This window comes from Sciurus carolinensis, chromosome 13, assembly GCF_902686445.1.
Source record: "Sciurus carolinensis chromosome 13, mSciCar1.2, whole genome shotgun sequence".
In the NCBI taxonomy this organism is placed as follows: Eukaryota; Metazoa; Chordata; class Mammalia; order Rodentia; family Sciuridae; genus Sciurus; species Sciurus carolinensis.
The window spans coordinates 33,711,975-33,784,063 of record NC_062225.1 but is presented as its reverse complement, the minus strand read 5'-3'; the positions used below and the strand labels follow the sequence as shown (position 1 = coordinate 33,784,063).

The 72,089-nt window shown below is 36.0% G+C and overlaps 2 pseudogenes; both read right to left on the bottom strand.

Annotated features, from left to right (window-relative positions):
- Window positions 1-29,984: 29,984 nt before the first annotated feature.
- On the bottom strand, window positions 29,985-30,742 carry LOC124962857 (serine/arginine-rich splicing factor 9-like; annotated as a pseudogene).
- Window positions 30,743-32,193: 1,451 nt separating this feature from the next.
- Window positions 32,194-47,609, bottom strand: LOC124962856 (MIF4G domain-containing protein-like; annotated as a pseudogene).
- Window positions 47,610-72,089: the final 24,480 nt, after the last annotated feature.

Genomic DNA, 72,089 nt, shown 5'->3' with positions numbered 1-72,089 from the left:
TGTGTTGGGGCTGGGGTTGTAGCTCCGTAGTAGAGCACTTGCCTTGAATGCTTGAGGCACTGGGTTTGATCCTCAGCACCACATAAATAAATAAAATAAAGGTATTGTGTCCATCTACAACTTAAAAAATTTTTTTAAAAGTCTGTATAAAGTAGCACAAAGGAAATGTAAATTCCTGGCTTGGCTCCCAGCCAACTGTCCTTGTCTAATGAGCACCCAGGCACCTGCAGACTACCCTACCACTCTAGGAACCAGGGATAATACTTAACCCACATAGTGATAGTATTTGATTAGAATATCCTCCTGGACAGCTGCACTGAACACTTCAAGTGATATCTGCTGGAGTTCTCCCCTGAATAGCCATTCCATGCTGAAGCCTGATCTCTTTTTATATTTGGGTCTTAGAGCTCCTTTCTTTTGTCTGTTTCCTCCATTCTGAAACTCAGGATTAGAGAGGTGTTTTCCTCTATACACAGTCAAATGGTGATGTGCTTTTCTCTTGCCTTATCCCATCAGTTGCCTTGCTGTGAATTGGTCTTCATATTCATTATGTTGTGCTTTGTTTTTCTAAGCATTTTCTTGAGTCGGACCTTGATATTCCCTTCAATTTCTGACCTTCCAAAAGTTGTATTTTCATTTGCCCTTAGATAGCATACCTATTAGATTTGAATCTTTCACCAGATTTGGATCTTTAAGTGGTCGAAGAACCTGTTTGGATATGGGAAAATGTGTGAGTATATTCTCCCTCAGAATCCACAGAGGTTTGGCTGCAGTATCCACACATGCCCAGCAAATCCTTCTTCCTAAGATCTGTGGGTGCTCATGACCCTTATTTAAAACAGCATAACATTTGCATGTATCTCTCTGTGTGCCTTGAATTATCTCTAGATAACTTAATACCTAATGCAAGTGGTAAATGTTATGTAAACAGTTGTTATATGATATTGTTCAGGGAATAGTAACAACAAAAAAAAAAGAAAGTCAATAGAGGTTCAAGATAAGTGCACTTTTTTTCTGAATATTTTCTATCTAAGGTTGGTGGAGTCCTTGGATATACGGCCCAATTGTATTTTAGAACTACTTTACTCAACTCTTGTTCCTCTCCACATTGTCTAGCATTAGTTCCTTCTCTTGTTCAATTTGATTCCTATTACATTTAGGTGGTTCTTCTGAGGCCCATTAAGCAAAAGTATATTGTCATCATTTAATATGGGAAAAAGAGTTAAAGAAATTTCAAAACTTCTACACATAGATGAATGGTTTTCTACACTACTACTCTGATATTAAATTTTCTGGAAACAAAATTACATTAAGTAGCAAGTCAACATGAAGCCAAAGGAACCAAATGATTAGATAAAGGCTTTGTAGAAAAAATGATATTTGATAATAAATTATAAAACTTCATTTTGCATATAGTGAGACTTCAATGCGACTCAAGTCTGTGTACTCAAGCATTCTGGAATGATGGTATATATTGACCCTAAAGGAACAGCTAAAAATTAGGAGTTTAAACAGTCAGTTCTAGACCAATTATTATTTAACTATTTGGTAATTATGCATTAGGTATGAAGAACAGAGTTTTTGTGAGCATAAGAAGGGTATGTGTATGTTAGTGACTAGATGTGTAAACGTGACCTCATATATATAGACAGGATTTCATTGTGGATAAATTTCTTAAAATTGGAACTGTGTGTCCATTATTGGTATGACCTAAGTTTCATTTCTGGGCATTTGGTGTTTCTTAATAGTTCCAATCTGAATGAACAATGCCACAAAGTTCAAAACTACCTTATCTTAATTTTATATGACACATTTCATCTTTGTTAAAATGCAAATATTTTAAAGAGTTTTATTAGTGTATTTAACTCCAGATTATTTTTTATTTTTAAATTTGTTCTCATTAGTTATACATGACAGTAGAATGTATTTTGACACATGTACACAAGTGGAGCACAACTTCTCCTTCCTCTAGTTATACATGGTGCAGAGTCACACCAGTAGTGTAATCATACATGTACATAGGGTAATAATGTCCATCTCATTCCACTGTCCTCCCCATCCCCATACTCCTTTCTCCCCTCACTCCTCTCTGCACAATTCAAAGTTCCTTCATTCTTCTCTACCCCCACCCCATTATGGATCTGCATCTGCTTATCAAAAAAAAATTCAGCCTTTGATTTGGGGGTTTGACTTATTTCACTTAGCATGATATTCTCCAATTCCATTCATTTACCTGCAAATGCCATAGTTTTATTCTTCTTTGTGGCTGCATAATATTTCCTTGTGTATATATACCATATTTTCTTTATCCATTCATCTATTGAAGGGCATCTAGGTTGGTTCCACATCTAGCTATTATGAATTGAGCTGCTACAAACATTGATGTAGCTGTGTCACTGTAGTATGCTGATTTTAGGTCCTTTGGGTATAGGACAAGGAGTGGGATGGCTGGGTCAAATGGTGGTTCCATTCCAAGGTTTCTGAGGAATCTCCATACTGTAGTCCATAGTGGTTTCACCAATTTGCAGTCCCACTAGTAATATATGAGTGTACCTTTTTCCCCACACCCTCACCAACATTTATTGTTGCATGTATTTTTGATAATTTCCATTTTGACTGAAGTGAGATGAAATCTTAGAGTAGTTTTGGTTCGCATTTCTCTAATTACTAGAAGTGATGAATATTTGTTCATATGTTTGTTGATTGATTGTATATCTTCCTCTGTGAAGTGTCTCCTTAGTTCCTTAGCCAATTTATTGATTGGGTTCTTTGTGGTTTTTTTTGGTGTTTTTTGAGTTCTTTGTATGTCCTGAAGATTAGGGCTCTATCTGAGGTGTGTGTGGCAAAGATTTTCTCCCATTCTGTTTTTAATTGTTTCCTTTGCTGAGAAGAAGCTTTTTAGTTTTAATCGGTCCCATTTACTGATTCTTGATTTTACTTGGAATTCAATGAAAGTAAGAAAAGAGAAGTGAAAATAAGTCAATGGGAACTTAGTATCATAATATTTTGGAGAAAAAACAGGAAGAGATACAGAAAAGCTAGTTCATAGGATAACTAACTCCTAACTCCTCCTAATTCCTCCTATATCTTGACTTCTCCCAAAGGTAAGCTGCTTTTGAGAAAATATTACTAAATATTTTTCCTAAGTTCTTTTCATTCACCAATTTCCCTCCTTCTTTCTGTATCCTAATACTAAAATTCCAAGGTCAGACTGACATTCATAATCAACTCCATGTCTTTTGAGTCAGTCCACTTTAATAGTTGAACCATTTCTGCTTTGGATTTTTTTTTTTTTTAATTAAACTAAAATTTTCTCTCTGCTCTAGTGCTTTTCTCTGGGGAAATTCCATACAATTTTAATCATTGTAATTTAGAATGTTTCAAATAATTTGAAGTAGCTGCTGTATTTCCACCTATCTTCCCATTTATGTATTTACTATGAATAATTTCTTAGATTTAATATGACACTAAAATCCAAGTTAGACTCTTCATCCATACTGATAAAATCAATCTGCTTTGGAATCATGTGGATATAACCCATTGGTTCTTCAGGTAAGCATGTTTTCTTCTTCAGAACTCCTGCGTGGAATAAAATATCACAGGTTGAGAAGGCTTTTAAACTGTTAGTTCAGTCTTTCATGTCTTGGTATCATTAAGGGAAGTGAAAATTCAGTTTTTCAAGCATTTGAGTTTTTATAGAGTTGGAAAATATTTTATCTGTTCAGAGAGTCTAAAGGTATAACTTTGATTACTGGCCACTGGAAATCAAATTTCAAGAATAAAAATTAAGACCCCTAACTTTTTCTGCTTTCTAAGAATAAATTAACCATATTTTCTAAGAAAAACATTTTCTTAGTTATAAAAGGTCTTTGTTTTACCTTATATTAACTTTTGGTATCTTTAATTTTTTTTCATACTGAATTTTGTATTTTTGATTAGGCTATAGCTCTATTTCTGTGGAATTTTATATTATACATAGCACAGTTAATAAAAAGTAGAAGCTATAACAGTTATTAGATCAGAGTAAAACAACAAAATTGATTATGTGGGACGGACAAATGGCAGTGATTCAAGCAAACAACCATCAAAACAAAAAACCTGGTCTGCTCAACTGTTCTAAGCAGAGATTTAATGTTAGGTTCTCAGTATTTGAGGTTCATATTTGAGTTAGGCAGATGGAGATTGTTTTTACATTATTTTGCCAAGTTAACTGAAAATATTACCTATCATTTTGTTAATAGTTCGTATATCAACACTCATATAAAAATTGAGATTTCTCTTCACTACATGACAAACAGAAAATACATGCAAATAACAGAGCAAGTCTATAATCAGCAACATCTAAAACTAACAGCAGAAGCATGGACAGAACTGGAGGACCTTGTGCAATTAGATAGCTTCTCAAATAAATTCTTTTCAGTTACAGAAAGACAAATACCTCATGTCTGTTTCCACCCATATGTGGAATCAAACAATTGAACTCATAGAAACCAAGAATAGAATACTGATCAATAGAGTCTAGGAATGGTAACAGGAAGGAGGACAGAAGGAACTTAGATAATAGGAACCAAAATACAGTTGTATATAAGTAATAATTTCAATTGTTGTACAGGACATAGAATGACTGTGGTTTGCAGCAATTTATTATATATTTCAAAATAACTAGAAGAGAGGAGTTTGTAAGTGCTAATTACCTTGATTTTGTCATTACTCATTGTCATATGTATATATCAAAGTATCACATCATTAATGTGTACAATTATTAGGTGTCAATTAAAAATAAATAGACTAGGAGCCAGGTGCAGTGGCATACACCATAATTCCAGCAACGAGGGAGACTGAGGCAGGAGCATTGAAACGTCAAGGCCTGTCTCAGTAACTTAGCGAGGTCCTAAGCAACTTAGATCCTATCTAAAAATAAAACATTAAAGAAGGGCTGGGGATAGCTCAGTGTTAAAGTGTCCCTTGGTTCGATTTCAATACAAATAAATAAATAAAATAAAAATTAAGTAAACCCATAAGAAATTAATATGTTCAATTTCAATGAACTACTAAAATCTACCACAACAAAAACTAAAACACCTATCATTAAAATGGGAAAAGAAGAAGAATAGGGAATTCAGAGAAGGAAAAACAGAGCTCTCACAGTTATCTTGATTAAACGGGGGGGTATGAAAAATGGTGGAATGAGAGAGACATCATTACCCTATCTACACATATGATTACATGAATGGTATGAATTTACATCATGTACAACTATAGAAACAAAATGATGTAACCCATTTGTGTATAATGAATCAAAATGCAGTCAGTAAAAAATAAAATTTTTTTAAATTTTACCCCAGGGTGAGGAAGGTAAGATGTTTACTTAAATCACCACCAAATCAAGGTGACTTAAAATGCTTTTCTCTTTGAGACAAATTTTAAAAGGTTGAATGAAACCAAATATTGGCAGAATGTTTGTCAAGTGGAACCTCTGTAGCAATAATAGCAGATGATACTTTCTGGTATAAGATTATGTATATTCCAAGACAGAGAAGTCCCTCAAGAGAAGCCCTCTAGTGATTCATGGGGGATAAATGCAGAGAAATGTGTGGCATTTTATCTAGGAAGTGTGGGCAATCTAGGTGTCTATTAATCTGTAAAAAAAAAAAAAAAAAAAAAAAGAATTCCACACAGATGGAATTTGTGGGGCAATAAAAAAGAAATAAGCCTGAGACACAAAGAGCATGGATGCAGGGTTTAAAAGGTGTTAAAGAAATAAAGAAGGAATGTTTTATAGAACAGCATTCTTCATGTAAATTAAACAAAAATTAATTCTACATGATTTACAAATATCCAGTGGAATGAATTGATGCTTATGAAGATAAGCATTTGGAATGGATGAAGATGGGAATTTGAGAAAGTAAAAAACAAACAATATAGATACACCAAACTTACATAAATTACTTTGAGTGTAGTATATCTATATCATGTACTGAAGCATATAATTAATTCTATGTACCTGTCTTCTAAAAGAAAAAAAAAATCTTCTTAGAATTAAGTTCCAGGAAAACTTTTTCCTCTGAGGCAATACATGACTCCTTTCATTAGTTCATTATTTTAATTTTTTGAGAAATGAGAAATGGTGGAGAATTTACTCTGAGTTTATCTAGATGATAAAACAACAACAGTAAAACAACATGATTCTCTCTCCAAGTGCATTCCCACATTTTTGTCTTTCCCCCTTTTCCATTTATCCCTCTTTAACTTTGGAGAGGAGAGAAAATTATCGCTTGTGTTACAGAAAATCAAATAGGAAAATTTTTAGTAAACAATGACATTGAAGTACAAGGAAAAAAAAAAAGTACTATAGTTGGGAAGGCATAGTCCTTCAAAGGTTCATGTGTTAAAAGATTGAGTCCCTAGTGTGGCACTTTTAGAGAAGTGATGGAGACTTTAGGAAATGGCATCTACTGGGAAGTTTTAGGTGATGGGTGGTATGTCCTCCAAAGGCAATTATAGACCTTGGTTTCTCTCTTTCTTTTACACCTAGTCCTGAAGTGAATGGGCCCTCTTTGCCAGTGCTTCTTCCATGAGTTACTAAGCTACTACATACTCAAAGTAACAGGGCCAGTGGCTCATAGACTAAAACCTCCAGAATGGAAAGCCCAAATAAACTTTTCCTCTTCATAATTGAATTAATAGCAGGTGTTTGTTACAGTAATGGAAAGCTAACACAAAAGTTCATCAGTATTTTCTTACAAGAGCAAAGTTTGTTCATTTCTTTGTTTTGCACAATGAACATCAAGTTATATGGAAGTTTTCCACTTGCCAGAGACACTGAGGGATAAAATGTAAGAAATGGTGATGATAAAAGAATATTAGATGATAAAAGGATTCCTTATTATTTTTTGTAGTAGACTACATGTAGAGTGAAAAAAAATTAAGAAAAATAAGATATACTTTAGACCTTTTTATTATTGGCTACTAACATTTTCTTTTTATAATAAGAATAATTTTTATGAAAATTTTATAATAAAAATAATAATTCTATAATAAAAATAATTTTATTATAAAAAGGGAAAATACCAGTATTCCTTTCTTTGCCTAAAAATATTAACAAATTTAAAGTCAAACTTGTACTAACATGGAGATGCCTATATGCAGAATCACTGAGGGATGAGACAGGAAAAAGTTACCATAAATAAGTGGAACAGTTTAAGGCTATATTGAGTAGACATGAATGCAAATTATTTAACTTTAAGTCCAAAGCTCTTTCCAATATATTTTGTCTGTGTTTCTAAAAGTGATAATATATTCCAAAGCATTTTATAAACTGTAAAATACTAAATGAATGGACAGAATTAGTTTGTTTATCCACAAAATAATTCCAGCTCTCCAAAAATAATTCCTCAACTCCAAATACTGCATTATGTATTCAGTTTGGCCATTTGGTGGGTGATATAGCAAACTCTAGTTTAGAGTTGAATGTTTTATAATAAAAAACAAAAACAGTGGTAAACTAGAGAAATATTTTATAAAACATCTAGTCTGATTTAGTAATATTTAATGAAATTCAACCATGATTATATGATAGATATCTCCCTACAGAAAACACTTTGGAGAGTAGATTTAGAGATCAACTATCCCTGATCAAACTTGTTGAAGGCAACTTCTGTCCATTAGGACCTGGAGTCTGATCTAGCCACACTCTGAAAATACTCATCAGACTCCTTATTATCAGTTGAATTTTCCCTTCTGCTCAGGTTGCCAAGACTGCATAGCTGAATTTATGATCAATTACAGTAACTCTATGCATTTGGCATATTTACATTTCATCCCTCCATATAATATTTGAACTCAACATTTAAATTTAAGTGGTCTTATTTTAAATATCCTTTATTGTAATCAAGCTCAAACTTTTATAGGAGATATAAATTAAAACTTCAATAAATAGAAATTAAACAAATAAATACGGTTTTGGGGAGAGAGCCTCGTCTTTATTTACAAACATGAAGTAGTTAGGAAATGTCCTCAAGAAGATCCTCAAGGAAGAGCTGCAGAAGGAAAAGGGAGGAGGTGATACTGAGGGAGGAGTGGAGTGAAGGAAGGAGGACAAAAACAGATATAGTTCCAAATGCAACTGTAGCCATCATACCCCTGACCTTTCATGGAGTTTGAGAAGCTGTCCTAATGCCTCGTGTATTTTTATAAAATGCAGTCCTTACACTAACGTGAGAATAATTATTACCTGCCTTTCCTTCATACTAATGATGAGGAAATGGTGAAATAAATTAGCTCTTCTGTGGTCATATATCCAGCAAAATGACCTCTGGGCTGTTTGATCACAAAACTCATTTAGAAAAAAAATGCAGAATTGATTTAAAAACTGTTTTTATTGAAGAAGATTTCAGTTTAGGATAATTAGAGATGATTTCTTGGGGAAAAAACAAAAAGAAAAAAAGAAAGAGCCACAGGGAGCAGAAGAGGCAGGACTGGGGCACCAAGGCGGATGTGGGATGGTGAGAGGAAGTGGGAGGCAAGTCTGATTTAGTAATATTTAGTGAAATTCAACCATGTTAAATGATAGATATCTCCCCACAGAAAACGCTTCAGAGAGTAGATTGCCTCTTCAGTTGTCCCAACCATAAGCCATTCACCAACTTCCTTTAGAAACTTTATGAATAAGGCAAAATATGATTTCATATTTTCTTTAAATTGACTCATTTTTACTTGGATAAATTGATTCATGAAGAAAACACTAAAGCATATCCATGAAAACACAGTGTGAAGTCATAAAATAAACCTTAAAAGCAAAGCATGCTTTTGGATTCAAGCTAGCTGCTAATGTCTGCCAGCTTATGTTTCTGCATCTGAACCCTGCTCTTTTGATCATTTTCATGGAAAATAATAATTGTAATAATAGAATTTAAGCCTTTATCATTTGAGAGGCACTCTGTTTTCTAAATACTTTGTTTCCAATGCCTTATTTGATCCTAACAATAACTTTTTGTGGTAAGAGCTTTTATCCTTCTTTCCTTAAGGATGAGGAAACTATAACATGCAGATTTAGTAAATGGTGGAGAGATAGTAATGATATAGTAGCCATAATCTAAGTCTTCCTGATTCACAATGGAAGGTATCCAGAGAGGATGGGGAAAACTGACTTTCACCTATGAGGTTCCATGTTATGCCCAGATTATTACTAATGTTAATGCTTCAAGAGTTTACCTATTATGTCCTCTGACCAAAGGTATCTCCTGCATGCTTTGGAACATTAAGAAAAGGTTTTTCTAACGTTATTATTTTTGTGAGCCAGACAGTGACATCATATTTTTAGTGCAAACACATTTCTATGCATAGTGGGGAGAAGCAAGGACAAGCTGCATTACTTTATACTTCCCTTCATCTAAGATTCACACTTGTGAGGAAACAGAAGCAAAATAATATATAAAGCCAGCTAGACAGGGTCATAGAGGAGAATCCTAAGGTTTTCCAAGTTTTTATTAAAAAAAAAAAAAGACTTGACTGTGGGAGAAGTGGAGAAGAAGTGGGACAAATTAAACAAGGAGTTTAAACTCAAGCATTCGGAAGGGACTTCACTGTAGCATGCTTCCCTGCTCCCTTGTTTCTTTAATGGAAAAAGTGATTTCTACAATAGTTGCTGATGTATGCAAAATGCTTATGTTTCTCTGTGGGTATCACTAGAGCAGACCATATAATTCTTAGGAATCCTAAGAGTCCTGAATTGCAAAGTTGTGTGATCTAGATCAGTATTATTTCTTCTACTCAATACCATATGATTTGATTTATGAATAAGAAAAGGGAGAACTTTTAAAGACCTCAGTGTGTCCCTCTACTCTAATAACTGCATCTGCACCACAGTCTGAATCATAATCCTCTGAGTGGAGCTGCAGTCGCCAGGAGAAGAGAAGCCCCTCATACGGTTGAAGTGAGAAGAACAGTCCTTTTGGATGTAGGGAAGAAAAACACAAATTTCCATTGTCCTTGAACAACTATTATTTCTTTACTTTTATTAGAAGACTAACCATAAATAGAGCTTGGTGACAAAGAAGGGCACTTGCCTTATACAATTCGGTGTACACCAAAATGTCCTTTTCCTACATGATACTTGAAGGTTGTGCAATTAAACGTCAATTCAATTAAAAAATGCAATGTCTGAAATAGAATGCACTGAGTATTAACAGCAAATAGCATCCTACTCTGCTGAAAGTCAACTACTCTGGAGGTATATATACTGCAATCATTGGACAAAACATTGAGAGTGAGGGGCATGGTTAGCATAGGTGTTAACATAAAAAAATGCACAGGAAACCAAGCTGTTGAAAATCCCTTGAAAATACTACATCATTTGTCTTGTTTTGTTTTGTGGGGGGAATGATAACAGAAAGGGAGACAGAGCTGTTCTAAAAAACTATATCCATCTGTCACGTGTCCTTGTTAAGGGTAGGTTCTCCATAGTGTATTCAGGCTGTTAGTCAGTTAATTTCAACTGTATAGTATTAGTGAGTAAGCATAAAAGCCAGTCCTTATGACCCATTTCTATTAATAACCTCTGTTCATGTTATTTAGATCTAATTTCTGTCAGTTAGCAAGGAAAGTTGTGAAAATGGTCACTTTGTGCTCCCAAAGTGAGCACAAAAATAATGGCTTACTTTTTCCTGAGGCTCTCTTCCTTATCCTGCAGGGTATAGTGCAAATATGAGACTATTGAGTCAGGTTTTCTTCTTGTGCTATCATCATACAGTGCTTATGTCCATCACAGCTCTAATGATTCACCTTCATCCCACAAACAACAATAACCACAGGAGAAGACAGAAAAACAAATGGTCCATATATAAATTGTTACAAAAATTCAGGGGTTGAAGTAATTTAAGTAAATATGGTGTCAGGGAAACCTCACCCAGGAGCCAGTTAGACAAAGCATCAAGGAATGGATAGGAAATGAATCAAGGAGGATACACCCAACTGCATGAACAGCATGATCAAATACATGGCAGTGAGGGAGAAATGTGTCAAAAACTCCCTTTTGGGAGAGTCTTTTCTTGATTAATGTACTCAAAGCGTTTCTTAAAGTCTCATTTTTTTTTTTAACCTCACATATTGGAGAGCAAATCAAAACAGAAGACAAAACAATATGCAAGATGAGTCATCTGGGCACCTGTGTTGCTAAGGCAACTGCTTCATACACAGAGGGAGGGAAGGCAATGTTACTTACCAGCAAATGATTGAATCATATCTACCTCTAATAAAAATGTGTTAGCTCAAGCTGTTCAAGCCAATAAGTGCCTACAGTCCTGTGAATGTATTCATGATTGTTTTGTGGATTCAACTTTCCCTAACAAAGCACAATTGATTTTATGCTAACAACCAACAATTTGGTTTTCTTAATACACTCATACTGATAATGAATTCTTATAGCAGCATGTTTCGTTTTCTTCTCCAGATAGATACATGTATACAAGCACATGAATATTCCAGACAGATCTATTTGTTCAATACCCATTTACCTGAAAAAAGGTACATGTTTTCAAAAGCAGTTTTGTCAGCCTGGACTTTCACATGACGATTAAACCCATGTTCAGTGCTTTCCCCAAAGGTCTGTAAATGTCAGTGTATGTTCCATAAACTGAAATACATTGCTGTAAGGTTAAGAGAATATCATTGTTAATGATGCCCCTTAGTGCACTTATAATTTCCTTATAAGAGTTATTGGCTGAGGGACATTCCCAAGCCATATGGACATATATATTCTCTAGTCATTATGAAAATTCCAATGTGAGCACTGGTATTCTCAATTCTTTCTATGGGCTGGCATGGGGAACATAGAATGTTCTGTTTGCATTTTTTCTTTTTAATCATCTTCAGAGAGGACCAATGTGGCATGCAAAATGAACTCTTTTCTTGGGAATGGTTCAGTACTACTTTTAGGTTTATTTTCCACTTAGCCTGGATCATTACATCTTTAAGTTGCCATCATTCAAGATATTTTTACAACTTGGGTGCCAGGTGGCTGCTCCTGGAAAACTTGTGGTCCCACTTTACACCTTAACTTGCAAATATCCATCATGAGGAGCTCCAAGTAGTAAGAAGAATCTGCTCATAAATATGGGAGAGGAGGGGGTTCTGGGGGATTCACGACTGTCCAAAGTACTTGCACTCTAATGGAAGAGGTTGCTGCGTTCCAAAAATTGTTCCAGTATCTTTTAAAGGAATCTTTTCAAACAAAAACTAGGGTTTCTGCTCAAGTCATGCATCATCCATGAACCTGGCCATAGGAACATTCATCCCACAGCACAATCTTTCTTATCCTGGAGTTTGTGTTTATTGATACCAGTCAGTCAGACACTATGTCATAAAATTATTATTTATTTCAGTTGAAAATCATTGACAGTTTCTTTGGAAGGTAATTCTCTCGTTTCTTTGGCATATCTAACATTAAATATAGTTCTAAAGAACTGTTTAGAAATAAGAGCATTTGGTAACCTATTTATCAAGTAGTAAATGAAATGTATGTTTATATTTATATAATGTCCCCTTCCCTAATATACTCATCAGAAAAATGAGGTAAATTTTCAAGTACATAGGTTATGATCTGGAAAAAGATAGGATTTGAATCCAATCAAATTAATGATTTGTAACATCAGAGGTAGCACCTCAGTAGCTATATAATGAATGTTTAGAGAACCCCTGTATAATTCTAATGAAAATTGTGGTGACATCTTTGATGCTTTACCATCTCCCATCTGCAATCAGTGGTCAATTTCTGTTAATTTATAGAATCATGGTTATTATTCACTGAAGGTCTAAGGCTGGGCCTTACAGCATGGATTTTATATCTGTTGTCATATTTGATAATTGACATCCCATTTTGCCATACTGCCTTAAATTCTCAGCTTTCCACTCTCTCATTCTTGCCATTTTACGTCCATCCCCTCAAGCTTTCTCTTTTCATTGTTTCCTGTGCAACTGTCATTATGCCTCACGGGGTACTTATTTACTCCAAAGATCACAGTTGACCATAATCTGTGCAATTCCTCTAGAGCATAGCTCATTTTCCTCACCGATTTCCTGATTGAAATCTTTTAAGTATCTGTTTCCCTGATATTTGATGATTCAAATCTGAAGTATTTATTTACTTACTTAGTTATTTTTGGTACCAGGGATTGAACTCAGTGGCACTCAACCACTGAGGCACATGCCCAGTCTTTTTGTGTATTTTATTTAGAAACAGAGTCTCACTGAGTTGCTTAGTACCTCATTTTTGCTGAGGCTCACTTTTGACTCTCCATCCTCCTGCCTCAGCCACCTGAGCTACCGGGATTACAGGTGAGTACCACTGCACCTCGCCTGCAGTGTTTATTTTGACCTCGAAGACCAGTCTTGATTTTAATTCCAGCATTGTCTTTTACATCTCTATTTCACCTTCAGATTTACTGAAGGGCATATCTGGTATATATGCAGTATGCCCCGTATGGTCTAATGTCACACCTTTCTTCTGCTTTCTTCCAAATCTGCCTAATTACAAACCAGTCATGCTTAACATCTTAGTCTTAATGTCCTCTCTCTCCTCTCATTGTAATTGGTAATTCTCGACCCTCTCAGAATCCCCATAACAGCCATCCTATTTCTCAGTTACGGGATTTATTACCATTTATTTTATGACACTGTGCACATGTATTATCTGCTCCATTAGCCTTACAGATTATTTTAAATAATTGAGACCTTCAACTCTCTTGCCTATATCCCATGTTTGAGTTTAGCCCATTCCATTGCCTGATTTGTCTACCTTCCATTGCTAAATGCATCACTTGACTTGGCTTACCTGATCCAGTCGTCATTTTAGCTATTGGTTGCTGAGTTTGAACCTCTGATTTATGCACCAATAACCAGTCATCCTGATTTTCTTGGTGCTATTCCAATTTTCCTGGGATTGTCCTGGTTTTAGCCCTGCATGACCAAATTGAAAGAAACCTTCTCAGTCCTGGTGAACCGTGATGGTTGGTGACTATTTACTCCTTGATAATTTTACCCTTCTCCCTGTCTGGTAATCAGCAGAGTGGCTACCAAATTCCATTAGATTCATAGCCTATACCTTACTTTTCTAGAATAGTCATAGGGTTCTGTTCTCTAAACTCTGGCAATATGAACTGCCAAGACTCCCCAGACTCTGGCCATTTTTTCCTTTTCTTTGGTAACTTAACTTCATATCTTTTCTCTATTCCCAAGACTAAGTTGACTTTTTAAATGTGTTGTTTCTGAAGCTTTATTTCCAGTATTTTATGACTCCAGGCAGAATGATGCCTCTAGTATTGTGTGGATCATAAAGATCTTTCAACTACAGACATGGTGGTTTGTTGTCTAATTCCTGTGGATTTACAGAGTTCTGATCTCCCACTCTAATTTCTCTGATTTCTTTCCTTTTTTTTTTTTTTTTTGTTGAGGAAGTCCATCATACTTGAGACTTAATTCAAAGAACAGATTTTTAACAGGTTGGTTGATGTCAGTAAGTTTCAGATTTCTCATCTGCAAAACCTTAGTATTAAGTTTCTATTTTCTCCTTTAAGAAAATTAAACAAGGTAGAGAAAATGAAAAGATATTCCAATCCCCTGTGTGCTATAAGTGTTTAATGAATCATCATTTACCATTAGACAAATATAAAACAGCAGGGGTGTTATTAATGAAAAGAGAAGTGCTGAGTTTTCCAGTGATGCAGACGTGGTGCCATATGCAAAGGGGCAGTCAACAAGCCCTGGATACAGGCCAGTGGCAGCCATGTTTAGGATGACAGCAGAGGGGAAGCCCTCAGGAGATCCCATGTGCTTGGTTGGGGTAAACTCTTCCCACTCCTTCTGTGTAGGTGATAGTTTTCACCTCAAAACTTATTTCTGGTTTGACAGAATACACTGTGATTAAGTTCATCCTGAAATTCGTGGCAAAGTGACACAGAAACAAATTTCTGATCCTCTTACTAAAAACATGGCCCACAGAGACAGTGCTAGGGTAAGGCAAGTGAACTACCTGCTTCAGGCACACAATTAAAGGAGATATGAAAAGAATCAGTAATCAGATAAATAAGATTTAACACAAATTTTTAAAAATCAAAATTATGACAAAAATTATGATGAACAATAAATCAGGTTTTAAAGTAGAGACATGATCTGCATTATTGATTTTTCCTTTTGCCCTCTACTCCAATATGTCTCCATACATTACTGATCTCTCAATACAAACACAGGGAATGTAAGAGTCTACATTTAAAGAAATACTTTTAGAGGTTGAGAGTAAGGTAGAGAGAAGAAAAGTATCCCCATGGTGAATTCAGTTCAGGATTCAAAAAGCAAAAACAATAGGAACATTTTGGCAGGCTTCGTGATTACTATTGTAACAACCCTTGTGCATTAAGATGAATTGGATAGCTTCAGATGTTTTCTGGAACCTATTGTGAACATAGAGTTCAACATATATAATCATATATATTCCTCATAACAACTACCAGTTTTATACATGATGAAACTGAAGTTGGCTGGGCAAGGTGACACATGCTTGTAATCCCAGCAGCTCAGGATCCTCAGGAGGATCGCAAGTCCAAAGTCAGCCTCAGCAAAAGCAAGGAGCTAAGCAACTCAGTGAGACCCTGTCTCTAAATAAAATACAAAATAGGACTGGGGATGTGGCTCAGTGGTTGAGTGTCCCTGAATTAAGTCCCCTGGGGTGGGAGGGGAGAAACTGAAGTTCATGGAGGTGAAGTAGCTTTTTAAATTGGTCAGTGACATAGATTTATTAAGATCTGTCCAGCTTCCAACAATGTGGCATTTTCTCTACCACCTTATGTAGATTGTACATAACTTTCAGTAGTTGGAATCGAAGATGTCTTTCTAGGCTAGCAGTGATTTTATTTTATTCTCTCTGTCCCTCATATTCTAACTATGCCAACAGGTTTACAGGCCATTACCAATTCATTCCCTCTCAGTTGGTCTCCCTCACTATTTCCTATCTTATAACTTGATTCTCCCAAATTTCTCTTGAAGCAATATATTTTAAAAGTTCTATACTATTTATCCTCCCCAACTTATAGCTAATAGTTTAATAGAAATTGTTTTATATTTATTTCTAAATGTTTCTTCAAATATCTCAATTCCTGAGAAAAATCTTACTACTGACTTATTAATCTTACCCCTTTATCTGAATGCAATGCTATGTCACTTTGTTATTTTGGTTTAAGGCATAAATAATTTAATGAATCAATTATTCATTCAATATTTATATGATATCCCATGGTAGTTTATCTGGATATTAAAAAAAATCAAATTTTGGTCTTACTGGTTACCTCAACATAGAGAATTCGTTTTAATAAATCATAGTCAGCAGAGTTTGCTGTCTTCATTTTACCAAATGAAGATGTACTTGGTCTCTGGGATGCCTCTCACCATGGTCAGGAACTATGAGCAGGCTTGCCAAGTGACCTCAACTAGCTGAAACAACCTCTCTTGGTCCCCTGCCACGAGGTAATGATGACATAACCACTTTCAGAGAAATGACTTCTCCTATGAAGTGAATGAAAGATTTCAGGATCCCAGGATGTCATTGTGCAAATTACATTCTTGAGTGCTACAGCTATTCCCTGTAAAGGTCTGAGAGGGTTGAGTTGTCTTCAGTGAATGACAGATTGCTGTCTAGGACAATCTACTCAACAATGACAACATTGAAATGGAGAGGGTGGACAAGCTGGAAAATAAATGATCATTGAATAAAGGCAATGATGGGAACCTTGCCCTGTCTTTTGTAGGAGAGATTCAGTAAAGTGCCAACCCAAACAGCTTAAATATTCCAGAAAGAAACTGGGCAGCCTCCCCAAAAACAAGTGACAAAGAAGCATGTACTTTTTATAGATTTACATTTATCTCCCTTGCTTTAGGAAGGCTCTTTGTGCTTAAACTATTTAATAAAATTTTCGAAAGGAGTTAATATATTCAATTGTGATTCTCCATGTATAAATTTTTGTTACTTTTATGTGCATTTATATTTTTATTTACGTTTATGATTTTTATTTGCTAATTTCCTTCACATAAAAACAAAGCCTCAACTCCGTATATATACCTCCACAAATACTTAGCACTTAAAATACACTTGGAAAATAAATTATTACAAAATTAGAGGTAGGTGAGGGAATATTAGTATCTTCTGTTAAGATATTTTCCTGATGGCACATTTAATTTTTACCTTAATAAGGGAGTTTGGACAACAATTTCTCTTCTGGATGAGGTTCTTAAAATTTGGTTAATGATTTAATTACATCTGATCCTTTTTCAAGTTCTCCCTCATTTACTTTACACAGAATTCTTCACACTTTCTAGCTGTTGGTCACATCGACTGTTCTAATTTTCACACCAAGGCCAAGTCAGGCAAGAGGATAAATTTGATTTGGGAGCAAAATAATAGCTAGAACTTATTTCCAGGGCATCAGAGTCTAATTAGAAGAGAGAATACTCAGAAGCAAAATCAGGCTGGAAATAATTTTATTTATACCATCTATTTATTCTTCCAACAAATATTTCTTGATTATTTATTATTTACCAGGCTCTATTTTTATCTTGAAATTCAAGCAGGATAAGCAGCTAAGTCCTGAATTCTAGGCAGTGGGATTCTGAGGCCTCTCACCTCATTTGGTTTCTGCAAGGCCTCTGGGAAAAAGGTCATGAAGAACTGTGGGAAAGAGACACAGAAGGCAAAGTTAAGAGAGAAAGGAAGTGGGGATGAGGCAGGCAATAACTCCTTAGAAATTCTAGCAATTACTGACATAAATTTCCTTTAAATATTTTTATGATCTCTGTTCAATTTTTTTCTAGAAAGGGACACATTGAATAAAATTTAGTTATGACTCACTTTCTAGCTGTTTCTTATTCAAGTATTTTGAGTATTTGCAAGCATGTGTTCTACCTTGTCCCAAATGTTTCTTTTTTCCCTCATTATCAAGACTTAATATTTGTTTGGAATGTATATGTTAAATTTAAAATTGTTTTTGCTTCTTATTCTGTTTGTATTCTATATATGGATCATTTTCTACGTGTTATGTCTATATTCCTTAAAGCAATTATGAATTTGTTACATTATGTTATCTATAGACATGTCCATTGTGAAACAAAATATTTAATAACTTTTACATTGACATTGACATGATGTTGTTTTTTAGATCAAGTATAAGGATTCACCTCTGATGGAAATGACACCATGGATTCATCAGTGTGAAGGGTCTCAAGATTTAAGAAAAATCCCAGTTTTCTAAACTTTAACACAAGCACCCTGGACTGTATGAATGTATACATATAGTACATATATATATTTAAATTTATATATATATTTAAAATCTATGGCATAAACCTGTCAGAAGTTGAGGAAAATATTAAACTGAATCAGTGACTCATTGACTTAATAGTACACATATTAATTTAAAAATATATAGAAATATACATTAAAAATTAAGAAAAGTATATTGTATTATGCCTCATTTTAGTACCATAATGACCTAGTTATAATATGAAGAAAAACTGTTTTAACTCTAAAGTATTAAAGATCTAGGTGAACTATACTAAAGTCCTGTGTAGAGCAAAACAGAGACTGATTTTACTCTTGAACAAATTGATAACTTCTAGATATCTCTGCCCAAGCACCCTACTGATCATAATAGATGATCACCCCCAGCCCCCATACTGATTTTTCCCAGCCTACAGGTAGACATTTTTTCTTCCTTATTGTCCGCCTTTTTCTATCCACCACCAACTATCAACAGTCTATCTTCTGGATGTATTATTTTCCATTAATTTTTTATGAAAATCCCTTGAGACAACAAACAAATGAGGTTGGGAGCCTGGACAAAGAAGGTGATCCCATAAGTCACTGAATTTTCACAGTAGGGTGATCACTTCAGCTTAACCATCCATGGTGCACACACTCTACTTACTAAAGGTGTCCATTCCTGACTTCCTCGCACATAATCACTGCATTCCATGACAAGACACAAAGAGAACCCACTACAGATGTCAGAAGTTCCCAACAGTTCCTCAAAACATGAATCTAAACCATTCTGCTACTAAGTAGACCCAAGATTTTTTAAAGTCAAACAATAAATGTAATTATTCCAAACTGTAAAATGATTAGTCATAGAAAATACACTAATCTACTTTCTTTACCTAGGGAATAATAGATATGTAATTTAGGACACAGTTTACCATACTTGATGGTCTGTGTCATGGATTTTAGAACTTTCTTAAAAGTCCAGACATCTTAGTGCCTTTATTTTATTGTCTTCACAAGACACACATATGTAGTCTAGACAGAGACCAAATGTCAACTCTTTCCTTCTGTAACATTTGCTTCAAAATTCCATTTACATAACTGGGGTCCAGCACTCCAGAGCATTATTCCATTCTGTTTCACTGAGTCAGGACATTGGAACTATCAACTTCTTTTTTTTTTTTTTTTTTTAACCAGTATTAACCTATTCCATAAGTGACTTCATGTGGTTTCCTTTACAGCTAGGCACACCAGTATACCATCTTAGTCAATATCAATAACTTCATCTCCTGGGAACTTGTTAGAAATTCAGACACTCAAAACCCTCCACCCCACCTAGGGAATGACTCAGAATCTATGCTTTAACAAGATCCCTGGGGAGGCATTTGAACATTCAAGTTAGAGAAGCACTGATGTGGGAATGTTAGTGGTAGATAATAATCTCAGGTGTAATCTTCCACAGTTGAAAGTTGATTATTAAGATGCCTAAAGGGCCTGCAAGTTCAAGTAAATGTGAGAAAAAAGCAGGACACAAAACCAGCAGGGAATAGTGGAGAGTGAGAAATGCATTTTATAAGTGTTCTGTCTAAAATTGTATAGAAGCCACACATTTCCAGTTGATCATTCAGAAAAATGGACTCTAGATGTGCCAGATCTTCTGAATTTCAACAGAGGATATATTATTACTGAAGTCTTCAGTTATTGACCTAGGTGGCAACTAATCACATTTTTTAATACTTTGTGAGCCACCTATGAAGTAAGTCTGCAGAGCATATCTCAACATGGGTCACCAGTTTATAATCAGTGCTCTGAGGTCTGTTTGCACATTAAAGGGGATGTATTTAAAGAAAACTAAAATATTAATACAACTATCCACTTATGTCTAAGTTTTCTGTAGTACATTTCTTAAAGAATCAAGATTCTAATTATAACTGTAAAATTTAAAAGAAAACTTATACAACTTTAAGGCTAAACTATAGAATATCTTTATGACCTTATTTAGTACAGAAAACCAAGATGACATCATCAAAAAAGTGAAATAATTGCTGAATTCTGATGAATGAGAAAAATGATTAAATTAAAAAATATGATGGTAGACAAGGAGATGTGGAAAATTTGCCAGGACATATAACATTAGAATTAAAGAAAGAACCTGATGACATAAACATGTGTTGTGATAATGGCACAAAATGGTTAAATCACAAAATTCAATTTTTAATCTATGTACTTGTCTCCCTTTGTTATGTTAAATAAATGGAGTTAGGGGATCCATGGCACATCATGGTATTAATCCAGGATTTACTTCAGTATGTGCATCATAAACAACATTATTCTGGTGCTCAGCAAACTCTACTTTTTCCATGCAAGACTGCAATTAATGGACTCAGAACAGAAATCTGGAACATTACTGTCCTGCCAAAGTGTGGTGCTACATGTTGCTTAGTTTTCAGGAATGTTAAGAGTCATTCTTTACTTCCACAGCCCTAGCCAGTCTTTTATCTGCCAAAAGACTTTCACCAGAAAATAGTTATTTGGAAACACTTGAGTTTGTCATCACAGTCATGAGTCAAAGGCACTTAATGATAACTTCCCTCTAGATGCCCCTCAGTTACCTTGTCTCTTGTCAGAATCTTAACTAAGAATTTCAGTTCTTTCACCACTAAAATAAGTAAACACTGCAAAGATATTATATAAGAAACATAATGTGTTTACAGTACATAGTAGACTATGTTATTTATAAATGATAATTTCCCTTGTTCTTGAATGAATTGAAGGAAAATCAATATTTAAATGAATTATTTTCAGAAATTTGAAAAATTATTTGATGACTTAAGTTTTAGGTATATTACCCAAATCTACACCAAAGGAAAGGAAATCCATCTTCTTAAAACCTGTTCCCCCATGTGTAATCCCCAGTTTTGGCTTAGGAAATAATTATTTAGGATCCCAGGCCTACTCCACAGGTAATGAAGCATTCTGCCAAGATATCCAGGAGATCTAAGGCCTACATTTTAAAGTTTGAAGTGCACGGACTATCTTCAAAGGTCATATGGCTGTCTCAGTTTACTCACTTGGAGGCAACTGTATAGCCGACATCAACCCTGTACGCACTCAAAGCCAGAATTATTGGGGTTGAAGCTTCTGGTTTAATCTTATTTGTTAATACTTCTTTAGGGAACCTGACAACAATGATTATTCTTTTGGGCTCTTTATTTCCCATTCCCATTTAGTGTGCATCCCTTTCTGGCTTCAAAGCTTATTATTGGTTCTGTCTGGATAAGGTTATTTCTCACAAATCCATTATAGGCATTGCTGGTCCACAGGCAGTTCTGCATTGGTACTCTTTAAATGCGTTCATCTCTGTGCCTGGCTCCCTACTGATGACCCCTCCTCAATTCATTTTAACCCTTCTATACTCCACGATATGCCTGTTTCATTTTTTATAAAAAAATAAACACAAGAATATTGAAGGGAACAATAGAAATTAAAGAAAAAGAATAGCCAGAAAAATGATTACTTAAACAGTGTGAATCAAAATCAAAATAGGATTTCTGAAAAATATGCACTCATTGTATACAAGAGATGATCTGGTGAAAGAAAAAGATAAAAACCCTATGCGGATGTTATTTTTTCTGTAAATAATATCTACAACTGTGTCTATACTACAATGGAGAGAATATCAAAATTTGAGAACATTTGTTAATCTTCATATAAATGGTCTCCTATAAGATTTTTTTATGGATTGTGAAATTATTTGACTTCTCAGACACTTAATCAAATTAACAAATTCCTCTGAACGGTGTTACATAATACATATCCATATACGTAAGTGAGATATAGTAATTTAAATAAGCTTATCTTTAAATCACCCCTCCTTGTCTTGCATTTTTTCCTTATAGAATTCTACCACATAATTGTTTAGAGAGCAGGCTTATGTATAATGAAAGTTCCTATGGGAATGAATCCTAATGTCCTGAAGTGTCCTGAAAGGTACAGATTGATTATAACCACTGTTTATCTCTTGGATCAGTGAGTAAGTGATAAATCGCTCTCCTTTGACCTCCACAAAAGTATAGTGTTGGTTGCTGCATGTTTGCTCTGGAGGGTAATGCCAAAACTAAGATTCTTACAAATTTTTTGGAAAGTTAGATAACTCATTTTCTGGGAGAAAGAAGTCTTTGTGAAACTCTATAATATGTTTACATCATAATTTGCATCAGAAAATTTCTTTTGAATTATTTTTTTTACACTTTTAAAGAAATTGTCCTGGGAAGTGAGAACTACAGTGAAGATTTCAGTGTACACTGATGCTTAATAATATTCAGATGATGACCTGTTCCCTGCTGAATGAAGTCTAAACGTCAGTTATCTGCACTGTTCACTTATCTCTTATACCTTCAAAGAGTATAACTGACAATGTCACCTCTATGCTCCTACTCCATGCTTAAAACATTCCATGAATAAATGAATGAATAAACAACAGAAAGTAAAAACTAATGCTTTGACTCAGTGAATACCTAAGGGGATGATTGTGCACTAAATTAGCAATTTCTATTGGTACTCTCTGTCAGTTGCACTTTTGGATGGAGATATGGCAAAATTTGTTAGAAATGGAAGGTTACATATACATGAGTCTTAAAGTATACATTAAATAAAGTTAATCTTACCAGACATGCCAAACACCTGTTTACTTTGCAGTTGCAAAATTGGTCAATGTTTATAAATATAATCCCCCCATAATAATCTCCAGTGCTAGTAGTAAAATTAATGCTGAAAAGGAAGTCAAGAATGTCATGGTGTCTTGTATAGTGCACCAGACAACTAAAGTACACCTCACTACAAGTAAGATCAGTGATCAGGACTCCACTGGTCAATCAGCAGTCATATACATTTTTTGTTGGTCCAAGTTGGAAACTGTTTCTCATAATTCATTTACACATTTTTTCATTTGTTCTTTGTTTAGAAAAGCTTACTTTCTGAAAGCTTTCATATATTGGGTAGTTAGGGCATAATAAAAAGGAAGACAGATGTGTTTGGAACTCAAGAGTTGTGTTGTAGATAAATGTGACTAAAAACAAAATTGTAACAAAACAGAGAGAGTAAGGAACATAAGTCTACAAAGGCTGCCCTGAAGAGAAAACAGGAGGCATTAGAAACAGGCTGCCTAAATCTGCACTCTACCTCCACTATAGTGTGAAAATTTGTCAAATCCTCTGCCCTTCATCTGCCATCTTTATAAAATAGTGATTGTAACAATACTTCCTTTATTCTGTTGTTTGGAGAGTGGGACAAAACATATGACATCCTCAAAAGATACCTAAGGCATAAAGACTGAATAGTTAGGGCCCGGAAGAAGTTTGTTTCCATTTAGAGCAAAGAATCTCCAGTTGCTCTCATGAATGGTTATGAATATTAACAAATGGAAGCATGTTTCCTCTAATTCAAAAAAATGGCATTCATATAATGTACCAAAATGACAGCCATTGTTATTGAAATATGAGGTACAAATAAAAATTGAATATGAGATATACCATGTGATGTTCTGATATATGTACACATTGTGAAATGATAACCCTCATTAAGCTAACATATCCATCACTTTACATAGTTACCCTGTGTGTGTGTGTGTGTGTGTGTGTGTGTGTGTGGTGAGAAGACTTGGGTTCTACACTTAGCTGGAATGGCTGTCATGGCTTAGACCCAGATTCAGTTACTTTTTAGTTATCCTAAGTTATTCCACAGATTTAAATCTATTTTAAGGTTTTTATTGTTGTTTTATAATTATACTTAACTTTTGGATTTATTGTGCCATATCCATAAGTTTATAAAACCTATGATTTTTTTAATGTCTGACTTTCAGCACATACTAGAGTAATGGATAATCTATGGTGATAAATCAATTTAAAGGAGTTATCCAATCTATTCAGTCATACAATTATTTTGGTCCGGAGCATGGATGTGAGTGTCAGTTTAACTGGGATGATCCAATGTACTAGCATTGCCAAGTAAACTTGTACTTCCCAATACTTTCAGGCTGATTCCAGAAAATCACCAATGTAAAAAGTGGCTGAAAAGAAGAGTGAAATAGCTACTCATTCTCAAAATTTATGCTTCATAAAAACCAAGATATTCTTTTCCCAAATTCCCATTGTTACTTGATACATATGAAGACCTTCTTTCCATAATATGAGCTGATGCTAACAATGTCATTTCTTCTGGAAGATGGAATGAACTGTGACCCACACCCTAAGTTGTAAATTCCTACTAACGTATCTTCTTCTGAAAGCAGATCTCAAAAGAATAAGGATAACTGAAGTTTTTGTATATTATCTATTAAGTCATGGAGGTTACCTTCTATTCTTGGTTTGCTGAGAAACTTTATCATAAAGGATGTTGAATTTTGTCAAATGCTTATTCCATATCAATCAGTATACTACAATTATTCTTCTTTAGTCCATAAATATAGTCGATTACATTAATCTATTTTTTAAAACTTGAGCTGGCCTTACACCTGTGGAATAATCTCACTTGGTCATGAGTTATAACTTTTTGTATATCAAATCATTGCATTTTATCTGTTAATATTTGTAGGAAACTTTTGCATCTGTGCTCATTAGGGATATTTGTATGTACTTACATTTTTTGTATTTTTCTGATTTGAGTGTTAAAATAATGCTGACCTCACAGAATAAATTTGGAAAAGTATCCCCTTCTATTTTTGCAAGTTTATTTAGAGAAAATTGGTACTTTTTTTCTCTTAATTATAGCTCAACTTACCAGTGTAAAGTCCTCTAGACACATTGTTTTCTGATTTGAAAGGTTATTAATTAGATTCTTTTCATATGTAGATATAGTCCTATTCAGATTTTCTATTTCTTTTTGTGTGAGCTACGTAGCTTGTGTCCATTTCTTCTAAGTTGAAATAATGGACATAGTTTTGTGTAGTATTATTTTTTACCCTTCTATTGTCCATGGGATGAGCAGAGAAGACATCTTCATTTATATTAGTTGTGTCTTTGATTTTTGGTGAGTCTGTACACAGGCTTATTAACATTTTTAATCTTATTAAAAAGTTTTCAGTTTCATTGGTTTTTCTCCCTTTATTTCAATTTTATTGATTTCTGCTCTAATTTTTATTATTTTTTCTTCCTGATTCATTTATAAAATTTTAAATTGTTCTTCCTGTTTTAGTTTTCTAAGTTAAATCATAGGACTTTGATTTTATATTTGTTTTCTAAAATATGAATTTGATGCTACACATTTCTTTCTAAACACTGAATTTGTAGTATCTGACAGATTTTGATACATTATATTTTCAAATTCATTTGGCTTAAATATGGTTTTAAATTTTGCTTGAGATTTTTTTTGACCTACTTATAATTTAGTATATTGATTATGCTCCAATAATTTTAATTTTTTCCACCTATCTTTCTGTCACCATAATATAGCTTAATACCACTTCAGTTTGAGAATATTCTTATATAATTTCTATTTTTTTACATCTATTAAGTTGTGTTTTATGACCTATATAATGTGGTACATTTTAGTGAATGTTCTATGTAAGTTTAGGAAGTCTATGTATTCTCCTTTGTTGAATGGAGACTTATATAAATATCACTTAGACGACTGCAGATGAAATTCAATGGTAGAGTACTTGCCTAACACATGTGAGACCCTGGGTCACTCCCCAGTACCACAGGAAAATAAACACACACACACACACACACACACAGACACACACACAGAATCAGATCAAGCTGTTTGATAATTTCAAGTCAACCATACACATTGATTTTTTTTTTTTTTTGTTCCCTGGATCTACCAGTTATTGTATGAAATTTCCAACTATAATAGCCAATTTCTATTATTCTTCTTATAGTTCTATCAGTTTTTGTCTGATGTGTTTTGGCAACCTATGTTAAGTTACAATCATATTAAATACTTCTATTTTTCTAGAAGAATTTACTCCTCATCTTTGGATAATTTCCCTATTCTCTAATCTGGTTTTCATCAAATATAACCATTCCAGTTTCATTTGAATGATTGTTGGCATATTATATCTTTTGCCATTTCTTTCACTGTGCATTTCTCTATTGATAAGTTGCTTCTTTTCAAAAGATACAATTGGGTCTTTTTCTTTCTAAATTTACTGTGACTATTTCCGGTTTGGTTGCTATATATTGTGTACAGCTATGAATATGTAACAAGAATCCACCATTATATAAAACTGTAAAGTACTAATAAAAAGATGGAAAAAAATCCAAATAAAAACAGAGAAATATAAAAAAGTTGATTATTGATACATTTGGACTACATTTATCATGACTATCAGTTTTCTACTCAATTTTTCTCCTTCCCACTTTTATTTCTACATTATTAACTTTAATTGAAAATTGTACATGATTTCCAATGTTATTAGCACACCGAATATGTTTATATGTGTATCTGTGTGTGTGTGGTATGTGTGTGTGTGTGTGTGTGTGTGTGTGTATGTGAGAGAGAGAGAGAGAGAGAGAGAGAGAGAGATTGCCCTGGACTTTGCACAGATATTTGCAAAGATATTTGAAACACATGTCTAACTTATGACCACAGGCAAATAGCATTATTCCATTTTAAAGGAAGTGCAGGTACCTCATGGCAAAGTTTTCTCAATTCTTCTCACCCATCACTTAAAGCATTGATAATAAAGGAAAGGGAAATAGCTATTCCTAAACCATCATTAAGTTTATTGTTGAAGACCCCATAACAACACAGATTAACAAGAGGAAAACATACAAATTTATTTACTCTGAGTTTTGTGTGACGGAGAATCCTTCATAAGGAAATAAAGATCCACAGACACAGTAACCTTGTACATTTTTATGCTTAGGTATAATAAGAATTGATTTGAGGAAAAAGGGTATGATCTAATGGTAATAAACCAGGGTATACTCAGCAAGACCTGCTTGTTCAGGTCATCTCTGTATCCCAGCTCCATTTTTTCTGAGTATAAAGTGGCCAGCACTCACATGAGTATCTGATGATCTTCTTCAGGAGAAAATCAAGTTATACCTGACACTGGGAAGAAGATGATGGGAAACTGAGAGTGACCATCCTGTTTCTGCTGCTCCCTCAAATGCCACCACACTATATTTTAGAATACCAAGTCCTGAGCCCTGTTGCTGTGCTATGGTTTGGATGTGAGGTATCCCCCAAAAGTTCATGTGTGAGACAATGCAAGAATGTTTAGAGAGAAATGCTCATTGGGTTATAAGAGTCTTAACCCAATCAGTGAATTAATCCCCTGATGGGATTAACTGGTAACTGAAGGTGGATAAAGTGTGGCTGGAGGAGGTGGGTCCCTGTGGGCATGCCTTTGGGGTATATATTTTGTATTTGGTGAGTTGAGTCTCTCTCTGCTGCCTGATCATCATGTGAGCTGCTTCTCTCCTCCACATTCTTCCACCATAATGTTCTACCTCACCTTGAGGCCCATGGAAGGGAGCCAGCTGTCTATGGCCAGAGACCTCTAAAACTGTGAGCCTCCAAATAAACTTTTCCTCCTCTAAGACTGTTCTTGTCAGGTCTTTTAGTCACAGCAGCAAAAAGTTGACTAAAATATGCTTTCACTTATCATTTGCTATGATCACTGCATGTAACAATAGTAATCTTTTATTACTTGGACAATAATCTTAGGCAATTAAGAAAAAGAAAATTAATAGCTCCTATTTACCTTTATCTGTTTCTTCTCTGTTGCTCTTTATTTATGTAGATCTAAATTTCTCACCAATGCACTTTTCTCCTCTTCTAAAGAAATTCTCTCAAACTTTCTTCTAGGACAGTTTTGTTAACAATGCATTTTTTCCAGCTCTTATTTAATTGAGAAAGTCATGATTTCTACATGACTTCTGAAGGAGAATTTTACTGGATCTGAATTCTGGGTTGATGACTTTCCCTTTTTTTTCTTATAAATTTTTAATTATTTCACCTCATTTTTCTTGCTAGTATGGTTTCTGGAGAGAAGTCAGTCCTCATTTTTATCATGTCTCATCTCTTATTAAGCTTTCCCACTCCGAACTTCTATTTGCTCCTTATCTTTAATATTCTTCAGTGTGACAAAGGTTAATTTTTGTGTGTTTATCCTGATGGTGTTCTCTGTGCTTTCAGAATTTATAGCTTTTGTGTTTATCATTAATTGGAAAATTCTTGGCCATTATGACTTCAAGGATTTTTTTAATCCTTTATTCTCTCTTTAGGATATTTTAGTTAAATCCCCATTACTCCTGTTACAATTGTCCCACAGTTTTTGAGTATTTTGTTCTGCTTATTTTTTCTTTTTTTTTTTTTATCTTTTACATTATACTGGAAAGTGTCTACTGGCATATTCTCATACTCCCTGATTCCTTCCTCATTAATTCCAGCCTCCCATTGATTCCACCAAAGACTTTCTTCCATTCTGTTACAAGGCTTTTTTAAAAAAAAATTCTAATATATCTTTTGTTTTTTCCAGAATATCCATTTCTTTGCTTATATTAGTTGTAAGGTCTTTTGGGTTATCTAGCTATTAATGTACTATAGTTATTTTAAACTATTTGATAATTCCAAAATCTGTGAAGTATCTGCGTCTTGTTCTGACATTTGCTTCATTTCTCCAGGATATGTTTCTTCTTGTCTCTTCTCATGTTTTATTTTATTTTATTTTTGTCTTGAAAACCAAACACAATATATCTGGTAGTAAGAGATGAAGTGAATAGACTTTGAACATGAGCTTTATGTTAATATGGCTAGGAGTAGGCTGTGTTAAATGCTTCCTGTAGTTGTAGGTACCAGATGTTTCCGATTTTTCTGATGTCCTGCTTTTGTTTTTCCTGCGGTTTTTGCATTTCACTGCAGAAATATAAAAATCTCTTGCTTTTCAAAAGACATTCTTGTTGGTGAAAATGTAAGCCACAGAATAGGAGAAAATACGATCCACAAAAGTTTCCTAAACAGCAAAACTAAAGAATTCAAACCAATTAAAAGAAAGAAGCCCAATAGTTAAAAATTGGCAGAGACTTGAATAGGCATTTTACAAAAAAGTATATCCAGTTGGTCGATATAGATAGAAATATGCTCAATCTCACTGATACTAAAAGCTCAGTCCTTGTCCCCAGTGCCAATCCAACGACAAGAACAAGGGTTTGAGAAAAAGGAATTTTCTTTGCTATCAAAGAAGAAAGACAATGGATTCATATCACAGAGGCTACTAATTTTACAGATAGGACCACAGAGGACTTTAAAAAGGGGACTATAAAGGATTAATTTCCAGGTATTATCAATAGATGTAACCAATGTTCAACTTAATCCTTTTTTTTTTTTTTTTAATTACTAAACATTTAAATCTATTTCTAAACAGAATGGGCCAACTCAGTCACAATAACTGCTGATTTCCATAGCAGACCAACCTGCAAACACACAGCACTGATTTTTTTCCCATAATCAGGGGTGAAAAATATACAACTTGTTTCTGAACCAAAACCACAATTTCTGCAGTTTAAACATTTCACTGCTAATATGGCCCTGGGAGAAATTATGTAGTTTCTTATCTCCTTAAAATATTTTTTAAAAAATTTCCTAAGACACTAAATCATCAATTTGGGATATAGATTCTGAGCACAAAGCAGCTCAGTTTTTCTAAAAAGTAAAGAAAAAATTCCCATCACCTGTCTCAGTAGAGCCTGAAAGGAGCGTAGTAGTGTGGGGAATCCCTGCTTTGGTATGGAGAGTCACAGCCCCTTGACCCAGACGGAGACTGTGAATAGCCATAGCTGGCGCTTCTCTCAGAATAAACTCGGATGTAGGAAGTTTCACCCTCATGAGATCGGAATTTGGTGTCATCCAGATTATGCAGGGCATATTCCATGTCTTCTTTTCTGAGATATTCAACCATCCCCATTCCATCCTTCTACACATCTGCATAAGAGACATCTCCAGCTTCTCACCTGTGATCTTTCAAGTCCTGCCAGCTGCCTGAGTGAGGAAGTCCTGAAACAAGAACTCGGAAATCAGATCCTCTTGTAGGAGGGCCACTCCTCCCACCACGGGGTGTGGGGGGGTGGGGGGTGGGGGCACCCAGCCCGACCTCCATAAGGCCTGGGGAACTCCACACGAAGCCGACACTCGCCAAAATCAAAACCAGTCCTTCCATAAAGTGCATCCTCAGCATCTTGGGGGTCCTTGGAGTGCACGAAGGTGAAAGGCACCAGGCGGAGCCGGTTCTTGAGCTGGATCTCTTGGATGCGCTATACTTGTAGAACAGGTCCTCCAGGTCCTTCTCCCAGATGTAGGTGGGAAGGTTCCCTCAGTGGGCATGCCCTTCACCCTTGCTTCAGCATCCCACTGCCCAAAGCAGCAGCCCACCTTGAGCCTCCACTGCCTCAGCTGGGGCTTCTGGGCAGCGTCCCCACCAGCTCTGCAGCACTGCATTGTGGGAAAACAAACCTGATGCAAAGGGCCAACTTAATCCTTAAGAGAGCTGTTTTCCACTTTCCAAGTCTAGGGTTTCTTTGTTCAGGTGTACAGTAAATGAAAGGACAGATAACTCATCTTATGACAGGAGGGATGTTCATCACTTGTGTAAGGAATTCCACGGAAACCGCCGGACACAGGAAATCACATAAGGGAGTTTATTAAGCAAACAGAGTGTCTCCCTGCAGGGTAAGAGAGAAAATGAGAGGAAAAGAAAAGGAAAGAGAAAGGGCGTGCTCAAGAAAGAGTGTGAAAAGCAAGGAGGAGAAAGTAAGCAAGTGTGTAGGAGAGAAAAGCAAGAGAGAAGATGGTGGGGTAGCTACGGTGAAGCAGTTGAATTCTGCCAGGCTAACAGGGGACCAATAACGGAGAAGGATACTTGCAAGCTGACTGATGAACCAATAGCTAGCTAGGATGTTCACAGACTGACAGTAATTGGGAGGCGGGGAAATGGCTGCAACGGAAAGGGCAGGGAGAGCAGCTTTGTACATTACATTCCCCTATTTCTGTTTTTATAAGAAAATATTTTGTTCTCCAGTTCTTTCTGAAGCCTTCTCTCTCTTTCCTGCCTAAGTGACTGGGGCTGGTTTTGCAGGTGAGATGTAAAAAAGTCCATTCTCCTTCCAGACTTCCAAAGGCAGATGGTTTTCATGGACTTCATTTCCTCAATTTGACTGATCCCCTATTTCTACACTAACTGCCTGTCTCCAATTCTGACTTTGTTCACCCCTCTAATTTTAGGAACTCCTTCACTGCTGTAGGGAAAGGGGGTGATGACTGATCTGGCTTCTTCGAGTTGGAAGAGGGCCACATGGGGCAAGCAGTTTGGAGTTTCCTTTTTAGAAATCGGGTTAATCAAGGGGTCCATGGTAGAAGTCGGGTTGGGGAAGAGCAGGTTGTAAAGGCATCTGGGGATAGGTGCTTCTATGAGAGAAGAACAAAAAGACATGAGTACTGAAATAAGATTGATACAATATAAATGTTGCAGAATCTGGAACATGCCAATGAATATCATAAAGATGACAGAAGCCAATAATTCCTCACCAGGGGGTGGAAGAACTGAGTTGTTCCCATAACAAGGCCTAGCAAAGGCTGGAGAGGACAAGGCCTTTTTTTGGGAACTTTAACGTTGTCTAGGTTATCAGGAATGTAAACACAACATTTAGTAGATATAGGAGAGAAGCTGGTTGAGCTGTGGGGAAAGGGGGTCAGTCTTAAGCAGGGAGAACAGATCTATTTGGTGTCCCCCCAACCTCTGAGTGGGGGAAGGGAATGGGAGGACCATGGCATAAGCAGGGAGATGTGGAAGTCTAGAAAGGGAAAGCCTTTGGAAGAGGCAGCTATCTTACCATCTTGGGAGGAGGGTGGAGTAAAGACCGGTGCTGCAGTGAGAAAGCACAGAGCCAAACCTAGTCAGAAACTTCACTGTAATAATCCTTTGGGCAGCCGGCGTGGTCTTCCAGCCAGCTGCCCAGAACTCAATGATCTCTAGCAGCAGAGTTGGGCCAGGGAGCTGAGGCCTGTTGGGAGCAGGAAGCCATCCTGGAACAGGACAAAGAGCTCATCCATGAGCTGTCCATTCATCGTCTCCAGTTGCTCCCCAACCCGGTGCAGCTGCAGCACCAAGCAGTCCACCTCCTCCTCCCTGCTCAGACTGTCAGGCTGGGCCAACTGGAAGAGGCAATCATAGACGGGTTTCACCAGGGCCATCATGGGCATGTTGTTCACCCTCAGGTAGTCAAAGATGTTGCAGATAAAGGTGACAAAGCAGACCCAGCCCTCAGCTGCTCCCGGACTTGGTACTCCTGCTGCAGCTGGTTGAGGAGTCCACAGCGAAAGACACTTTGGCCTGTTTGTTTACTCTCTGCCTGAATGATGGTGTAGCATGTGCGTCCTGCTTCCTTGCAGAACACACAGTCCTGCAGAGAATGGTCCACAATCACATTGGCCACTTTTTCCAAGTCCACAGCACCTGGATCTTTGAGTGCTGTCTTCAGCAACTGCTATATCATACTCCTTACTGGGACATGCCACTGATGGTTGGGTTGGTTACTTCCTCCACACCAGTATATGTGGGATCTCGTGGCAGGAGGACTAGGTGGGCTGGGCCGGGGAATGGAAGCAGAAACAGCTGAATCCAAGTTGGAGGAGGAGGAGGGGTTAAGAGGGGGAGAAGAAGGAGGTGTTCAAGTTTGCAGGAAGAGACTTGAAGATAAGGAATCCCTTTCCATCTGCCCGCTCAGTCACGAAAGCTGTGTGCCATTACACAAACAAATTTGGATGGCTTTAAGCCAGGGGTCAGGCGAAGGGTTCCCAGGGTTGAATCTGCCAGATTGGAGGATCCAGGTCCCATGGTGGAGACTGATACATTGGAGTCTGTGGCCAGGGTGTACACGGCCATTTTGGGTTGATTATCTAAAGAGTAGTACTGTGGCCAAATATAAGGCTGGGAGTCAGGCGAAGGGTTGAATCTGCCGAAATGGAGAACCCAGATCCCATGGTGGAGACTGATACAGCTGAGTCTGTGGCCAGGGCATCTCCAGGTCAGAGTAGTTGACTGGAGACGAGAAGGCAGCACATAGTTGGTGTCGTCACACAAACATCAATGTGGGGCCAGGCAAAAGCCGAGAAGAGTTGTGGACCTGATGTTAGGGTTTTCACATATGAGTGTGAGTGGGAGCACGAGATGAGCCTCAACCCTGAGAAAGAATCTCCACCCTAAAATCAGGAATCCACCCAGCAGATAAGACCAACTATAGGAGCCAGCCATAACTATAAAAGTTGTGGCTGAGGGTACCCCCACCCCTCAGCTGCCTCAAGAGCCCCGGACACTCAACGGTCGCTTCTCAGGTCAGCAGAGGTGTGTTTAAGTGGTCTAGAGTGGGCACCCGTCTAAGGGAACTCACCAATTTGAAGTCCGGTGTTGTATGCAAAAAGCTGAGCGTCCAGGCGAATGGAAGGTGGGGCTGTGTCCGGGGGTCACTGGGGCATCAGATGGGTTTCCACTTGCTTAAGAGACAGTGGAAGGACCCATCCTGAATCACGGCACCAATGTAAGAATCCCACAGAAACCACACTGCACGAGGAAAATCACATAAGGGAGTTTATTAAGCAAACAGAGTGTCTCCCTGCAGGGTAAGAGAGAAAATGAGAGGAAAAGAAAAGGAAAGAGAAAGGGCGCACAGAAGAAAGAGTGTGAAAAGCGAGGAGGAGAAAGTAAGCAAGTGTGTAGGAGAGAAAAGCAAGAGAGAAGATGGCAGGGTAGCTAGCGTGAAGCAGTTGAATTCCGCCGGGCTAACAGGGGACCAATAACGGAGAAGGATACTTGCAAGCTGACTGATGAACCAATAGCTAGCTAGGATGTTCACAGACTGACAGTAATTGGGAGGCGGGGAAATGGCTGCAATGGAAAGGGCGGGGAGAGCAGCTTTGTACATTACAACTTGCCCCATAATTAAGGAGAAGAGAGAGAAGAAAATCCATGTCAGTTTTAAGATAAGGCACCAGTGGTCTAGCTGCAAAGTTTATATTCAAGACATAAAGTTGACCCTGGTACATAAAAGGGGACCCTGATACATTATTAGTCCTTGAGAAATGCCAAATACCAGGACAATGAAGGTATTTATACTTTCAAAAATATAAGCGAAACAAAATTACAGTTGAAGAGTGTGTTGATGAACATGTGAAGCAACTGGCACTACAAAGAGTCAATAATAGTATAACTTCATGTAACCAATTAAGTTATTTAACAGTAGCCACTAAACTCAGTTATATACCCTTTACAGTCTAGCATAATCAAGTCCTAGATACATATAAAACAAAATTATGTACACAGGTGCAATAATAGAAAGGGTAGAAGAATGTTCTGTACTTGTTGTGATATAAATGTCCAACAACAATAATGGGACTAAATTAAGAAATCATGATATGTTCTTCCAAAGAAATATACAGCAATGAAAATAAATGAGATAATGTAACTGAAAAAAACAGAGATTCATCTTAAAAAGTAATATGGAGCAAAAGAAGTCAGACAAACAGGAATACCCATTATACTATTTATATTATACTATATTATTTTGAACTGTAAAATTCAAAAACAGGCAAAACAATTTATAGAGTTAGAACCGCAACACTTGTTTCCCTTGGTGGTGAGCGAAAGTTTAGTTACTTGGAAGGGGTCTGAGTGGAGTGCTGTGTTTGAAATGATCTAAAGTCTAGATGGTTGATATTCACGGAAGAAATACCTAATTTGAGTTCTACGTGTCTTCTGTACTTTGGATCTGGAATGTACCACAAAGGTCCATGTTGAGAGCTTGGTTCCTAGCCTGTAGTGGCAATGGGGCAGGGTGAGAATTTTAAGACGTGAGGCTGTTTGGGAGATGTTAGGTCATTGGGGGCATGTACCTGCTGTCTATTCTTTTTTCTCTTTTATCCTGGCACCATGGGTGAACAGGCTTCCTCTGCCACATGTTCCCACCATGAAGTGTTGCCTTGTCACAGGTCCAAATGAAAGGGGGGCAACCTCTGAAACTGGGAGCCATAATAAAACTTTCCTCTTTATAAGTTGATCATCTTGGATGTTTTGTTAAAGAAAAACTGACTATCGCAATTTCTAATATGGGTATACAAGTATTTTCCTCAAAGTTAGTTAAGGGGATTATATTAAATGAGACATTGGAAGTGCTTAATTCCCTTTGCCTAGGATTCAAAAATTACTGTTATTTTTTGTAAATGCAGAGGGGCATTATATCATCTCTTCACCAGCACCGTTAGACTCTCAGATCCTTTGCCACAACTTTTTCCTCTCCCTCTAACACAGTCTACTTTCACTCTCTCTTTGTAGCCCTTTTAGGGATATTTGAATTTCTAAATTTTTCTTTTATAGTATAAAGGAAGTCACCTAACACAATGTAAGTTCTATGTAAATGGTTGTTAAACTGTATTGCTTAGGGAATAATGAAGAAAGGAAAGTCTACACATGTTTAGTACAGATGAAAAAAATTTTTTCCTATATTGTCAATCTGTGGTTGGTTGCATCTGCAGATGAGATACCCAGGGATGTAGCAGACCAATTGCTTATTTGTAGTGCCTCAGATGTTTTCCAATATTATTTCTGTACCTTGTGATATCTAATGCTGGTACCCAGCTATCTTGTTACCTACAATGATAGTGTTAACACTATGTACTTTGCAGTTAGAGTGATTTTGTTTCCTGTGTTCCAAAATCTGCATTACTAAAAGAGGTCAACCTATTGGAAATCACCATGCTTTCTCAGATTAACTAATCAGGCAGCTAATAGAACTCTGATTGAAGGGAACATTAGATTGTAGGTTTAAGTCAGACAGACAGCTAGTAAAACACATCTAGTGGGAGTTGAAACTCCATTCAAGAAGTGCATATCTATATAGGGGAGAATAATTTGGCTAAGCGGTCATGGAGCTGCATATCCCGGAATCCGGAATCATGGAAAATTGCAGTATACAGTAAATACTTAGTGGTATGTCACTATGAATATAGTAGTATTTTACAGTCCCCTTAAAAAACTCAAAATACAATCTAATGAAAACTGTCAACAAATCTTTGCTTTAGCCACAAATCTTCTCATAAAAGCTAATGCACTTTTAAAAAATGTAGTACTTTATATTTTATTAAGTATATTAATTCCCAGATCATATTGCAATAAGATAGACTAATTCATATTATTTATATATTATAGATAGTGAAATCAAAATCAGAGAAAGAGATTTGGAGGACAAGTCATAGAATTGGTATATGGTTCTTTTGGGAAATAGACTCCGAACTTCAATTTCAGAGATCTACTTAATATTTTTCAAATCTTGAAAGATACAGAGGATAGTGCCTAAGGAGAAAAAGCAGAAAGCAATTGATGTTTAGAATCCAGATTCTTAATCACAAACTTCTAACTTTATAAAATTCAGAAACACTGAGGTGGATATTGTTACTAATAGAATATCTAAGGTAAATTGGAAAGTAAGGGAAAAAAACCTATAGGGGGTAAATACAATTATTAATTCCACAATATCTACAGTTGATAACTATCGTTTTGTACTCTTTTCTTTCTTTTTAAACAAAAAAGTAAATAGCTGCTGATAGAAGTAGAACATTTCTTAAGGTCTTCTACTAGGTAAGAATTTGAACCAGTGTTTGAGTTAGTCTAATTCTGAGAGTTTAAGTTTTTAAAACTATACTGTAATATTTCTACTGTCATCTATAAAATGAGGGAGTGATAAGGGTGAGGACTTTTGTCTGACGCGTGACTGGAGGATGCCACTCACATTTACTTCCCAGAGGCAGAGAAATGTTAGCCCAGATGATTTCCAACGTCCCTACTTGACTCTGGCTGTCTACGACTGAACTGGTGGTTTTTCATATAATATTTCTAAAGAGTGAGCATTCAAAAAGCATTTGCAAACCAGAAAATACAAAGTCCAAGGAATCATTTTGTTTTTTAAGCAAAATATATTTGCAGCAATACTAAACCAAATTTCTAAAGTTTTAATTTTAAGGAGTTGCAAGTACCTTTACAATTAATTTTTACTAAAATTATTCTCTACTACAGGCCTATTACAGTTTTTTTTTTTTTTTTTCCCTCCACCTGGTCTCATTATACTTCACTTAAAAGGTTTATCACATTTCTTACCCTATTTTCTTTTTTTCTTTTAACTAGTAGGTCATGTATGAAAATGGGACTTGGGGCTTGTAAATCCAAAGGTCACAAGCATCCTCAGACCTCCTAGAAGTTGACATAAGTGTACAAATGACCTTTAGCTGCCTTCAACTAAGCTAGACAGGTGACAATGGACGCTATTACCTCCTATTCTATGATCAGCTCCCTGTAGCAACTTGAATCTCTATGAACATCTAATGGGATATATGGCATCTAGAGGTCAAGAGGTCTGAGAAATCTTGAGCACGGAGAACTATCGATAGTCAATTGCCTCCTTAACCTCTTCAATTAATTGACACTGAGCATTGTGCGAGGTTCCCCAAATGACGTTGAAGTGATTCCCGGAAGTTTTCTTCTCTTTAACAGGTAAACAGATGATGTCTTATATATCCAGGAAACCCATTTCCACACTACATTAGGAATGTATCAAAGCAAGCCAAATAGCTTCTCAACCAAAATGAAAGAATGTAGGGAAGATTTCATGGCTGTGCTTTGCTTTCTGTCTCACATAATGCTTTATGATAATGTATCAGTACTTTCTCAGACTTCTGTTGAGTTTATTCAGTACATTTTTGCTCATTTTCTACCACAGAAAACAATAACAAAATTCTTTCATCTCTGTAAAGCATCTACTGCCTTACTAGGTGGAATAGCATGGAATCAAATTCTATCTCTATATTTTGGGGTCTTTAATGCTAGGTAAGTACTTCCAGGGGAAAGTATTGAAAATGCTACACTGTCACAGATCTAAATGCAATATTGTGGGTTTATTTTTTTTTTCTTAAAGAAATCTCATCTCCATTCCAGAGAAATATTAATATGATTTCAGCTATTGATCAAACCTATTGCAAAATTTTTCATATACTTATGTCAATGTCCTTACTAATGGCATCAATTTAACTTGACTAATTCTTTTAAGGAGAAGAGGGGCAGGAAGAAGAAATCCATGAAATGAGTGTTTTAGCTGCTTTCTCGTATGAGAGGAGCAGTTTTGTGATAGCTCTTGCCTTCCCTTTTAGAAAATTCATTTTCTTTGATTGATTTTGGTGTCAACCGATAGTTTCAGCAGATGCTAATCCTGAAAGGTCACTGCGGACAGTATGCATCCCAAGGGGAATCACTGAAGCAGGGGATTGTGATGCTCCCTGTTCTAACACTGTCTCCCTTCCTTCCTCCCAGAGGGCCAGCTCCTGACAACCCTACCACATTAGGTCCCCTAGAAATACAAGCCACTTTAGTCAGTTTACAATTGTAGATCATTTTATATATTTTTTATTATTGTATATTTTAGTGCTCACATCAGATATCAGCCCACTCCAGGAAAACACATTAAGTTCTCTAAGAGCTCCTAAAATCTCTTCTCTGTAAGGTTGATGTGAGAGAAAGCAAACCTTCGCATTTCAGCTTTTCCCTGGAAGGAGGAAGTCAGTTCATACTACGAACAACTGCACCCCAAAACTTCTCTCGCGGCTAGTTAGCTTAATAATCGTAATCTTTGAAGGTGGAGATTAGTCTACTTGTTACTGAGCTGATTTTGAGCTTATTGCTTTATGAGGACTACAATAGATGTCTTTCACCTTACAACGGAGTAAATACTCATTCTGTTTTGGCATTTCTGAAACCGGCTGAAATTGACAAGAACAGAATCCCATTCTTAATATTTAATTCCATCAGGAACTCAATGACTTCTGCACACCACAGTCTATATTGTAAAAGGAATTCTGGTAAAAAGCAATGAATAAATGGACCATTAATGGTAGAACTTGGACCTTCAGATCATGATACAAGATGGTTTCAATGAGTATGACATTTCTTTTGTTACTCTCAATCCACACCTCAAATATATTGAAAAGGCAATTTCTGTTTTGCTTCTTCCTGATATGGTTAGTCCTATTTATAGATAAATCTTCAAGAAAAAGAAAACACTGATAAGAATCTGAATGTAAATCTATATTTGAGTATAACTTACTGCTAGATAAAATAGAGTACCCCAGTTAAATTTGAATTTCAGATAAACAAAATCTAGGCTGAGGCTATTAAATATGTTTCATGTAATGTTTGGGACATTTATATAAAGACATTTAGCTAAAATTCAAATTTAACTGGGCATTGTGTAATTTTATTTACTAGATCTGGCAATATTATTTACATACTCACTGTTTTAGTCAGCTAGTTTGATGCTGTGACTAAAAGGATCTGACCAGCACAATTATAGGAAAATTTTGAGGGCTCACTATTTCAGAGGTCTTAGTCCATAGCAGGCTGGCTCCATTCCTGGGGGCTCCAGGTAAGGATGAACATCTTGGCAGAAGAGGGTGGTGAAGGAAGCAGCTTACATCAAGGTGATCAGGAAGCAAAGAGATACTCCACTCCCCAGATACAAATATACATACCCCAAAGTCACACCCTGCTCCCCACCCCCTTCAGCCACATCCTACCTTCCTCCGGTTAACACTTAGCTTATCCCATCAGGGATTAATTAACTGATTAGGTTAAGACTCTCACAACCCAATTTCTCCTTTGAACCTTCTTACATTGTCTCACATGTGAGCTTTTGGAGGACATCTCACATCCAAACCATTCATTTTCATACCAACTTTTTTCCTCCTGTTGAGATTCAGTGAGGCTAAACTGAAAATCTTACCATTCTGTACAGCAAAACCTGGTTAAAATCCTCATCTCATTGTTTCATTGTGTTTTGTTTTTGTACTGGGGATTGAACCCCAGGACACATTACCATTGAACTACATCCTCAGTCTTTTTTATTTTTAACTTTGACACAGGGTCGCACTCAATTGTTGAGGATCTTGCCAAATGGCTAAGGCTGGCCTATAATTTGCAGTGCTTCTGCCTCAGCCTCCTTACTTGCTGGTATTACAGGCATATGCCTTGGTGCCCTGCCTCATATCATTAATAAACCGCACGATTCCCTTATTTAATTTAAATAAGCATAATCATTCAAGACAGTTCTTGAATATTATATAACTTGTGGAAGATTTGGGAGCAGAGAGGGAGTCGTGGGGGTATTTGGAAGTGAAATGACCTTATATACAAAGATGACGAAGGTATGATGATATTAAATGATATTAAATGTGTGGTTGTGCTTATTTAGAAGTCTCAATTCAGTGTTGTTTGGTTGTGGAGTAGTTTTTTTTTTTTTTGACTCATTCTGCTATTTTTTCCTTTCCCCCCACCCCTCCAACCCCTCTTTTCCCTCTATACAGTCCCTCCTTCCTCTATTCTGGCCCTCCTCGCACCCCCCATTATGTGTCATCATCCACTTATCAGCAAGATCATTCATCCTTTGGTTTTTTGAGGTTGGCTTATCTCACCTACCATGATATTCTCCAGTTTCATCCATATGCCTGCAAATGCCATAATTTTATCATTCTTTATGGCTGAGTAATATTCCATTGTATATATATATATATATACCACAGTTTCTTTATCCATTCATCAATTGAAGGACATCTAGGTTGGTTCCACAATCTGGCTATGGTGAATTGAGCAGCTATGAACATTGATGTGGCTGTATCTCTTGTAGTATGCTGATTTTAAGTCCTTTGGGTATAGGCCAAGGAGTGGGATAGCTGGGTCAAATGGTGGTTCCATTCCAAGTTTTCTAAGGAATCTCCACACTGCTTTCCAGAGTGGCTGCACTAATTTGCAGGCCCACCAGCAATGTATGAGTGAGTGCACCTTTTTCCCCACATCCTCGCCAACACCTATTGTTGCTTGTATTCTTGATAATCGCCATTCTAATTGGGATGACAAGGAATCTTAGGGTAGTTTTGATTTGCATTTCTCTTATTACTAGAGATGTTGAACATTTTTTCATATATATGTTGATTGCTTGTAGATCTTCTGTGAATTGTCTGTTCATTTCCTTAGGCCATTTGTTGATTGGATTATTTGTATTCTTGGTGTAGAGTTTTTTGAGTTCTTTATAGATTCTGGAGATTAGTGCTCTATCTGAAGTATGAGTGGCAAAGATTTTCTCCCACTCTGTAGGCTCTTTCTTCACATTGCTGATAGTTTCCTTTGCTGAGAGAAAGCTTTTTAGTTTGAATCTATCCCAGTTATTGATTCTTGCTTTTATTTCTTGTGCTATGGAAGTCCTGTTAAGGAAGTCTGATCCTGAGGGTCTTGCCAAATGGCTAAGGATGTGGAGTAGTTTTATTATTATTTATAAATTGATGCCTTTGATGCTCTGTAGCAGGACTCTTAGGGAACAGAGGAGAAGATGGGCTTTATTAAGAGTAGACTTTAGAATGTGTAGTACTTTGCATTTGGCGTTGACTCTGACACAAGACAGTAAGACCATTCTACTAAGTCTACTAATTTATGCTCTTTTTATTATTTTCTTCCATATTCCCCATTTACTTCTTTTCCTTTTACCAGATTCATGTAGGAACCATGCTTAACTGCCTCAAGGAAGGACTGAAAACACAACCAACCACTTGCTGACCTAGTATTCACTTTCAAAAGACATTTTCCAATAAAAAAGAAAGGGCATGTCCAAAGGCAGAATAATTTGAGGAAAAGATAATTAAGAGCAGAGTTGTTTCAATTTGTAACAGATTTTTCTAGGCCAAGATCATGGCCCCTGAGTCCACGGCCTGAAGGTGCTGATGGGTTTTCCACCTAATTTGTGAGTCATGCCAATTCACTCTAAGACTCTCTCTACCTGCTACAGTAGGCCAGGTGGTTGGAGAACACACTCCAGCCACAGGAGAACATGGTAAGCCTTAAGACAGCTGAAAATTGGGTCCTCCTTCCTTGGGGTACCAAGTTCGTTAACACATGTGACTCAGTCTCCCACTCTCAAGATGATCTCTGGATTTCAAACTGGTTTTACCAGTAGATTTTTCAAGTGGAAAGAGTGTGTTTAGTAGAGGAGATGAGATTCCCAGGATTTCAAAGAATGTTACCTAACACTTACCCTCTGCTAGTGAAAGCACAGAATCACAATTATGAAACTGTAAAGTTAAGCAGAATCACCTGTACTGTATGTACAGTACACACACACACACACATACACATATATATACATATATATATATACATATATATGTGTGTATATATATACGTATTGCAGAAATAGACAGGCAGGGGGACTGGAACTTCATCTTATCCCTTGTTTTCCTGGTCTCAGAGTGGCTTATAGTTCTTTGTCTAAAGGCTCTGCTGAGAGTCCATTATGTTTTCTGTTCTAAGCAAATTCTCATGTTAAACTTTTTCAAAAAGAATACAATCTGATGATGGATAATTAATTATTTGTCCTATTGGTTGTTCAGTCTGTTGTTAATCATATAATTCCCTCACCATCTGCTTGCTTTTATCAACATAAAGCTGGATTGCAGATGAATTCCAGAACTGGTAGAGATATAGAACCTCGATATTGTAAAACACTAAAGACAATTTTCTGATTGAAAGTTTTGGAGAAGGGAGATTGTGTAGAACCTGTCCAATCTCTCTTCCTCTATCACTTTTATCATATTTCTATATCCACAGAGTACATTTTATGGATGAAAATTTATTCTGATGCAATTATGCAAGCATGGAATATGTCTTATCCTAATTAATTCTTATGGATGTACACAATGGTGGGATTCACCGCGGTGTATTCATATATGTACATAAGAAAGTTATGTCAGATTCATTCCACTGTTTTTCCTTTTCCTGTCTCCCTCCCTTCCCTTCATTCCCTTTCAAAATGGATTCCACTGTCACCTATAAGTAAAAAGAACCAATAAAAAAAAATCAAAACATTTCCTATATTACATTATCATTAAAAAAAAGAAAAAGAAAAAAAAAAGAAAATTTATTCTGTAGACTTGTTAAAGATGTTCTTTTCCATAAGTAGACTTCTTGTCGAGGCCCATTTACATGTCACCATCTGTTTTTCTTCAATATTTCTTTCATATCATATTAATTACACTAAAATAAGAGTTTTTCTTACTCAAATTCAGTGTCCCTATTGGGTGGAAGGAATAGGATGCAAAACTGGTATATGACATAGGTGAAAAGCTTCTTTCATGTGTTTCATGCTCCTTTTAAGTCAATTTCCTCTCATTACTTCTGTGAAAGCCACATTTTTCAATTCACTAAAATTGTCTTATGTCAGTATCCAACATTTAGCAAGTGTTTAGTGTTTGAGGTTTAACGATTAAGCCTCAAAAGAATGGTTATGATGTTACTCCAAATCTAGAAAAAATAGTTTAATGTTTGATCTTTAGAAATATTCCTGCTTTAGATCACAGAGAGGCATACTTAAGGAAAATAAATTCTAATGGTAGAATTCAATTGCTCATGTTCAATAGCTGGAAATAGGAATCTACTTTGAGATCATGACCTGCCCAAAGTCTCAATTCAAGAATTCCTTAAATTAAAAAAAAAAAAAAACCTGTGTCCAGTTGTAATTTTCAGTGATCCATTTTATATTCATTTTTTAGAAAATATTTTTGTCTTAGTCATAATTTTATTTATATTTGTTTACAACCATGTGCAATCACAAATAATTGCTTATGCTCTCCTAAAAATATCACTATGCAGTTTTTTGGATGGCTCATTTTCTTACTTTAAAATGGTAAACACCTGTATAAATATTCCTAAAAATATAGCTTGGTTTTGCATGTTTTTGAACTTTATGCAAATAGATTCACATTATATATATATATACATATATATTTATACAGTTTTACTTTTCTATAAACATTTTAAGATGACCCACTTTTTCTTTGCAGTTGTTTCCAACTCCTTTCATTGCAGAAATATTCCATTGAATGAATATTTCATAATTTTACTGATATATATGAGTTATTTCTACTGTTTATTTAAATAATGTCATTCATATGTATAAATATATAAAGTATATATATAAGTATATATATATATATATATATATATGCACACATGTATATATGTGTGTGTGTGTGTATGTTATGTATGAAAGTTATTTTCATGACCAGAAATTTCCTTTTGGATATATGTAGAGATGGGATGCCTTGCATATTAGATTTCTATTGCTGTGTAATGATTATCATAGAGCAGGTGGCTTAAATCAACACATTTTGTTTTTAATCCCACAGTACCTTGGATCGGAAGATTGGCTGTAATCATCTGAGTACTCTTCTCAGGGTCTCAGAAAGCCATAATCAAGGCATAAGGCCAGCTTGACTTTATCTTAAAGTTCTGAGGAAGATTCTAATGTAAAGGTTTTTTTCTTCTTCAGGTTTTTGGTCAAATGCATGTCCTGGTGGGGATAGGACCAAGGTTCGTAAGGTTTCTTTACTGGCTGTCAGTCAGGAGCCTCCCTAAGGTCCTGAATGCTACTGAGAGTATCTTTCTATGAACCTTCTCCATGTCAGCAACAAGGAACCTCCCTTGCTGTATTCAAATCCCTCTCTGACTTTCTCTTCTCCCACCGTCTGGAGAAAACTCTCTGCTTTACAGGGAGTTTTACGATTTCATACAGCCTACCTAGGAATTCTCCTTCTCTTTGACATAGCTAATTAATAACCTGAAATATTTGTATCTCTATCTGTAAAATCCCTTTAGCCATGTAATTTACCATATTCATAAGAGTAATATGAGGGACCAAAGAGCATGAGGACCATTTAGAATTCTGCCTACCACAGCGGGGTAACAGGGTTTGCACCTCTTCAAGTTAATCATGTAATTCTAACCTGTTTTGTAACATCACTTAACCAATAGATACATCACCAATAATACTTGAGACTTATCACGTCCCTTCTGGCCGCAGAGAGAGACACGACAAATGTCTGAAGCTTTGGAAGTTTATTGTGCACAGTCCCTCTCCTACGCTTCTCTTACTCCTAGCTTCTACGCACTCCCAGCTTCCCTTCTCCCAGCTTCTTCCAGCTTCTGCGTACTCCCAGCTTCCAGCTTGGCTTCAACCTCCGCCTTCGCCGCTTCGCCGCTTCTTCCGCTTCTTCCGCTTCTTCCGCTTCTTCCGCTTCTTCCGCTTCTTCCGCTTCTTCCGCTTCTTCCGCTTCTTCCGCTTCTTCAGCCCCCTCGCTCTCCCACCCACCAGGCTTATATACACTTCAACCAACCAGGGGAGAGTACACGAGATAAACGCGGACAGCTGCAAGCATAAGATAGGTACACGAGGGGGGGCATGCTCTAATCACATCGTTAACTAGCCAATCATTGGAATTCGCTGGTTGTTTACTGTATAGCTGGCCACTTTTGGCTCAGCGTCAGGCGCCATCTTGACCATGTCCAAAGGCTGGGGGTCCCGGAAACCCCGACAGAGACTTTCTATTATTCTACAACTCCATTAGTAATTGACATGATTATACTTTCTACTTATTTCCAGTTTGATACACACATTTTACTAAATTTTGAAACATTTTGTCAGTTTTTGTTTTTATTGAAATTTTTTTCAATGCCCCAGAAAAAATGGGAGAAAATCATGAAGCCTTTCTTAACTCTGAACCATTGAAGTGTACGTTGTAGACATGACATCTCAACATCTCCAAGTACTTTGTTTTTCCTGGAATCAAGGCCATTTTTTATGTAACCATATTACAACCATCTAAATTAAGAAACTAACCTTATCACATTACTGACATATAATCCACAGATGGTATACAGATTTTACCAGTTATCACAACAGTGGCCTTCAGAGCAAAAAACAATCTATTATGGAATTTAGTTATTTAGCTATCGAGTATATTTAGACTCTTAGAATTTGGAACATTTTCTTAATCTTTATTTGACTTTCATGATACACTTTTGAAGGTCACAGGCAAACTATTTTACAGAACTTTCCTCAGTTTGGGTTTATTTGTTGTTTTCTCATTAGGTTTAGATGATGCATTTTTTGCAAGGACATTCTAGAAGCATTGCTCTGGTCTTCTCATTACAGCCTATTATGTGGTATATAATTTTGATTTGCCCATTTCCTGGTGATGTAAATATTAGTGATTTCATTAAGTTGCTATTTGCCAGGTTTTTTAATTGAAAAATTACTCTTATTTTCCCCTTATAATTAATGTACAAATACCCTGTTCTTCATGATACTTTCACCTAGCATTTTTGCATTTATTGATGTTTCTTTACAGAATTAAGTTTTAATCATGAGTGCTAAAAACAGTGAATTTGTATTATTTATTCTGTGTTCACACTTTACTATTGGGAAAAGAAGCTTGTCATTTATCTATCTTTCATCTTCTTATATATTGGTAAGAATTAATTGCCCCATTTTACTCAAGGCATCATAATCCATTACTATCCTTATTTATTTTGTTGATTGTTTTAGTCAGGTTTTTTGCTGCTGTGACTGAAAGATACAACCAGAACAATTGTAGAGAAGGAAAAGTTTATTTTGGGGTTCACAGTTTCAGAGGTCTCAGTCCATAGACAGTAGGCTCAAGTCGAGGCGGAACATCACAGTGGAAGAATGTGGCTCACATGATCACATGATCAGGAAGCAGAGAGAGCAACTCTACTCACCAGATTCAAATATATACCTCAGAGCCACACCCCCAAGGCCTCACTTCCTGCAATTACCACTCAGTTAATCCAGTCAAGGGATTATCCAGTTGGGTAAAGGCTCTCACAACCCCATCATTTCTTCTCTGAACTTTTTGGCATTGTCTCACCAGTGAGCTTTCGGGGGACACCTCGCATCCAAACCATCACAGAGATCAAATTTCTCCAGAGTTGTCCAGTGAGAGCTCCCTTAAATTAGTCCTTACCTCTGATATATCCCCACCATTTCTTGGGCATTTCTTCAGTTTCTGTCATGGACAAGAAGTCTGGGTTTATACTTTCACCCATTGTGCCCATTTTGAAATCAGTCATTGTTCCAAGGAGCACTAGTTTTTATAATTTTATTATTTTTATTGGAGAATGTGATTTAGAAATCAAGAAATTTGAGCTAGTTCAGTATGCTACTATAGAGTGTTGCTACTCATCTTCCCCTCAGTAGAAAAGGGAATGCATATAAGCATACATATAAACACACATTTACATTTGTGTTTATGTCCATATGTATTAAAAATGTTTATTTAGCTCTGAAACCTACAATTCCAATACAACACTGAAGGATTCTTGTCCATTTTCTTCTTCATGTTGTTCTCCAACAGTGAGCCACTTGACTTCCATACTCTGCGATATATTTACCTATTGATCAGCTCTCCCTGAAAAGAACCAGTTGCGCATAACACCACTGATCCTGTCTACCCTTTTCTTGCTCAGAGTCTGGTACCACACATGGTCTACCATTCTTGTCACCCACTTAGTAATCCTCTCCCCCAACTCAGGCTCCTACTGCATTTGCTAGACTGCTACTGCTGCCAATCTGAAGTGGATGTCCTACTGCCTCAAGTAATCTCACTGATCCTACTCCCAGCTCTCTCTGCAAACTTCTACACCTACACCTTCTTTGTCCCACTGAAATTTTGAGATTCTGTGGCAGGCTGCTTCCAACCCTATCCTGAGTGAGTCCTGAACACATGGAGCCTACCTTGCTTGGACTCACCTGGTGATTTGAGTTAAATTATTTAATAATGGAGACAGAGAAAGGGAGGAACAGATGGAAAATAGGAAGGAAGAGGAAAGGGACTTACTGGTTTAATTGATATTTTCAAAATTAAAAATGAGTTTGAGCCAGACCCAGCATGCATGCCTATAAGCCCTATGACTAAGGAGGCTGAGACAGGGGGATCATGAGTTCAAAACCAGGTTCAGCAATTTAACAAGATCCTGTCTCAAAATAGAAAAAAAAAAATAAAAAGGGCTGGAGATGTGGTTCAATGGTAAAGCACCTGTGGGTTCAATTACTGGTATCCAAAAAAAAAAAAGTTTGAAATTTTTCATATATAGCCACTTGAATTTTGTCTAAATATAACCATATTAATTTTGAATAGAGATTATTTCAATAATTCATTTTTAAAATTTCATATTTTATTAGATATTTTCTAATTGCCTTATTCAATGAATTAAAACTTCTAAAACTGTTAATGTGGGATCAGTGATAGATAGTATCCCTGCCTTTTGACTGATATTAATTGAATAGTTGAATGGCTTACTATAATTATGATGCTTGCTATAAGTTTCGAATGGAAACTCTTTATTAAAGCATTCTTCCTCCTAATTTTAAGTTTCAAAAACTTTTTATTTTGTTTCCTATCCTCAAAATCATATTTTTATTAACAGATTATTTTTCTATATAATAGTCTTTTATCTTTTCAAATACTAGGTTATATCAATTGATTTTTAATAATGATCAAATTATAGCCAACTCATTTATACAGCAGTATCCTATTTATATATAATTGCTTGAGAGTTATGTTTTGTGTAAGAACTCTAGAGCTATGTTTATGTGTTAGATTAGACATATTTTCCTTTCTTCTGCTGGCATGTTTTAGTGCTTTAAAGGATATTCTGTCTTTATACAATGAGTTCTACATGGTTAGTTCTTTATAATCTCTGGAGAGTTTATAATAGTGAATTCATTTTTATATGAATGTTAAATACAACTTGGTAATGACGTTATCCAAATTTTAATTGTTCAAATTTCATTTGAGTAAATTTTTGAAAATTTTTACTTTTCTATAAATATGTTCATTATACTTAAAATTTCAAAAAATATTGATACGAAGTCATTAAAAATGAACTCATTTAATTTCTGATATTGAATAATTTCTCTTTTGTTGACTCATCAAAATAAGAGATCTATACATTTTAATAATTATTTCAAAGAACTAATTATTTGGTTTTGCTTCCTTGTATTATGTTAGGAACATCTTTTTTCATTAATTTGTGCTCTTTTAAATTTTATGTCTTCCCCTAACTTTATTTTGCATCATATTTATAACTTACTGTGATGGATGCTGAACTCAGTGACTCTTCAGCATATCTAATTTTCCAATTCAGGAAAACAATGTCATTGCAATTTACTGTGGCAGAAGCAGAGTACTTCCTGAAGTTTTATTTTCAGTATTTTCCTATTCATCTAGGACTATGGTATGACCCCTTATTCTTCACTATATCCTTTTACTTGATTCATTTGGATTAAAGTATAATTTATATACAATAATATTCTTATTTAAGATGTGTAGTTCTAACACTAAAGAAAGAAATTCAAGAAAACCTTAGAAGATGGAAAGATCTCCCATGTTCTTGGATAGGAAGAATTAATATTGTCAAAATGGCCATACTACCAAAAGTGCTATACAGATTCAATGCAATGCCAATTAAAATCCCAATGATGTACCTTACAGAAATAGAGCAAGCAATTATGAAATTCATCTGGAAGAATAAAATACCCAGAAGAGCTAAAGCAATCCTTGGCAGAAAGAGTGAAGCAGGGGGTATCGCAATACCAGATTTTCAACTCTATTACAAAGCAATAGTAACAAAAACGGCATGGTATTGGTACCAAAATAGAAAGGTGGATCAATGGTACAGAATAGAGGACACAGACACAAACCCAAATAAATACAATTTTCTCATACTAGACAAAGGGGCCAAAAATATGCAATAGAGAAAAGATAGCCTCTTCAACAAATGGTGCTGGGAGAATTGGAAATCCATATGCAACAGAATGAAACTAAACCCATATCTCTCACCATGCATGAAACTAAACTCAAAATGGATTAAGGATCTCGGAATCAGACCAGAGACCTTGCATCTTATAGAAGAAAAAGTAGGTCCAGAGCTTCAACATGTCGGCTTAGGACCAGACTTCCTCAACAGGACTCCCATAGCACAAGAAATAAAAGCAAGAATTAATAACTGGGATAGATTCAAACTAAAAAGCTTTCTCTCAGCAAAGGAAACTATCAGCAATGCGAAGAAAGCGCCTACAGAGTGGGAGAAAATCTTTGCCAATCATACTTCAGATAGAGCCCTAATCTCCAAAATCTATAAAGAACTCAAAAAACTCTACACCAAGAATACAAATAATCCAATTGACAAATGGGCTAAGGAAATGAATAGACACTTCACAGAAGAAGATCTACAAGCAATCAACAAACATATGGAAAAATGTTCAACATCTCTAGTAATAAGAGAAATGCAAATCAAAAGCACCCTAAGATTCCATCTCACCCCAATTAGAATGGCGATTATCAAGAATACAAGCAACAACAGGTGTTGGCGAGGATGTGGGGAGAAAGGTACACTCATACATTGCTGGTGGGGCTGCAAATTAATGCAGCCACTCTGGAAAGCAGTGTGGAGATTCCTTAGAAAACTTGGAATGGAACCACCATTTGACCCAGCTATTCCACTCCTTGGCCTATAACCAAAGGACTTAAAATCAGCATATTACAGAGATACAGCCACATCAATGTTCATAGCTGCTCAGTTCACAATAGCCAGATTGTGGAACCAACCTAGATGTCCTTCAATTGATGAATGGATAAAGAAACTGTGGTATATATATATATACAATGGAATATTACTCAGCCATAAAGAATGATAAAATTATGGCATTTGCAGGCAAATGGATGAAACTGGAGAATATCATGCTAAGTGAGATAAGCCAATCTCAAAAAACCAAAGGAAGAATGATCTCGCTAATAAGTGGATGATGACACATAATGGGGGGTGGGAGGGGTTAGTGTTAGGGTTAGAGTTATGGTTAGGGAGGGGCACAAGAATGGAGGAAGGAAGGACTGTATAGAGGGAAAAGAGGGGTGGGAGGGGTGGGGGGAAGGGAAAAAAATAACAGAATGAATCAAACAACATTACCCTACGTAAATTTATGATTACACAAATGGTATGCCTTTACGCCATGTACAAACAGAGAAACATCAAGTATCCCATTTGTTTACAATAAAAAAAAAGATGTGTAGTTCTGAATTTTGACTAACAAGATCAAGTAGACATCTTCACAACCAACATATAAAATAATTCCATCAATCTCCAGAATTTCTCCACTCCATTTGGTAGTGAATACTTATCTCACCCTCAAACTCTAGCAACCACTAAACCAATTTCTCTCCAAGTTTGCCTTTTCATGGTTTTTATATATATGGTTTTAGAGATCAGGGTCTTTCAATTCACTTAATATATTTTAGGTTCACATATACTGTTGCAATAATTAGTGAGTTGGTCCTTTCCATTGTATGGCCGTACCACAGTTTTTTTTTTTTTTTTTTTTTTTCATAAATGCTTCAAATGCTGAGAGGTTTTTTTTTTTGTTTTTTTAACTGTTATGGACAATTACCAATGTCTCTCTACAAATTCATAGTAAAGTGCTTTGTTTTATGTTCATAAAAATAAACTTTGTCTACACCATTTTGCATCCCCCAAAAACCAAGTATGAATTTGTGTTTCTCTGCATACTGGAAGGAACAATTGGTATTGTCTCATTTGTACCTTTAATCTTGGCCATAAAAACATCCATTCTGATAGTGGTGTACTATGTGGTATCTCGTCATGTCTTCATGAGTAATCCATATTAATAATATTGGAAGATTTTTAGAAGGTAGTAAAGATATTCATAATCTTACTAGATTGGTGATTTCTAACCCATAAGAAACCTGTTTTATGAAACTTCACAGATCTGTTAAGTTGGAATTATGATATGCTGAATGTTTGCAAACTAAGATAATTTTCATTTTTTATTTTGTTTTTTTTTTTGTACCTGGGGATTGAACTCAGGGTCATTCAACCATTGAGCCACATCTCCCACCTTATTTTGTATTTTATTTAGAGACAGGGTCTAACTGAGTTGCTTAGTGGCTCACTTTTGCTGAGGCTGCCTTTGAACTTGCCATCCTCCTGCCTCAGCCTCCAGAGTTGCTGGGATTACAGGTGTGTGTCACTGGACCCAGTTTAAGTTCTGAAACTTATAATGTCTTATTAATTTGATGATTTCAAGAATGATTTCATTTGACAGCATTCTGTAAACCACATTGGTTTTAGTATATCGTTACTTTGTAAGTCAAATTAGTCTATTAGCCAACATAAATACATACGAATCAAAATTTTAGCTATTTCTTTAAACTGTTTGTCCTTTTTATTCTGTCTATACATGTAAATCAATAATCCAATGCATTTTCTGTGTATTTATAAGACAATAGTTCTACATATTCCCTATTTTTTTTTTCTTAAAACATTCCTACATGTGATTAACAGCTGCTACAGACTTGTGACTAGGTAGGCTTATTTTAAAAGAAAATAGTATGTGACTACGTTTTAATCATGCCAGTATTAAAACTAACATCGCAACTGATGATCACCATGAAGGCAGGTTCTTTGTAGGTAAGTAAGGACTTCTATTTCTAATTTGCCCCTTGATGCATTATTATTGCCAGGGCTCTAAATGTGACACATAGTGAGAATACATTTAAGCAAATTTCCTGAGTAACTACTTTTACATCTCATTCCATAACTAGTTATGTGGTTCATAATTTGTACAGAAGGCTAGAAAATATCTCTTTTTGTTGTTGTCATTGTTGTTTGTTTTGTTTTGTTTGCTTGTTTGTTTGGTTTGATTTGGTTTTGGACTGGGGAATTCCTTTCCTTTCCAGTAATTGATTTTCATACTAAGGAAAATGGGTGAGTTGACAGCCAGTTGGACCTTGAACCATCTCAATCATATCTTCATTTGTAAAGTATTTAAAATGTACAGTGAAAGGAAGGAAGAATTGGAATATAGAGGCTGTACTATGGTTTCAATAATGGATGAGCAGTGTATGGATTACTTCATTGAGTTTGGAACTGGAGAATTTTCAGTTGGCTCAACAATTATATTGAACAACCATTGTTGCCAATTCAGTACTAAACACAAAAAGGTATTTCCAGACCAGAGGAGTTCATAATGTCCTTGGTGATAAAAAAAAATAATTTCAGTAGCAAAAAAAATCAAGAGAAATTTTAAATAGATTTAGGGAGATAGAAGGATCTGTCAGGCGGTGATTTTTATTTTTGTTAAGGTATCATTTGCTAGTCACTATTGAATGAGAAAGAAAATTGATAAAACATAATGACCTTGGCAGATAAGGCTTGAAGCTAATGGATTTGAAGGTGTCTGGCATATCCTGACAGCCAAGGAATGCTTGATGTATAAATTAAAATGAATGGAGATGCTTACAAGGTACTGAATTGAGATGTGTAGTAGGTATACTGAAACCTGACTCAAAATATTAGTTATCTTTATGGTCCTATTAGTTTAGATGAGGAATCTTTCACATTGTAAACCAGTGATATGTTTTTAGTTAACTGTCACCATGTTGAAATGAGAGGCTGCAATATTGGAATACTGTGATTATTAAAATAATAGCTAAAATATGGAATCATCCCAAGTATTCATTGATAGATAAATGGATAAAGAAAATGAGGTATGTGTAAACAATGGAATACCATTCAGTCTTAAAAAAGAAATTCTGTCATTTGAATTAGATAGACAAACTTGAAGGACTTTAAGATCAGTGATAAACCAGGAATAGCAAGACAAATACTGAATGATTTTACATATATGTTATGTCAATCAGATTTTAATAATTATAATGAAATACCTGAGATAAATAACTTATAAAGAGAAAAGGTTTATTTTGCTTCATGGTTTTGAAGTTTCCATTATAAGGTTAGATGTACATAGTGCTTTGGGCCTCTGTTGCAAGTGCCACCTGGCAATAATGGGGAGTGCATGGTGAGGCAAACTGCTCACATTATAAACCAGGAAGGAAAGGAGAGAAAGAAAGGGGCAAGAATCCCACAGTCCTTTTGAGGGCATGCTCCCAATGACCTAAGAGCATCAATCCTTAAAGTCCAAAATATCTCCCAGTAACACCACCACAGGGAGCAAGATTTTAAATGTGGCATTTTAGGAAACATCTAAAAGATAGCATATGTAGAATTTAAGGAAGTCAAATGCATTGGAAGCAGAGAGTAGAATGGTGTTTACCAGGGTACTGTGTTTAGGATCTGAAACTTCCCCTAAAGGCTCAGGTATTAAAGGTTTAATCCCCATTGCAGTAATGTTCAGAGGTAGGGGCTTCTGGGAAGTGACTGGATCAATAAGCACCTCATTACTGATTTAGTCCATTGATGAATTCATATCCAAAGGGACTATTGAGAGGTGCTGAAAACTGTAAGGGGTAAAACTTAGCTGGAGGGAGTGGGTTCTTGGGTTATGCTCTTGGGCACTATATATTATTCCTAACCCCTTCTCACCTGACTGCAATGAGCTGAGCAGCTTTTCTCCACCACAGTTTCTGCCATTATATTCTTCCTTGCCTTAGGATTAAAGCAAGGGAACCAGGCAGCCATGGACTGAAGCCTCTAATACTGTGAGTCAAAATAAATCTTTCTTACTTTAAATGATTTTTCCTGGATCTTTGTCACAGTGATTCAAAGTTGACTAGTAAAGTCTGAGGTCAGGGAGATGTTGATAAAAAGATAAAATTTCATTTATAGAGGTAGAGAGAGAAGGTCAAGAGATCTATTATACAGTACAGAGAATAACAATGTATTAATAACTTGAAGATTGCTAAGAATGTAATTTCTAAGTGTTCTTATACCAAACCAATGTATGTGGAATAATTAGTATATTAATAGTATGCTAAAAGAGTGATTTTAATAGTCAAAAAAGGGAGTGTTCATGGTAAGTTCATAAGACTAATAAGTTATAGTTTTAACTTGCAGAATAGTGGAATGTTATTACAAATTGTAAGAATGTTGTTAAATTGTATCATAGAAGCTTTGTGAAATTAGACATTTTAATATTTCAGGAAGTATATGTAGTACTGGTAAATAATGATTAATACTACTGATTAGTCAGTTTTTTGACACCATGACCAAAATGCCTGACATAAACAACTTAAAAGATGAAAGATTTATTTTGGCTCCTGGTTTCAAAGGTTTCAGTCCATGAGTGCCTAGGGTTAGGCTGCAGGTCATGATCACCTGGGCCTGGAATGGTGCAGAATATGCTGGTAGAGGGGCGTGGTAGAGGGGCGTGGTAGAGGGGCGTGGTAGAGGGGCGTGGTAGAGGGGCGTGGTAGAGGGGTGTGGTAGAGGGGCGTGGTAGAAGAAAATTGTTCAGCTCATGGTATCTGGGAAGGAGGAGGGTGAGATGGGCCAGGAACAAGGGCACATGTCCCCCACCCGTGACCTTCCTCCTCCAACCATGCCCCACTTGTCTATTGTTTCTACCCCTCCCAGTAGTCCATTTAAAGTATTAATCCTTCAAATGGGTTAATCCATTGATAAGATTATAGTCTTTGTGATCCAATCACATCCCAAAAGCTACACAACCCTGGACACTGCTGCACTGGGACCAAGTTTTTTTTTTTTTATTACTCTTTAAAATTTTTCAGATGGCATTTTGATTCATTGTACACAAATGGGGTACATCTTTTCATTTCTATGGTTGTTCATAATGTAAAGTCACATCATTCCTGTAATCATACATGTACACAGGGTAATGATGTCTGTCTCATTCCACCATTTTTCATACCCACCCCCTCTTATTTCCCTCTACATAAAGTTCCTCCATTCTTCTCTCACTCCACCCCACCTCCATTATGTATCATCATCCACTTATCAGAGAAAACATTTGGCTTTAGTTTTGGGGGATTGGTTTATTTCACTTAGCATGATATTCATCACACGAGCTTTTGTGGATATTCCAAATATAAACTTTAACGTGTAATACCATTCCAAAGATATTGCACTGGGTAAATTTTTTGAGTAACAGCATAAGATTGATCATCAACATTTTTTTTTAATTCTTCAGAGTTTTGCCAAACAAGCCTGAATACAAGCAGAGGTATAGAGGATTAGAAAAGTATAATCATTAGGTTCAAGTAGATCAGGAGTGACTTATTTATATGACCAAAATATTATTTATAATTATTTAATTTCTTTGAAGTACTATTTTTCTAATAGATAAAAACTTATGATAAACATAATTATATAAGTTTTGTGAGACTATTATCACCCATTTAAGTTTCTATGGATTTTATACCTCATGCATTTTGTACCTTAATATATGTTTAATTATGAGTGGGCTGGTTTTAGTTATCCTCTAGATGAATTTAGGTCATAATCACAACCCAAATACCATAATTATGAATGTTGAAATCCCCAAAGAGCACAATCTGACAGTCTAAACTGCATAACATCTGAAATTCTGAAAGATCAAAATTCCCAAAATATAACTTTAAGTCAAAAAAATTCTTGAAAGAGAATTTGAGAAACATATAAAACCAAAATGAAACACTTCATAGGCTACTTATGCACTAAAACAGGTAAAAATAATGTCCTCATTTTTTAAGCATAGCACTCAGATACACTACTGGCAGTTGCATAGGTATGAGGTTGGAGTAGACCAATAGTACTCATGAAGAAAAATGTCAAAAAGTAAAATATACAAATTAGTATCTTTATGGTTGGTAACTATGTGCACCTGATTTATAACTAACGTACCATAATAGACAACCTGAGTCTTTTGACAAGGTCAATCAAAAACTGTGGTGGGTTACTATGGCATATGCAGTTACCCAAACAACTGAGATGTCAAGAAATTTTGTCTTTCATACATAAGTGAAGATGTAAAAAAAACCCATCTATTCAATTACTGAGAGTTTCAACATTTTTAGTACATGCACAATGTTTACATACAAAGTCACATTGTAATTATGCACTTTTTTGACTCAAATTTACAAAAATGCATAAAGTGAATAAGAACTTTTGAAGTTTTTATACAATGTACACCTCCAGTATTGAAAAGTAGGTGAGAGGAAATGCACAGCACAGTGAATTGTAAAAAGTAATGTTAGCAATTTTAAATAGTGGGGGAAGGAAAGCAAAAAATAAAATAAAATTCATCATAGAAACAAGTGAATCACAGGCATACATTATAGGTCACTGCACAGAAGTAATTCATAAAAACTGGTCAGGTTTCACAGTCATGAAATGTATTTTGAAGTCTTGTGTCACAATGAATAGCTACTTTGAAAGAACAATTCTACTTGGTGAGTATGTTCACAATCATTTTCTACATGGTGCTGTTCTTTCTGAAATCATTTTATGATTGTATGAGAATTTCATGTTAATTTTTTCCCATCTTTTGTGCCATGCTTTTATGTTGTTTTAGGCACATGGAAATCCACTCCACTTGTGCTCATAAATGTACCACAGACTTGATGTCAACAACATTTATGTTCTTATCCTATGCTATATACAATTTATTTGTCATCTTCAGGAAAATATGACTATAATTAATTAAAAGTTCCTAGAATTTCATCAGCTGGAAGAAATGCCAATGAGACATATAATGCATTTTTAAACTGAAGTTTTTGTTGTTGCTATATTGTGGGGGGAAGTTCATTCATCTGAATTCTCTGCCAAATGCATTGGATTAAATGGAAAAAGAAAAACAACTTGAAACACTTTTAAATTCACTTTTAGAAACCTTGATTGCACCTAATTTCAAAACTTTCTTTAATATTCGAAGATTCAAATAAAAACCATTTACTTTTCTCCAAAGTCAACCAACCCTTCAAATAAGCATTTGTAAAGTATCTCACTATTTACATTTATTAATACATGAATGAATAGATAAGTTCCAGAATTTTGGTTTCCAACAGGGACATGGGTTGTATATAATCTTTAAAACATAGTGGAACCATTTTGAAAATGCTATCTGCGGGAAGCCACTTGTATGAGAACTAAGCATAACTGGACCATTTTCCAGGAAAATCTGGTCTTAAGAACTCTCAGTTATCATAACTGATGGAGATCACCTGAGTCAAGTGGTCATCCTATGTTAGCTGAAATTCACATGCAAGCCCTGGATGTAGGAATGACCCAATAGACACAAATGGCTTGCTTCATTCCCCTGTCTTGTCCTGTTTTTCATGGAAGAAGCTCCTACTGGCCCCTTTAATCCGTACTGCTATGAATAAATCAAGCACAGGCTCCTTCCTTTGTTTGAGCCAGACCCTTATGGACAGCTCAATCTGTCATGTCTCTACTTCTAAGATAATTCTGTCTTCTGTCATTAATTATAACAAATTTCTTAGCTTGTATTTCACAGCCAGTCCATCTCTCCTGAAGGAACCCTTTCCCTCACCTATGTGGGACATGTGGAGAGAGCTATTCATTGACCATTTGCTGATTGTTCTATGTTAGATTTAAGGATAAATATGTCTCATTGACAGTCAGATCTTTCCTATATAATAATTTACCACTTGATTAGTTTCATAACACTGAAGGAATCTTTATATCACCAAGAAATTTTGGTTCAGAAGGTTGCTAAACTTGTTGAATGCTTTTTATTCTGATGGAAGACTTTTCTGGGAGACAAGCAAAGGATAGAAGTAGCATGTGATTGAAAAAATAATGCTTTACCAGGTTGGTAGGTGTTTATTCTACCCAACATGATACAAGTATCATATGTTCAACTGAAAATAAACCAATGCCTCCCCAGAATTAATCTTTCTGCCCTTTTTTGTATTGTTGTTGTTGTTGACCTTTTTTTTTTTTTTTTTTTTTTTTTTTTTTTTGTCCAATGGGAATGGCAGCTTTAAGGATTTGGGTTTTTAGGATATCAACATTAATAATCTTGTGATTATGATTTGTGGATTTTAGACTTTAGGAATTGATCATTGGGGAGTTCAATATTTGGGATTAGCACATTCAGGATTGTGACTTTTGGGCATATGATCCCTCCTGCCTTTGGATAACTTTAGTAAGATTTCTGCTGCCAAACGTTTCAAAATCTGAAGTGAATGCCTCCGTAGCCATGGACTGTATATCTTCTTAGGAGCTTATAAAAATCATAAATTTGTCAGAAACAGGAGAGGTTACTTGAAATAAATAGGACCTGTCCTCAAGCAGTATTTTTATTCTGTGCTGCTTTTATAAATATAGAAGGAGCACACAGAAAGAAGAATCAGTATGAGAGATTGTCTGAAATTCAAGAAAGCATGAGATTTTCACCCCATACAGCCCCAATCTCTCATGCGGCCCATTTATTGATTGGGTTCTTTGTTTGTAGTTCATTCCACAACAACAAAGTACAAACTGTTTATAGACTGCAATAGTCAAGGACTTGCACTTGGTGTGTGATTATTGATAAGTGCAAGGTGGCAAGATTTAGGCAGGTAATGAGAGATTCAAGATGAAGTACTTAGATAAGCACAACAGTGAACATGTGGAAGAGTTGATGCACCACTGGTCTTATGAATACACTACTTGATTTCACAAACACAATTGCTAACTGGATTAAGCAAATTTCATTAGGAATGTGTCATTTCCATTTATTAGATCTCAATAATTCATTGGGATGCAATTCTACTAGTAAAAATCTGATGACAGGTTAAATACACACATTTGGGACAGAACTGTTGGAAATAGATTTCAGTGCAGTTATAGAAAATGACTGTAAGGGAAGCAATAAATAGTTGAAGAGGCTAAGGAAAGCAAAGCTGCATGGAAATATTTAGCTCATCGGGGGGATTAGGAAACATGGCTCAGTCAGCATTCATGCTGAGAAAGGCAAAAATGATCAGAAAGTCAGACTAATGAGTATCCTAGATCATATGGGATCAAAAACAGTTTGAAAGGACAGTGAGATAGGCAAGCATGAAGAGGATTATCATAAAAAGGTGATTATAGGGAGCCTAGGGAAGAAATATTTGTTGAAATCTAAAGGGTTTTAACCTTTGCAAAATGCATATGCTATATAATCATCATTGGTCCCATAGAAAAAATCAGCATGAATGGATTTTCATTATCTGGAACTGTAGTAATGATTCAAAAGTTTTAAAAATATTCAGTGGAATAGTTTGCTTTTCTAAGGATTTTTAACTAATGCAAAAGGCTGTCATTGACTTACTCAATTCAGGAAATGGGCACTGAGAGACATGGAGACTCTATGGGGTGAAAAACCCAGATTCAGCTAAGTAGCTTAAACCTGGTGTTCAGTAGTTATAGCAGTCTCTACCAAAGTATGTAATACTAGGAATTGAGGATCCTAAATAGATTAATGAAGATTTCCTAATGGTAGACATTAAACTACACTGAAGTATCTAGAAACCCTACTAATATTAATTGCAGTGGCAAGAAATTTGTATATGCTATAAGTTCTAACACTGGATTTAACAGCAGCCATTAGAGATTCTGCCCAAATATAGAAAGGGGCACCAACTCATTGAGCAGTACTGTTCTCAGAATCAGGAGAATAACCAGAAATCCAGTCTTGAGATTGGGGATCTGGAACTGTGACCTAAGTAACCTCTTGTCAGAATGGAGAAGTCACTATGCTTTCCAGAGTGGCTGTACCAATTTGCATCTCCACCAGCAATTTAAAAGTGTGACTTTTTCCTCACATCCACGCCAACATCTATTATTGTGTTCTTGATAATAGCCATTCTAATTGGAGTAAGATGAAATCTTAGAGTTGTTTTAATTTGCATTTCTCTAATTACTAGAGATGTTGAAAACTTTTTCATACATTTGTTAATCGCCTGTTTGTCTTCTTCTGTAAAGTGTCTGTCCAGTTCCTTGGCCCATTTATTGATTGGGTTCTTTGTATTCCTGGTGTAAAGTTTTGTAAGTTCTTTATAAGTTTTAGAGATAAGTGCTCTATCTGAAGTGTGTGTGGAAAAGATTTTCTTCCACTCTGTAGGCTCTCTTCTCACATTATTGATTGTGTCGTTTGCTGAGAAAAAGCTTTTTAGTTTGAATCCATCCAATTTATTGATTCTTGCTTTAATTTTTTGTGCTTTGGGAGTCTTATCAATGAATCAAAATGCAGTCTGTAAAAATTTTTTTAAAAATTAAAAAAAAAGAAGTCACTATGCTTAAGAGAACCTTTGGGTTCAGCATTCTTTCTGGTCATATTTAATATTAAGCTCCATAATACTAGAACTTAAGGGGCTAAAAGTAGTTTGAAAAACTTTGAAGTTTTCTACTACATTCAGAAATTGCATAGAGAGGCTATTGAAAATAGGAAATATCAGTGACCCAGCATATGGTGTTAGGGAAAATATGATGTTTGGTTTTGATTTGATTGTTTAAAATGAGTGAAATTTAAGAAAGCAGAACAGAGTGCATCAAGAAATGAAAGCAGAGGGGCCAAGATGGCGGACTAGAGGGCGGCTGCATTTCACATTGCTCCAGGACGCAAGATTCAAAAGAGGAGATAGTGAGAGACTTGGAACCAACTCAAAGTCGCCGAGTGAGTCTCTCCCATTGGGGAGGCGTCCCGGATGGGGCAGTAGCCCCAGAACGCAGGGAACTTTGTGAAGTAGAGTTGCTCGGCGAGACGCCCCTCCCCCCACTGGAGCGGTAAACACGGACAACTGGGATCATCGTAGAGGAGGCGGCTCAGCACAGCGCTTGGACTCGGACAACCACTGGGGCTCCGGGCGGCTGCCTGAGGAGGAGCTGTGTGGCAAGCTGTTTAGACCCAGAACGACTGCTTCTGAACACCAGGGGGTTGCCCGGAGGAAGAGGAGAAGCCCGGCGGGTCGCTTGGTCTAGGAGTGACTGCACCAGAGCTACAGGCAGTTGCCAGAGGAGGAGCTGCGTGGTGAGCTGTTTGAACTCAAAACGACTGCTCCAGAACACTGGTGGCCTGCCTGGAGGAGGAGAGCGGTGGGACGCTTGGTCTAGGAGTGATTGCATCAGAGCCACAGGTGGTTGCCAGAGGAGGAGGCAAGTGGTGAGTTGATTGGACTAAAAGCGACCGCTCCTGAACACCAGTGGCCTGCCTGGAGGAGGAACGTGGTGGGGCACTTGGTCTCGGAGCCACCGCTCCTGAACACCCGGGGGGCTACCCCAAGGAGGAGGAGGAACAGGGTGGGTCACTTGGACTTGGAGTGACTGCCTAGGGCTATGGGTGGTTGGCGGGAGGAGGAGACCCGAAGTGAGTTGTTTGGACTCCTAGTGACTGTGTCAGAAACCAGGCGGCTGTCCGGAGGAGGAGGTGTGTGGCGGGTCTCTGGGTCTCGGAGCTATTGTATGGGGCTCCAGGTGGTGGCTCAGAGGAGGGGCTGCATAGCCAGGCGATTGGTGCAGAGCAGGTTCCCAGGAGCTACGTGGCTTCATGCTGGAAGAGCCGCACAGAGACACGCCTAGGGGCGGAGCGAAGTTTCCAGGGCTGCAGGCAGATTCTCTGGGAGAGGCAGCCTAAGGAGACTCGCCTGCGAAGGGTGAGGCTCCCAGGCCCAGGACGTAGGTCGGGGACCCTGGGATCGTTGCAGAGGAAGACAGCCCAGCCCAGGCGGTAGCTGTAGATTGAGGGGAACCTCTAGGAGGGGAACTGACCAGCAAGACGTCCCCAACGAGTGAGTCTTCCCAGCCGGGGGAGGTTTTCCCACAGGGATGGTAAAACCAGAGACACAGGCACAAACAGGCCTTGCCTCAGCCCGCAGTCTAGTTCCCCATTGGATGACCATTGGTCAACAAGTGGAGGCACCTCTGCCCACTAGCAGGGAATATACCCCACCTGAGGGTCACTACCCCTAGAGAGGCAGCTTCTTCGTGCAGCACTGCATTATCAACCTCCTCCAAGACTTCAGGCTACTGAAGGATAAGAGGGGATATACTAGCAATCTTCAGGGACATTATAAGTTGATAGAAGAAATCTGCAATATCTTAATGACCCACTGATTCCTGAACAATATGAGAAAACAAGGGAAGAAAATGCCCCAAACAAATCTAGATGTTACATCAATAAAATCCAACGACAGCATGGCAGAAGAAATGACAGAAAGGGAGTTCAGAATGTACATAATTAAAATGATTAGGGAAGCAAACGATGAGATGAAAGAGCAAATGCAGGCATTGAACGATCGCACCAATCGACAGTTAACAGAGCAAATTCAGGAAGCAAAAGATCATTTCAATAAAGAGTTAGAGATATTGAAAAAAAAACAAACAGAAATCCTTGAAATGAAGGAAACAATAAACCAAATTAAGAACTCCATAGACAGCATAACCAATAGGATAGAACAGCTGGAAGACAGAACTTCAGATATTGAAGACAAAATATTTAACCTTGAAAACAAAGTTGAACAAACAGAGAAGATGGTGAGAAATCATGAACAGAATCTCCAAGAACTATGGGATATCATGAAAAGGCCAAATTTGAGAATTATTGGGATTGAGGAAGGCTTAGAGAAACAAACCAAAGGAATGAACAATCTATTTGAAGAAATAATATCAGAAAATTTCCCAAATCTGAAGAATGAAATGGAAAATCAAGTCCAAGAGGCTTATAGGACTCCAAATACACAAAATTACAACAGACCCACACCAAGGCACATTAAAATGAAAATACCGAACATACAAAATAGAGACAGAATTTTGAAGTCTGTGAGATAAAAGAACCAAATTACATTCAGGGGGAAGTCAATACGGATATCAGCAGATTTTTCAATCCAGACCCTAAAAGCTAGAAGGGCCTGGAACAACATTTTTCAAGCTCTGAAAGAAAATGGATGCCAACCAAGAATCTTATACCCAGCAAAACTTACCTTCAAATTTGACGATGAAATAAAATCATTCCATAATAAACAAAAGCTAAAAGAATTTACAAAAAGAAAGCCAGCATTACAGAACATTCTCAGCAAAATATTCCATGAGGAAGAGATAAAAAACAAAGAAGCAATACAGCAAAGGGAGGAATTATCCTAAAGGAACTGTCAAATAAAGGAGGAGCCAAGATGTGTCAAAAATTTCAAATATGAACCAAATGACCGGGAATACAAATCATATCTCAATAATAACCCTGAATGTTAATGGCCTGAATTCATCAATCAAAAGACATAGACTGGCAGATTGGATTAAAAAGAAAGATCCAACAATATGTTGCCTGCAAGAGACTCACCTCATAGAAAGAGATACCCAGAGACTAAAGGTGAAAGGATGGGGAAAAACATACCATGCACATGGACTCAGCAAAAACGCTGGAGTATCCATCCTCATTTCAGATAATGTGGACTTCAAGCCAATGTTAGTCAGAAGGGATAAAGAAGGACATTTCATACTGCTTAAGGGAAGCATAAATCAGCAAGATATAACAATCATAAACATCTATGCCCCAAACAGTGGCTCATCCATGTATGTTAAACAAGTCCTTCTCAATTTTAGAAACCAAATAGACCATAACACAATAATACTAGGTGATTTAAACAAGCCTCTCTCGCCACTGGACAGATCTTCCAAACAAAAATTGAACAAAGAAACCATAGATCTCAATAACACAATCAATAATTTAGACTTAACAGACATTTATAGAATATACCATCCAACCAAGAGCGAATACACTTTCTTCTCAGCAGCACATGGATCCTTCTCTAAAATAGACCATATATTATGCCACAAAGCTAATGTCAGCAAATACAAGAAGATAGAGACACTACCTTGTATTCTATCAGATCATATTGGATTGAAGTTACAAATTAATGAAAGAGTAAAAAACAGAAACTACTCCAACACCTGGAGATTAAACAATATGCTACTATATGATGAATGGATAACAAAAGATATTAGAAAGGAAATTAAAAAATTCTTAGAGGTAAACGAGAACAAAGATACATCATATCAAAATCTCTGGGACAGTATGAAAGCAGTACTTAGAGGAAGATTTATTTCATGGAGTGCATTTAATAAAAGAAGTAAAACTCAAAAAATAAATGACCTAACACTACAGCTCAAAGCCCTAGAAAAAGAAGAACAGACCAACACCAAAAGTAGTAGAAGACAGGAAATAGTTAAACTGAGAGCTGAAATCAACGAAATTGAAACAAAAGAAACAATACAAAAAATTGACAAAATAAATAGTTGGTTCTTCGAAAAAATAAACAAAATTGATAAACCTTTAGCCACACTAACAAAAAGACGAGAGAAAACCCAAATCACTAAAATTCAGAATGAACAAGGAAATATCACAACAGACATGACTGAAATACAAAACATAATTAGAAGCTATTTTGAAAATCTATACTCCAACAAATAGAAAATTTCGAAGACATCAACAGGTTTCTAGAGACATATGAATTGCCTAAACTGAACGAGGAGGACATACACAATTTAAATAGACCAATTTCAAGTAATGAAATAGAAGAAGTCATCAAAAGCCTTCCAACAAAGAAAAGTCCAGGACCAGATGGGTTCTCAGCCGAGTTCTACAAAACTTTTAAAGAAGAGCTCATTCCAATACTTCTCAAAGTATTCCAGAAAATAGAAGAGGAGGGAACTCTCCCAAACTCATTTTATGAAGCCAATATTACCCTGATTCCTAAACCAGACAGAGACACATCGAGGAAAGAAAATTTCAGACCAATATCCTTAATGAACATCGACGCAAAAATTCTCAACAAAATTTTAGTAAATCGCATACAAAAACATATTAAAAAGATAGTGCACCATGATCAAGTGGGTTTCATCCCAGGGATGCAAGGTTGGTTCAACATCAGGAAATCAATAAATGTAATTCACCATATCAATAGACTTAAAGTCAAGAATCACATGATTATTTTGATAGATGCAGAAAAAGCATTTGATAAAATACAGCACACCTTCATGCTCAAAACACTAGAAAAAATAGGGATAGTGGGAACATTTCTTAACATTGTAAAGGCCAACTACGCTAAACCCATGGCTAATATCATTCTAAATGGTGAAAAACTGAAAGCATTCCCTCTAAAAACTGGAACAAGGCAGGGATGCCCTCTTTCACCACTTCTATTCAATATCGTCCTTGAAACTCTAGCCAGAGCAATTAGACAGACCAAAGAAATTAAAGGGATACGAATAGGAAAAGAAGAACTCAAACTATCCCTATTTGCTGATGATATGATGGTATACTTAGAGGAACCAGGAAATTCCACCAGAAAACTTTTAGATCTCATAAGTGAATTCAGTAAAGTAGCGGATATAAGATCAATGCACATAAATCTAAGGCATTTTTATACATAAGCGATGAATCTTCAGAAAGAGAAATTAGGAAATCTTCCCCATTCACAATAGCATCGAAAAAAATAAAGTATTTGGGAATCAATCTCACAAAAGAGGTGAAAGACCTCTACAATGAGAACTACAGAACACTAAAGAAAGAAATTAAAGAATACCTTAGAAGATGGAAAGATCTCCCATGTTCTTGGATAGGAAGAATTAATATTGTCAAAATGGCCATACTACCAAAAGTGCTATACAGATTCAATGCAATGCCAATTAAAATCCCAATGATGTACCTTACAGAAATAGAGCAAGCAATTATGAAATTCATCTGGAAGAATAAAATACCCAGAAGAGCTAAAGCAATCCTTGGCAGAAAGAGTGAAGCAGGGGGTATCGCAATTCCAGATTTTCAACTCTATTACAAAGCAATAGTAACAAAAACGGCATGGTATTGGTACCAAAATAGAAAGGTGGATCAATGGTACAGAATAGAGGACACAGACACAAACCCAAATAAATACAATTTTCTCATACTAGACAAAGGGGCCAAAAATATGCAATGGAGAAAAGATAGCCTCTTCAACAAATGATGCTGGGAGAATTGGAAATCCATATGCAACAGAATGAAACTAAACCCATATCTCTCACCATGCATGAAACTAAACTCAAAATGGATTAAGGATCTCGGAATCAGACCAGAGACCTTGCATCTTATATAAGAAAAAGTAGGTCCAGAGCTTCAACCTGTCGGCTTAGGACCAGACTTGCTCAACAGGACTCCCATAGCACAAGAAATAAAAGCAAGAATTAATAACTGGGATAGATTCAAACTAAAAAGCTTTCTCTCAGCAAAGGAAACTATCAGCAATGCGAAGAAAGAGCCTACAGAGTGGGAGAAAATCTTTGCCAATCATACTTCAGATAGAGCGCTAATCTCCAGAATCTATAAAGAACTCAAAAAACTCTACACCAAGAATGTAAATAATCCAATTGACAAATGGGCTAAAGAAATGAATAGACCCTTCACAGAAGAAGATATACAAGCAATCAACAAACATATGGAAAAATGTTCAACATCTCTAGTAATAAGAGAAATGCAAATCAAAACCACCCTAAGATTCCATCTCACCCCAATTAGAATGGCGATTATCAAGAATACAAGCAACAACAGGTGTTGGCGAGGATGTGGGGAGAAAGGTACACTCTTACATTGCTGGTGGGGCTCAAATTAGTGCAGCCACTCTGGAAAGCAGTGTGGAGATTCCTTAGAAAACTTGGAATGGAACCACCATTTGACCCAGCTATCCCACTCCTTGGCCTATACCCAAAGGACTTAAAATCAGCATATTACAGAGATACAGCCACATCAATGTTCATAGCTGCTCAGTTCACAATAGCCAGATTGTGGAACCAACCTAGATGTCCTTCAATTGATGAATGGATAAAGAAACTGTGGTATATATATACAATGGAATATTACTCAGCCATAAAGAATGATAAAATTATGGCATTTGCAGGCAAATGGATGACACTGGAGAATATCATGCTAAGTGAGATAAGCCAATCTCAAAAAACCAAAGGAAGAATGATCTCGCTAATAAGTGGATGATGACACATAATGGGGGGTGGGAAGGGTTAGTGTTGGGGTTGGAGTTGGGTTTAGGGAGGCGGGCAGGAATGGAGGAAGGAAGGACTGTATAGAGGGAGGGGAGGGGTGGGAGGGGTGGGGGGGAAGGGAAAAAATGGCAGAATGAATCAAACAACATTACCCTATGTAAATTTATGATTACACAAATGGTATGCCTTTACGCCATGTACAGGCAGAGAAACAACATGTATCCCATTTGTTTACAATAAAAAAAAAGAAATGAAAGCATTAATTGATCAAGCACCTGATCGATTTCTTAAAGAGGAAGTGTACTATATTACTGTGAGACCCACTCATATTAATAGTGATCAAAGTTGATAACAAAATCAAGACATATAAATTTATCAGGATATTATAACTGTTTATTCCTATAATCCCCCATCATCATATTTTCCCTACCCCAAATATAGTGCTGGCATACTCTCTGGAGCAGAAGAAAGTTGTGGTATATCTTACAGAAAAAAGTGTTTTATCAAACATAGCACTTACTATGCCACTGGTGATGAGATTCAAATATATATGTTTACACATACATATAAAACATATTATATATATATATATTAAAGAAGGTGACTTTACACAGAACACACAAGGCAAGATCATATACTGATTGTTTATTAAAAATATTGGACCTTAAATAGACTTTTACTGACTGTGCACTGCTTTCATACCATTGTAAAGTCAACAAAAGCATAAGTCCAACTATCACACATCAGTCTTTATGTGTATTTCCAATTAGAAACAATGCTTTGGTTTTGTAATTCAGTATTCCTGAGTTATTATAGTAGTTATTGAAAATAACAACTGTAAACAATGAGAATCAACTATTTTAGCAACTGCATTATTCTTAATATAATCTATGGTTTTGATACCTCAGTTTTGGTTCTCTTTTTCTTCATATTCTAGATGAGATAAATGGCCACAGCATTGGTGAATTTTGGACTTGGCCAGGATAAAAAAAATTATATATGTACATGTTCATGTATATGTGTAACATATGCATGTATATAATATATAATAATATACATATATAGCAATGTTACACACACACACACACACACACACACACACACACTATTGTATCTGTGTGTATAGCAAGGTATGTGTGAGGTCCAAGAGTGAAAGTAATGTTGTCAGCTGAGTACTTCAAAGATGAGCAGGAAAATATGAAATAAGAGTCATATGAGAAGAATGTAGAAAATGCAAATCAGTTTAAGCAGTAATGCAAAACCTGAAGGCACTTCATCGTGATGGGGAAGATGGGCAGGAGGTGGTAACTGTCAATAGACATTTTATGTGCCCTACCTGTCACCTGTCAAAGAAAAACTCAGGACCTAATGACTTTATGACTGAATTCTACCAAACACTTAAAGGAGAACTAATATCAATTCTTCTTAAAATCTTTGAAGAAGATCAAAGTGACAGTAATAATTCTAAATTCTCTTACAAGGCCAGATAAGAACATTATAAGAAAATACAACTATAGACCATTATCTTTAATGGACATATCTTTAAAAATCTTCCAAATACTACTAGCAAACCTAATGCAACACTATTTGATCATCCACTATGATTAAGTGGGATTCATTCCTGGAATTCAAGGATAGTTCACTGTACACAGATCAATAAATGTTATATATTACTTCAACAAAGTAAAGGGGAAAACACATTGGATCATCTCATTAGATCCATAGAAAGCATGTGACAAAATTCAGTATTACTTTATGATAAAACATTCAACAAACTATGTATGAAAGGAATTTTCCTCAACATATCAAAGCTGTATAAGAAGCCCACAGCTAACATTTCAATGAATAGTGAAAAAGTTTAAATATTTTCTACTTAAATCTGGAACAAGGACCAAGTATTTCCACCATTTTTTTTATTGATCATAGTATTGGAATTCTGAGCCAGAGCAATTAGGTGAAAGAAAGATATAAAAAGTATTCAGATGAGAAAGGAAGAAGTGAAATCATCTGTTTGTGGATGGTATTGTTATAAATAGGAGCCCTAAATAATTCACCAAAAACTTTTGGAACTCCTAAACAAACACAATAAAATTTTAGGATAAAATATCAACATATAAAAATAAGAATGATATTTGTACATTAGCAAGAAATTGTGTAAATAATTTGGGAGAATTCTCCCACTTATAATTGCTACCAAAAATACTTAGAAATACTTTTTACATTTTTAAAAATATTTTTTAGTTGTCAATGGACTTTTATTTTATTTATTTATTTGTATGTGGTGCTGAAAATCAAACCCAGCGCCTCACACATGCTAGGCAAGTGCTCTACCACTGAGCTGCAACTCCAGCCCATGTAGGAATAAATCTAACCAAAAAATTTAAGATATATATTGGAAACTGAAAAACAGTGATGAAAGAAGACACAAATAAATGGAAAGATAACTTGTATTCATGGACAAGAAGAATAAAAAATTTTTAAGTGTCCATATTACCTTAGCAATCCACAAATTGAATGTAATCCTTATCAAAATTCTAAATTTTTTTATAAATACAGAAAAGATAATTCTAAAAATCACAATGAACAACAAAAACAAAAGAACCTGAATAATCAAGGCAATCATGAGTAAAAAAGGACAAAATACAAGGTGTCACAGTACTTGATTTCAAATGACACTACAAAGTTATAGTAATTAAACAGCAAACTTCTGGAAGAGGTTAGACATTTACCAATGGATAAGAATAGAGATTAAAGAAATAACCATTTAAAAGTATAATTAGTTGATTCAACAAAGTACAATAGTACACTATTGGAAAATGATAGTCTCTTTAATAAATGGTGCTGAGAAAATGGGATAGTCATAGGGAGAAGAATGATATTGACTCTTATCTTGCACCATATACAAGAAATGACTCAAAATTGATTAAATATGTTAAAGACTTAAGTATAAGACTAGAAAATAATCTTAATAAAAGGAAAACTACACAAAATTGGTATGGGGTTTGTTTTTATGGATTTGATTTCAAAAGTGCAAGCAACAAAACAGACAAATGGAATTACATCAAATTAACAAGCTTCCACGTGGCAAAGAAAACAGCTAGCCACATACAGAAAATACTTACATACTTGGAGAAAATATTTGCAAGCCACACATCTGATAAGGTGTGAAAATCCAAAGTATATAAGGTGCTCAAACAATTCCAATGCAAATAAAAAGAAAAGAAAAATAAAATTAAAAGTGCATAAGGGAACCAAAGAGACATTCATCAAAACAAGACAAACAAAAGATTGACATCACTAATCTTGAGGAAAATGCAAGGTGACACTTTAAAGAGATGTCACCTTACACTTGTCAGAATTACTATTATAAAAACAAAAACATAAGTATTGATGAGTATGAGGGAAACAGGAGTCTCATACACTTTTGGTAGGAATATAAATAGTCATTGTGGAAAGTTGCATTGGAGATCTCTCAAAAAATTAAAAATCAAATTTCCATATGATATGACAACCTAATTTCTGGACATTTCCTTAAAAGATTTGAAACCAGTTTGTTGAAGAGATATCTGTACTATCATAAATAGTGTTATAGCACTATTCATAACAGCTAAGTTATGGAACTGCTCTAAGTACCTATCAACAGATGAACACATAAATAATATGTGTTATATATGCACAGCATAATCACTAGCCTTACAGAAGGAAATTTGTCATTTGTGACAATAAGGATGGATTTGGAGAATATTGTGCTATTGAAAATAATCCAGGCATAGAAAGACAAATACCCCATGTTCTCACTTGTATGTAGAATTTAAAACACTCAAATTCATAGAAACAGAGAATAGCATGGTAACTACAGATTCTGAAGGGGTGGAGGAGATTATAATCAAGTGTAAAAAGTTTCATTTACAAAGGAGATATGTTAGAATTTTTTGTTTGGGTTTTTTGGTTTATTTTAGTTATATTACACAAAATGATATAATAATTAATGAGTATTGTACATTTAAAAAGTTCTGTAAGTGAATTTCAAGTGATCTCACTACAAAAGCTACTAAGTACTTGAGATGATGAATATATTTACTTTCTTGATTT